Source organism: Balaenoptera acutorostrata, chromosome 20 (genome assembly GCF_949987535.1).
Source record: "Balaenoptera acutorostrata chromosome 20, mBalAcu1.1, whole genome shotgun sequence".
Classification (NCBI taxonomy): Eukaryota; Metazoa; Chordata; class Mammalia; order Artiodactyla; family Balaenopteridae; genus Balaenoptera; species Balaenoptera acutorostrata.
The window spans coordinates 41,651,901-41,722,052 of record NC_080083.1 but is presented as its reverse complement, the minus strand read 5'-3'; the positions used below and the strand labels follow the sequence as shown (position 1 = coordinate 41,722,052).

Below are 70,152 nucleotides of genomic sequence, written 5' to 3'. Positions count from 1 at the left end.
ATTGATCACCTACTGTGTGCCAGGCAGTATGCTAGGAATGTTCACATATGTTGTGCTTCAATAGAGAAATTCTGTCCAATAGATTAATATCACTTAAAATTTTGCTTCTTTTTAAGAAGTACAGAAACAGGGACTTCCCTGGCAGTCCAGTGGTTAAGACTCCGTGCTTCCAGTGCAGGGGACACGGGTTAGCTCCCTGGTCAGGGAATTAAGATCCTGCATGCAGCAGGAGAAACAAACAAACAAAATAAACACCCATTTTATTGAGGGTTCTGGTTTATTGGTTCTTTATTGTTTGCTAGGCATTCAATGCCCTGGAGGATCACCTCCCAATCTACCGATACCTTTCCAAGTATCCGTCCCACTGCTTCCCTTAAGGTAGGCCAAGACCCAGCAGATTCAAAGTGCTCACAATTCTTGCTCTTTCCATCCTGTCTCCTGCATTTGCCTGTTCTGTTCCTGTCCCTGGGTTATTCCTTTTCTCATCTCCATGGGTCTAAGTTTTCTTACTTATCATTCAATGTCCACCTCCTCCACGAAGCCTTCCCTTATACCACCTTGGATTTATGGTAGGGCATGCCTTATCTTTCCCCCCTCAGTGGTGCCCAGCATGGAGTTATGTTAATGAGGTGACTTTTGGATGGCACCTAAGGATGGGGGCTGGTTGCCAAAAAGCCCAACTAGGTGATCAGAGGGCTGGAACTTTCAGTCTCTCCCATCCCAACCTCGGGAGACGGGAGAGGGGCTGGAGTTTGAGTTCAATCACCAATGGCTGATGACTTAATCAATCATGTCTACATAGGGAAGCCTCTGTAAAAACCCCAAAGGACTGAAGATTCAGAGAGGATGGTGTGCTAAGAGAGCATGTCCTTCCCACCCGCCTTACCCTATGCATCTCTCTCACCTGGCTGTTCCTGAGTTATATCCTTCTATAATAAATCTGTAATCTAGTAAATAATATGTTTCTCAGAGTTCTGAGAGCCGTTCTAGTAAATTAATCAAACCCAAGGAGAGGGTCATTGGTACCTCTGATCCCTAGCCGGTTGGTCAGAGGCACAGGTGACAACCTGGACTTGCAATTGGCAAGTGGGGTGGGGGGAAGACTTTTAGGACTGAGCCCTTATCCTGTGGGGTCTGACGCTGTCTCCAGATAGATAATGTCAGAATTGAGTTCAATTGCAGGACTCCCAGTTGGTGTCAGAGAATTGCTCGATGGTGTGGGGAAAATAACCACCCATTCTAACTGGGTGCAGAATCCTAACTGCAATATCTTTTGGAGGGACACAGTTCAACTCCGAACAACTGTCTTAACCTTTGTGATGTAAATGCATCACTAGGACTAGCTTCCCTAGTACAGGAATAGACATTCCTTGGTATACTGGGGAGGGTGGGGGATTGATTCCAGGACCTGCCAAGGATATCAAAATCTGAGTGGCTCAAGTCTCTTATATAAAATAGTATAATACTGTACCTTGATAAACTAGAGTGTTTGGGAGTAGAGGAGGTTCTGAATAATGGAGTTTTCTGGTTAAAGGAGGGCTACATTGTCCTGGTCCTGGTGATTCTAGAATAGTATAGTAAAGGTGTTTGGATTTTTCTTTTCTTTTTTTTTTGGCCACACCACGAGGCTTGCAAGATCTTAGTTCCCTGACCAGGGATTGAACCTGGGCCCTCATCAGTGAAAACGCTGAGTCCTAACCACTGGACCGCCAGGGAATTCTCTTGGACGTTTCTTTCTTTTTTTTTTTTCTCTTGGACGTTTCTTGTTCAGGATCAACAGTCGTAGCAATGATGACTCCTGGCCAGCAATGACTGACATGTACAGCAAACGTATATAGGTGATTTGGGCCAAAACCAATTCCGCACCAAAGACTATGCCTGGACTTTACATTTGGGGAGAACTAAATATTGGCTTGTTCTGCTTTTGTACCTTTCACTTAGAAGGGAAGTACTGAAACAAACAAAATTCAGTTAAAGATCCAGGTTAGATTGCATCTGGTCAAAACAGATTTTATTGTACATTTGGATTATTATGCTTTGATATTACACAACTTTGAATTACTAATAGTAGGTGACATATATCGTACTATGACATATATCATACTATCACACATATCATACTATGTGCTAGGTACTATCTTGAGCTGTTTACATTCATTAACTCATTTAATCCTCACAACAATCCTATATAGGTACTTTGGTTATCTCCATTCTACAGATGAAAAAATTGAGGCTCACAGAAGTTAAGTGACTTGTCCAAGGTTACACAGCTAGGAGGTGACAGGATCAGAATTTGAATCCAGTTTCCAGAATTTGAATCCAGGCTCTACATTATGTTTTTCTGCCCATGGTGATACTTGTCCTGGTTTGCCTAGGACTTTTTGGATTTGGCACCAAAAATTCCACCTCCTGGGAACCCCTTCAGTCCCAGGCCACCCAGGATGGCTGGTCACCTTACTTCTGGCTCTCAAACACAGCTTTCCAAGGTCAGCTATTTTTTAGTAGAGCCATAATTACCTCTCCCTGTGTGCCATTCAGTTCACTGATCACTAATAAGATAGAAGGGTTATGAAAATGACCTTGTCAGGCTCTTGCTATTGAAGTAAAGTGGATAATATATGGAGAAAATCTGTGGAGAGGACAAAACAGGAGCCAAGGAAAATATTTCCAGGTCAACGATAAATAATGACTGAGAGAGAATGGGATGGGAGAAGAGCTGGCTGTGACTGAGGCCAGGACACAGTTGGAAATATCTAAAATAATGAAGGTGACAATGGTGATGGTGGTGTTTCTCAACACTCGTTGAGTGCCTTGTGCCAGGCTCTGTGCTAATCACTTTACCGCTGTTAACTCATTTAGTCCTAACGGCAACCCAGTGAGATAGGCACTACTATTCTCCAACTTTACAGATGACAAAATTAAGGCCCAAAGAAGTTAAATTAGGAGCGAAGGAAGCAGGTGGCTTCTGGGTGAGAAAGACGATGTGGACCTTGGCCTGTTCTTGGCTCAAAAGGTTTTTCAAAATATTTCCTACTTAGAATTTTTCCAGAATCTCTGAGGACAGAGCATTTTTTCCAGACCTGTATTCTGCTCAGATTCAAACTGGAAAACAGGAAAAGGACTGGTCCCTTTCGCTCACCAGATACTTCCCTGTAATCAGAAAACTTATACATGCAGAACTTGCCACTCATCTGTGGTTTTTCTGAGTTGGCCAGAGTCAGGCATCTCCTATGTGACTTGGGCAGACAACTGGGTGTTAATGAGTGACTGATGAGGTCTACGTGCCGCAGGAGAAGCTGCGGGGATGTCTGTGCTGGGCCCCTCCTGAAGGGCCACTGCTTTATTTTATACACCTTGATGCATCATTCAACTGTCACCCCTGAGGGCTTGCAATTAATTTTCATTTGTCCTGGTCCTCTAAAAGAGGATTACAAATGACTCCCCTTCTGGTGTCCTACAAAGAATCTTTCCTTTTAAATTAGTACCCCGTTAATAGATTGAGAAAAGATCTCTGTAGAGATGGGTAATACATGAAGGACTTTTTGCTTCGTTCTGAGGAGGGAGTGGCCCTAATTTGCCAAATCCCAGTGGCTGCCCTTGATTCTGCTTTCAGATAGAATGCATTAAAAAAAGGAGTAGGGACTTCCCTGGTGGCGTAGTGGTTAAGAATCCGCCTGCCAATGCAGGGAACACGGGATCGAGCCCTGGTCCAGGAAGATCCCACATGCCACGGAGCAACTAAGCCTGTGTGCCACAACCACTGAGCCTGCACTCTAGAGCCCGCAAGCCACAACTACTGAAGCCCGTGTCCCTAGAGCCCGTGCTCTGCAACAAGAGAGGCCACTGCGGTGAGAAGCCTGCGTACCACAGCGAAGAGTAGCCTCCGCTCGCCACAAGTAGAGAAAGCCTGCGTGCAGTAATGAAGACCCAAAGCAGCCAAAAATAAATAAATTAAAAAAAAAAGGCAGCTGTGCAAATTTGACAGATAATCACTAACAAAAGAATGGTTAAAAAAGAAAAAAGGGGGTAGGGTGGACTTCCCTGGCGGTCCAGTGGTTAAGACTCTACGCTTCCAGTGCAGGGGGCGTGGGTTCGATCCCTGGTAGGGGAAATAAGATCCCACATGCTGCACGGTGTAGCCAAAAAAATAAATAAATAAAAATAAAAATAAAATGCCTTTAAAAAAAGAAGTAAAATGGTAAAAAAAAAAAAAAAAAAAGGAGTAGGGCAATGCACCTAGAGATTATCATACTAAGTGAAATAAGTCAGAAAGAGAAAGACAAATACCATATTATATCACTTACATGTGAAATCTAAAATATGGCGCAAATGAACCTATCTACAAAACAGAAAGATACTCACTCACAGACACAGACAACAGATTTATGGTTGCCAAGCGGGAGAGGGGTGGTGGAGGGAAGGACTGGGAGTGTGGGATTAGCAGATGTAAACTATTACATGTAGGACTGATAAACAACAAGGTCCTACTGTATAGCACAGAGAACTATATTCAGTATCCTATGCTAAACCATAATGGAAAATAATTTTTTCTTTTTTTAACAGAGAGGTCTTTTTATTTATTTATTTATTTTTTTTAGGCTGTGTTGGGTCTTCGTTGCTGTGCACGGGCTTTCTCTAGTTGCGGCGAGAGGGGGCTACTCTTCGCTGCGGTGCGTGGGCTTCTCATCGCGGTGGCTTGTCTTTGTTGCGGAGCACAGGCTCTAGGCGCGCTGGCTTCAGCAGTTGCAGCACTCGGTCTCAGTAGTTGTGGCTCGCGGGCTCTAGAGCACAGGCTCAGTAATTGTGGTGCATGGGCTTAGTTGCTCCGTGGCATGTGGGATCTTCCCGGACCAGGGCTCGAACCCACGTCCCCCTGCATTGGCAGGCTGATTCTTAACCACTGCGCCACCAGGGAAGTCCGGAAAAGAATACTTAAAAAAAAGAATGTGTGTATGTGTATGACTGAGTCACTTTGCTGTACAGCAGAGATTGCCACAACATTGTAAATCAACTCTACTTCGGTAAGTAAAACAAAACAAACAAAAAAAAGGAGTAGGGTGTTTGTTTTTGTGTTATTTTCTTGTTACCATATGCTTTAAAAAAAAAATAAATCCTGATTTAACGGATGTGCAAAGTGTGATTTAGTCAATCAGGTTGAATGGAAGGGTAGCTGTCTGCATGCATTCTGTTTTTTTAAAATTTTGATAAAATGTACATAACAAAATTTTCCAGTTCAGTGGCGTTAAGTACGTTCACATTGTTGTGCAACAATCACCTCCATCTATCCACAGCACTCTTTTCATCTTCCAAAATTGAAACTCTGTATCCTTTAAACAATAACTCCCCATTTTTCACCTCCCACCTTTCTTTCGATAGTATGTGTTAGGATGGTGAGAAGAAGCTTTAAAAATATGAATTTTTCTCCCTTAACTGACCCAGCTTTCTGCTCATCACTGTTTCTCAGAAGAAATGATTATACAACCACATGAATCATCTGCCTCTAATGGGATCAAATGATTAAACATTCCCCGTTTACAGCTGTGGGCAAGGAAGGGGCCTCGGAGTCACAATTCCCTGAGGCCTATTAGGTAGGGCCTGGTAAGCTCACTGGGTAATTAATAGTCCAGATAATAGTCAAATGGGACAGATGCTGGGCTGACATTATTTTGAAGAATGATTAGGGAATGGAATTTTTTTAAAAAAGTTAAAAAAAAATTTAAACATAATAGATGCTCAATTATGAAAATGTTAAGCTTCATGGAAGGGTATAAAGAGAACATTAATTGTTCCTCCTTAGTTCTCTCTCCTGTTTCTTGTGTTGCTTTCTGGATTAAATATGTATAAAAGCATATGTTTTCAAGTATGTTTATATCCATCTGTATCATCTATTAATTTTTTTCTGGTTCTAAAAATATGTTTATTGTATCATCTATTCTTTAAAAAAGACCAGTGGAATATTATTGTTATTACAGCTCTGCCACTTCACGACTGCCCTGTCTTCCCAGTATGGATGTACCATGATTCATTTTGTCATTTCCCTGGTGATGGGCATGAGGGTTGTTTGTAGTTTTTCACTAAGCAGTGCGGCAATGAACATTCTCATGCATTTAGTCATATAGTTTGCATACTTACGTGCACATGTCTATAGGATAAATTCCTAGAAACAAGATGTAAAAATTGGATGGATATTGCCAACTACTGAAAGCTAAAAATTTAAGACAACTGTTGACCTCTTGAGAAGCTTGGTCAGGCCCTCGTGACTCTATAAGCTGAAGAGATGCCCACCCAGTAAGTCAGTTAGGACCATCCAACTGAGGAAGATGTCGTGTGGTCGTAGCACCTGCATAATTTCAGGCGGGGTACTCCTAGCATGAAAAGTTTCATCCTCATTATAAGTGGTCAATATAGCTTTCTGATTTCTAAGTCAGTCTCTTGATGACTTTGGTGACTATCAATAAATTCTCTGGAGACTGTTCACCGATCTAAGGGGACCAATGCAATTTACAATTTATTTTCTTCCCTTGAGGTTTGAGATGATCAACCAAAGGGTAGCTGCACTGCTGAAGCATTTAGCCCCTACTGCTCAGTTGCTCTGCTGGATCGCTGGCTTGAATGACCAAAATGCCCAGAGCTACTCTGAGACCTGGGATAGGTCTGAGTTCTCATTTTCCCGAAAGCCCACGGGGATCCCAGGTTGATCTTGGCTGACCTGGAAGAATCTGCCCTAAGAAACATTTATCTTCCCATGGGAATTATTCTATTTATTTCCTCAAGATTGGTCTGATTGGAATCTAGCCAGGATCTCTGATTGTCCAAGGCAGATCTGAGTTAGAGATTCTCACCCAACTGATTTTGCATGGCGGAGGAACTGAAGCATCTGGGGAATCTGTGACAGATGTCTCCCAGCGGGTGCAGGAAGAGCTCTGGCAACTTCAGCTGGAGGAGAGTCCCCAAGTGACAGCAACGCCTCTGCCCCAATTTACATTTTGATCTAATTTCTGCATGTGATTTCTGAACTGATAGTCTTCTGGTGACAGGGAATAAAGCAATGACAGGCCTCAATCATCTTTCATGTGCTCAGCAGGAGAAATCATGTTTTCTGCTGCTAGGATTGTCTACTAACAGAAGGGCAGGGTTTTCACCTCCACAGGACTTAGGCAATGGAATGTCCTCCTGCCTCCTTGAATTAGCTTCACATGCCATTGAAAGTAGCAAAAAGGGATTGGGGCTGTGTGTATGATTCATAAATCATTCGCTAGCTCCTGTGGTAATTTTTTTTTTTTCTTGAGCAATTTTTTTTTTTGGTGCTCAAGGCATAGATTTCTGAAACAGATTGCTTGAGTAGCAAAACCTTTCAATGGAAGATCTAATTGTTTCTAGGGCCAGTAAGCACTGCCTTAAGAACTTTCTTCAGGGCTGGCAGGCCTGAGAAGTGCCTCTCTCATGCAGTGGGGATCTAAGGTCTCTGAACTTGCAATACATGAGTTCATGATGGGGTTAGAAATGTTCACAGTTGCAGATGTAGCATCGTGTAGTGTAGTGCAGAGCAAGACAACCCAAGTTTAAGTGATTCCTCTGCCCGGGAAGAGTCACTTCATGCCTCTGAACCACATGTGTTCATTCCTCAAATGTTCACTGAGCATCAGTAGCACATGGAATCAATGAATGAATTTATTGAGCACCCACTATGCCCCTGGCACTGTGGTAGGTGTCTTTTCTCAGTTTTCCTCTCTAAAATGTAGGTAATACTTCACCTGCTCTCTATTCCTCCGGGGTTACTGTTGGACTCAAAACAAGATAATGTGTGGGAAAATACTTTGGAAGCAGCAAACCATGTAACCATGTAGAGGCCTGTTACCTTTGCCTTTATTTCAGATTTTCCACTTCCTCTGTTTTCCCTTCCTATCCTTCCAAGTCTGTACGAGTTTGCCTGGGTGTGGCTTCACGGGGCTGATTATTCACCATGCCACCCAAGTCCAGTGTAGACACATAGCTGGGAGTGTAGCATTTCCTTCCGAACCCATGCCCTTAGGCACATGTGTCACCTTGAAATCTACATCAGTGGGAACACCAGCTTCCCACATCCTGTGGGAGATGGAGTTTGAATATGTGTGTGAATCACGTGAAGTTGAAGAGTTGGGTTCCATGCCTTTGTGCCGTGCTGTTCGTTCCCACATTGTCAGAGACAAGAACTGAGTGATCAGGTGAACTTGATCTGCAGCAAAAAGAGCATGGTCTCAGGAGTCAGACCCTCCAATCCTGTCTTCTGCTCTGCCAGTTACTAATTGTATAGATGGCTTGACCCAGCTTAGGCAAAAAGGGAATCTAGTGGAAGGATCCTAAGACATCTAGAATCAGGGATAACTGAAGTCAGGGACTTAAATGCCTCCAGGACACTCTTTTCTCTCTGGATTTTTTTTTCCCTCCCTACGTGTTGGCTTTATTCTTTTAGCTCAGTGTTTTCCCCAGAGAGGGGATCATGGCTTCTGGTAGCTCTTGTGTCTCATGGATGATATCTTTACCATTAGAGTAGGCCTGGTCTCTTCCTTCAATTCCAGAGTCAAAAATTCTGGAGAAGAAATCTGATTGGCCTGGCTTGGGTCATGTGTCAGGTCCTAGACCAGTCAACTTTGACAAGGGGAGGGGCAGGAAGGGTCATGTAACAGAGACAAAACCATTCCCAGAGATTAGGAAATTCACTGTGAGCCTGACAGCTAACCTATTTATACAGTTACTTCATCTCTCTGAGCCTCAGTTTTCTAATATGTAAATGAGACTAATAATACAGTCCAATGCCACAATGAGGTATACAGCTCTCACATTTTGACATCTTCACATTGCCCTTAGATTTAGCTAGCAGCAGGGGCTGAAAAATAATGAGATAAATCAGAAAACCTTTAAGTTATTAATACAAAGAAATTTGGTGACATGCAATATTTACTTTCACGTATCAAAATATGTAAAGCAGAGACTTTTAAACTTAAATTTATTTCCTAGGCAAGACCTAAATTCTGGAATTCAGTATCTAATTAAACAATACCTTTAAAAATGGTAAATGAGGGACTTCCCTGTTGGCGCAGTGGTTAAGAATCCGCCTGCCAACTCAGGGGACACAGGTTCGAGCCCTGGTCCAGGAAGATTCCACATGCTGAGGAGCAACTAAGCCCCTGCACCATAACTACTGAAGCCCACGCGCTCTAGGACCTGTGCTTCACAACAAGAGAAGCCACCGCAATGAGAAACCCGTGTACCACAACGAAAAGTAGCCCCCGCTTGCCACAACTAGAGAAAGCCCGCGTACGGCAACGAAGACCCAATGCAGCCAAAAATAAATAAATAAAATAAATAAATTTATTTAAAAAAATGGTAAATGAAACTGTGTGAATAATAAAAGATGCAAACCAATCTAAAGAGTATTATTACAGAACTGACAAAAAGACAAAAAACACTAGTGTAGGCATAAAAGAACATAATTGAATGTGAAATTTTTCTGTTTTACATAAACCAGGTTAAAACTAATAAAGGGAAAAGTAAAATGTAGAAAATTAAATGAATAGCTTTTTAAAATAAATCAAAAATTCAAAACTATATTAAACAAATACATTAATAATATATATCATTATATATACAACTTTTAAGTGTGTGCAATTAATGTCTGTCTTTTATGTTTATACCCAAAGCTGAATGATGCCCAAAGATCATGTTCCCATGTGCCCTGCAGGAAGAAAGGTCGCCTTTGAGCTGGGATGATAATAACTTGAACATCGGATGGCTTTTTGACCACAAACCCAGTTGAAATTTACAGGTAGCTGTGAATGACTAGGCCAGGCAAATGGGGGCAATATGGTTCTTGGAAAGAATTGAAGGATATAGTTCAAGGCTTAAACCACCCCTGCTCAAATTGTCTTCTGAAAAGCAGCAGAAATTAGAGGCCCCATCATTTGAGACCTGGCCAAGTTGCCTTGCTGCCTGTCTCCCCACTTCCCTGTTTCTTGCAGTTCCTACCTACCTCCTGCGGTTGTGATGATGATGATTAAAGAACCTAGCCATGTGCCTATGTAGGTACTCAAAGCACACTGATTCTCTTTTACATACGGCTCAAAAAAAAATCTTTAAAAAATCATGGGCACATAAAAAGGTTGGCTATAGACATTCATTGTAAGAGCAGGTCACATGGCTCAAATATTGACCACAGTACCCTCTGATTTGTTTAAAATTGGCTGAGAGGATCCCTCAGTGAGTCTTAATCTGATTTGAGCAAGCTCAATTTGAAAAATATCTCAGTATTCTAAAGGCTTCCTGGTCCATAAAGAATCAGGCAGGCAAGAGCATGTTTGGATGAAGATTCACATTTCATCCATGAAACTATATAAAATGCTTATATTTTATCTTGTGTTACACAGACACATGATATAATTATACTATGTGGTATGCCAAAAGCTCAGAATAGCAGAACACTTATTTAAATTATAGTTTACAATTTCTCAAATCACTACCTTTTCCTAAGAAGTCCATGTCCTCATGACTTTGTCAGCCCAATTTAAAAAATAAGCAGGAAATCTAGTTTATCATTTGAATGTGCAGTCTCCATCATACAGCAGAACATCTAGCCATGTGGCTTTGGGCAAACCACTTGATCTCTTCAACTTGAAAAACATTTTCATGCCTACCACGTGCAAGGCTTTGGGATGGACTTCTGTGGGACGACTCAGGCATGCCTTTGAGGAGAAGGGCATGCTGGGTAGGGACTTTCAGTAGAAGTAAGCACAGAATCTGCAATAGTTCTGGAAGTAGACTGCATATTAAGGAGGGGGGACTAGCAAGTGGTTTGGTCTGGTGGAAGCATATGGAACATGTAGACGTGCAGGGGGAGCTAATGTTGTTGGGGAGCTGTTAATTGGACAGAAGGCTCATAAGGAAGGCAGGCATCACAGATTTGGAGCCTGGATGACTTGGAGAATAGGATGCCTTTTAAGCAGCATTAGGGAAAATGGCAGTTAGTGTTAGTTTTGGGAAACCAAAAGAATGATGCTTTTGGTTTTAAATATACTGAGCTTAGGATCCTACTTGGTTACCCAGCTGGAGCTTCCAATAGGTAATCGAAATAGGGGAGTAGAGTTTGAGAGTTGCAGGGGCTGGAGATAGAGATCTGAGAGTTGCCAGAAGTGATAGTTGAACTTGATTTGATCTGTATTCATTAGGACGTGGGTTCAACTGATATAACAGCGACACCTAAATATGGTAGTTTAAACCAGACAGAAGTGTATTTCTTTCTCATGTAATAATTCAGGAGTGGGACTTCCCTGGTGGATAAGACTCTACCCTCCCAATGCACAGGGCCCTGGTTCGATCCCTGGTCAGGGAACTAGATCCCACATGCATGCCGCAACTAAGGAGCCGGCGAGCCACAGCTAAGACCTGGAGCAACCAAATAAATAAATAAATATTAAAAAAAAAACAAAAACAAATTCGGGAGTGAGGAGTCTAGGGCTGGAGTGGTGTCTGTGGGAGGTCAGAGACTTAGGATCCTTCTACCCTTTTGCTCTATGAACCCTAGGGTCATGACCTTGTTCATATGGTCCAATATGACTCAACACTATCACATCTGTACTTCCAGCAGGGAAGGGGGGAAAATGGGAAAAAGACAGGACCTGAAAGTACTATAGGAACAGAACTGGGGGAGTTGCCTACTGATTAGTGCTTTCACTGCCATGGCCGGGTTCAATCCCTGGTCCGGGAACTAAGATCCCGCAAGCTGCGCGGTGCAGCCAAAAAACAAACAAACAAACTACAGGACCAGAATCCCAGACTTAGCTAGACATGTGGCTGCCCACAATAAAGGTTACATTACTCATCTGCCTTGTAGATAAGTAGCCAATAAGAGGTGAGCAAAAGACACATGAGCAACTCCTATATCCACCCTATAACATGCTTTGAATATCACTGTATCCTTGCATAATGAATCAGAGAGTGCACTGTGGTGAAAGCCAAATTAAGGGTAGTCTCCTGAAGGAGGGGTTTCACGATGCTATCCACATATCAAGGAGTATGAGAATTGAAGACATTAGGGCAGTGGCCCTCAACCAGGGTTGGTTTTGCCCCTCAGGGGACATTTGGCAATCTCTGGAGACATTTTTGGTTGTCACGATAGGGGGCAGAGGATGCTATTGGCATCTAGTAGGTAGAGGCCAGGGATGCTGCTAAGTCACCTATAGTGCATAGGAAAACCCCACCACCAGCAAAGAATGATCCGTGCCCAAAAGGTCAGTAGCGCTGAGGTTGAGAAACCTTGCATTAGGGGATTAGGGAAGTGATTCCCAAACTTTGCTACACATTAGAATCACCCAAGAAGCATTAAAAAATCCTGATGCCCCGGTCATACCCAGACCAGTGAACTCAGAATATCGTGGAGTGAAACCCAGACATCAGTATTTTAAAAAGATCCCAGATGATTCCAATGTGCAGCAAAATTTGAGAATCACTGGATTAGGAGGTAACTGGTGAACTCTCTGAGAGGGGAGTTTCAATAATGACTGGCACAGAGTGGGTTCTCAATACATATCTGTTGAATGAATGAATGCATAAATGAATAACATCATGAAGGTGGAAGCAAATGGTCAGGGGTTGAGGGGATAAGTTGGACAAGGGGGCAGGTGGGAGGAGGGGAAACAGAGAGATTTGAATACAGTTTACTTTTCCCAGAGCTCTGGTTGTATCAGGAAACAGATAAGGAGACTAGGTTGAGTGAAAGCAGATAGAGAAAAGATTTCCTTTTTTTTAAAAAAAATAATTTATTTTATTTATTTTTATTTTTGGCTGGGTTGTGTCTTCACTGCTGCGTACGGGCTTTCTCTAGTTGCGGCGAGCGGGGGCTACTCTTCATTGCGGTGTGTGGGCTTCTCATTGCGGCAGGTTCTCTTGTTGTGGAGCACGGGTTCTAGGCGTGCAGGTTTCAGTAGTTGTGGCATGAGGGCTCAGTAGTCGTGGCTCGTGGGCTCTAGAGCACAGGCTCAGTAGTTGTGGTGCAGGGGCTTAGTTGCTCCGCGGCATGTGGGATCTTCCCAGACCAGGGCTCGAACCCGTGTCCCCTGCATTGGCAGGAAGATTCTTAACCACTGCGCCACCAGGGAAGCCTGAAAGATTTCCTATTTTTAGGTTGGTGGGGACTTGAACATGCTTGTAGCAAGAGAGTAAGAAACAAGGAGAGAGAAAAGGTAAGGATGCAAGAGAGCAGAGAGGTTGTCAAAGGAGAGGATGAGGTGAAGAGCATGGTGGAGGCATGAGCTTTGAGGAGGAGAAGGGGTATGTTCCTAGAGACAGAAAGAAACCTCAGGTGAAGGGATGGACTTATTCTGAGATGGAAGTGAGGGTGGGGATGGGAGGGAAGCCTTTTTTTTTTTTCCGGGCCCTTGGCCGTGAAAGCGTGGAGTCCTAAACACTGGATCGCCAGGGAATTCCCGGGAGGGTAGTCTTGAATGACCTCCATCTTCCCTGTAAGTGGGAGGTGAAGTCTTCTGAGAATGATGGTGGTGGGGGTGAGTTTGGGACTTTGGGAGAGTTGGGACATCCTGAGTCACACTGAATGGAAAACCACTGTCCAGAAGAGCCCAAGTGGGGCCCAGGTGAGGTTCAAGATTATGAATTTATACTGTGTTGAACCAATGTGGACTTGGGACTTTCTGCAGCAATACCCAGCAGTGTGGGAAGGAAGAAACAGGGCAACAGGAGCCACTCGGGGCTGGCAAAATAAGGACAGTGAAAAACCAATGGAGGGAGGGATTCCTTGACATTTGTGAACATCAAAATGGTTGAGGGAATATAAATGAAAAAGAATGGTGATAGATTGGAAGAAAGGATAGATGAAAGATTTAGAGACACCATGAAAATTAAGAGGAGGTCCGATGGTAGAAAGGATACATTGGGTTAGAGAGAGGAATTTCAGATATTGAGGTCAGGGGAGTAGAACCATTTCAAATAAAGGTGGCATCTAATGAATGGATTTGATTACATTATCTCTTAAATCCCTTCTAACTCTAAAACTTCATGAGAAGTACAAGTGATTGAAACTGCATTTAAATCCAAATATGCAAGTAGCTGACAGCATGACCCCAATCAATCCTTGCCAAACGTGAAGTCCCATCAGGTCCAAGTCCATGGGGATAAAACAGGATGGGGATTTCTGCATGTGCTCAGTAGGGAGGTTGATCAATCAATATGGGATCTCCATATCTTGCAAAAATTTTCAGATAAGTTCTACTCACACCACTATTTGAGAGTTAGGGAAGATCAGAGTCTTTCTGGGTCATGTAAAAGCAAATATATGCAGGAATTCCCTGGCTGTCCAGTGGTTAGGACTCTGCACTTCCACTGCAAGGGGGCACGGGTTCGATCGCTGGCCTGGGAAACAAGATCCCGCAACCTGAGCAGCACAGCCAAAAAAAAAATAAAAGCAAATATATGACTAAGAAGAAAGAATATCTTTGCCCCACACAAACCTATGTGATAAAAGTTTATCCTCACTTCCCTCCTTCCTCTCCCTCAGCCACTTTGCAGCAAAAGAGGGTAAGATGTTGTTGTGTGGAACAAACGACTTTTTTTGAAAGGTGAAACCACAGGTTGGTGTTTATGGAGGACAGACCAGGGGCACTATTGAGAGGCAAAGGGGATGCTTATTAGGATTTGTGATCATTACTGAAGCAGGCAGGGAAGCTGGGGCCCTGAACTCTGTCTCTTTCTTCTGGGCCTTGAAAGCAGGAGCTGGCTTCCTAATTGCCCCATATGCTGGTTTTATTTGGTGGCTCAGCTGGGTGGAGTGAACCCTAGGAAGAGATGCATTCATTTTTAGTTACCTCACCAGATTGCTAATTTTCACTCTGGAGGCATCAATCACCATAATGACTATAATCCCAGGACAGAGAGGCAGCTATTTCGGCACCGGGGCAGCAGCTATTGCTACCACCAAAGCTCCTTTGAGGCTCAGGGCCTGGAGAGCCCGGGGAGAAGTCCCTCATGTCTTGCTCTGCCGGACACTCTCAGATTTGGGATGGAGGGCATGCTGGGAAGTCATCCTTCTTTTCTTGGGGGAAGAAATGGAGTTTCTGAAGGAGCAGTGTCTTTGGAGTTAGTGGCAAGTGTGCAGATTAACACAGACCTTTGGCCCGGAGCTAACTGGGCGGCTGTTTACATGCCTGACTTGCAAACAGAAGGCCAGCTCCTCTTTTCTCTGCTCTTTTCCTATCAACATACTTCTTGGTTTGCCTTGTTTTTTGCATCTCTCCTGAGGAAAGCCTCAAGTTACTAAAGAATGACCTCAAACAGAAACCAGAGGCTACAAAATTACCCTGCTCCCAGAAGTCGGGGCTAAGTATCACTAGAGAAAAAAAAAAGCTCAGTGTAACTTGTCACTTTGTCACCTAGACTTGTAATATTGACTTAAAATTTTTTCTTTTCTTTTCTTTTTTTAAAGTTTTAAATCCTGCCATATGCTGATCTCCTAAGTGGCTTCCTTGCCTTTTTTTTTTCCTCTCTTCTCTCTTTTTTAAAAAAATATTTATTTATTTATTTGGTTGTGCCAGGTCTTAGTTTCGGCAGGCAGGTTCCTTAGTTGTGGCATGCATGTGGGATCTAGTTCCCTGACCAGGGATCGAACCCGGGCCCCCTGCATTGGTAGTGTGGAGTCTTAGCCACTGTGCCACCAGGGAAGTCCCCCCCAAAATTTCTTTTTAAAGAAAACCAACTTAAAAGAAGTCTATGAAATATCCACTACATCCCGAAGCAGGGTCACTTAAAGATGATTAACTAATAAATAAATATGTGAAAATTTCTTACCTTTTCCACAGACGATGAGGAGGCAGAGGTGGGGGAATAAATTCTCTCAACAAGTTCACATCCTAAGGGTGTCTGGGTGTCTGATTTTTTTTTTTTCCCCTGACATTTTAAAGACAGCCCTTAAAGTGAGAGAGAAAAGAGGAAACTTAACTGTGACAAAAAAGGAAAAGTCTGTTAAGAAGGAATTTTTTGGCCTAATAATATAAAACTTTGGAGAATTTAGAGCTCATAGCATCCATTATTAATGATGGCAGGTTGACGGCCTAAGAGGAGGGGAAATTTTAGGTCAGGGACATTTGGGGCGAAACTGAGGCTGTGCTTGAGCATCATAAGATAAGACAGAAAAATAAAGGATTGCAACAGGAGGAATGGCCCTCTGAGATGGCCCTGGCCCCGTCTGCCCCCTTCCCTCCCCTGAGCTGACCTCAGAGGACCAGAAGCAAGCGTGCTTTGTTTTTTGTCTTCCAATCACCTGCCCTTATGTTTAGGCAGCAGACAGACAGACTAATAAACACAGCTCTGCCCCCAGTCACGTATATGGTATTAAGAATATTCTAGTTCTTCCTTGATGGTTTTCTACTGCCTTTCTGACCCCTAATGATCCTTTCTAGAACCTACCACAGTGCCTGTGCATGAAGTAGATGTTCAATACATGTTTGATGAATTGATTCAAGTTTGGAGAAGAATTTGGGGAGAAAAAGTAAAAAATGAGGGGTGTTTCACTACTTCACTCTCTCTGGGGTCCCGTCCCTCTCAGCGAGAGCCTCGGATGAAAGGACTCAAGCCGTTCCCACCAATGACTTTCGGTTGGTTCCCAGAGCCTCCGGTTGGGTCAGGGCCCCAGTGGAGCAGTGAAGTAGGTGCAATTTTTTTCTGAACTCTCCCACAATAACAGTTGAGTGGCAGTTACATGCTTAGAAGCAAATCATTCTGATTTTGCCTTCCAGAGCAGAGCTGTTTCCCCTGAGGTCCCAGCAGAAAAAGTCAGGGCTCTCTTGGTTGCAGCAACACCATTTTTAAAAATTAATTAAATTAAATTAAATTAATTAATTAATTAATTTTTGGCTGCATTGGGTCTTCGTTGCTGTGCGCGGGCTTTCTCTAGTTGCGGCAAGTGGGGGCTACTCTTCGTTGCAGTGTGCGGGCTTCTCATTGCAGTGGCTTCTCTCTTTTTTTAAAAATAAATTTATTTATTAATTTTTCAATTTTTGGCTGTTTTGGGTCTTCGTTGCTGCGTGCGGGCTTTCTCTAGTTGCGGCGAGTGGGAGCTACTCTTCGTTGCGGTGCGCGGGCTTATTGCGGTGGCTTCTCTTGTTGCGGAGCACGGGTTCTAGGCACATGGGCTTCAGTAGTTGTGGCACACGGGCTCTAGAGCGCAGGCTCAGCCGTTGCGACGCACAGGCTTAGTAGCTCTGAGGCACGTGGGATCTTCCTGGACCAGGTATCAAACCCGTGTCCCCTGCATTGGCAGGCAGATTCTTAACCATTGTGCCACCAGGGAAGGCCTACCATTTTGTTTTGGTGACAGGAAGTCCTGTGGTTTTTCTCACCAACTTCCCTGAGGATGCCATCTTTCAGCTACACACATGTAGATTATTTCTGCTTTCCACCCATCCAATCTAGGGTTGCGAAGAGGTTCAAGACTTTCTTCTCTGCTACCTACTTTCCCCCAACCCCCAAGTTCTTACCCCAATGCCAGAAGCTGGGACCAGTCTCTGGGACAAAACAGAAATAATGTGGGAAGTGGTTAGGGTTGAACACATGCATCAGTCTAGGAACAGGCATAAAAGCAAAGCCCTTGTTACTACAGGAGGGCGGTGGGAAATTATTTCTTATCCATCATGGGTGGTGGTAGTGATTAAGCATAAGCTATTTGTTTCAGTCTTTTATTTTATGTATTTATTTATTTATTTTGGCCACACCACATGGCATGTGGGATCTTAGTTCCCCGACCAGGGATGGAAGCTGTGCCCCCTGCAGTGGAAGCTTGGAGTCTTAACCACTGGACCACCAGGGAAGTCCCTCAATATTTTAAATATTGTTTTGTGAAGGTAGATCATTTAATGGGAACTATCAACAGCTGTATTAAAGGGGCCACATGGAGGCTGTCCAAGGAAAGCAATATAATAATAACAGGCAATTAATTACATCTGGTATAATATTTAAAAATATATCCAAAGGACAATGAGAATGAATTCACTTTTTTTTTTTGGTTGTGCCGCTCCACTTGTGGGATCCTTGTTCTCTGACCAGGGATTGAACCCAGGCTCTCGGCAGTGAAAGTGCTGAGTCCTAACCGCTGCACCGCCAGGGAATTCCCAGAATGAATTCACTTTAAAAACTTATTTTAATTTTATTTTTAAAAAAAATTATTAGCACCTTTAATTATTTATTTAATTATTTATTTATTTATTTGGCTGTGTTGGGTCTTCGTTTCTGTGCGAGGGCTTTCTCCAGGTGCGGCAAGCGGGGGTCACTCCTCATCGCGGTGCGTGGGCCTCTCACTACCGTGGCCTCCTTTTGCTACGGAGCACAGACTCCAGACGCGCAGGCCCAGCAGTCGTGGCCCACGGGCCCAGCTGCTCCGTGGCATGCGGGATCCTCCCAGACCAGGGCCCGAACCCATGTCCCCCGCACCAGCAGGCAGACTCCCAACCACTGCGCCACCAGGGAAGCCCCCACAGAGCTTTTAAAACAAAACAAACTCCACGTTTTTTTTCCCATCCAGTTAAATATTGGAGGAAAGCAGAACATTAATTTATATATATTTTGAAAGGCAAAGAAGCACAAAGAAAAGAATTCAATGGAATAAGCCCCAGGTATCGTAACTCCAAGCTGGCAAGTTGAGCTCACTAAATCAAGGGCAGGATTTTCCATCCCATTCATGGGGGAAAGGAGGAAGAGAAAGAGGGAGTGGGAAGAATACAGAGGGTACAGTACTAATTCCTTACGAACGTGGAAACATGGAGCTCTTGGAAGCAGTGAGAGCTACTGCTCTGGGGTTTTCTCCCTCTGCAATTCTTTAGTCCACGGTGAGATGTTGGAGGAACAGAGTTCAAAGGTGCAGCAGTGTAATGTAGCCTGAAGCCAGAAGCAAAAGGGTCTGACTTCATCCCTTTTGAAGAGACAGCTACTCACTTGGGGGTGCCTCTGTTTCCTCATTCATCACGCAGAGCAGTGTGGTGTGGGAAAATCCTCACCTCTGTCACATAGGAAAAGGGGGCCTGAAGCAGAAGCTGGGAGACCTGAGGTTATCGACTTTGGGTTCACAGCACAGCTGATATTTGGGGGAACAAGTTCTGAGAGGACTGAGGGTATTAGCATCCGGAAAATCGGGGGTTGAGAAGTGGTTTTCACAAGAGAGGAGCCAGGTGGCTCTCTGGGGTCTCAGACTGAGGAGATCTACGCTTGACAGACTTTACGGTGACCATTGTCTCAGTTTTGGGATTATAGCAACTGCCATTTGTAGTGTTTACTACGAGTCAGTCTCCTTGTACAGTTATCTCATTTGATCATCACCTAAACCTAGTTAGAGCAACATTATCACAGTTTACAGATGAGAAAACTAAGCCCCAAGAGATTAATTTGCCCAAGGTCACTCAGCTAGATAGTGGAAGTATCAGTTTCTTCGTCTGTAAAATGAGTTAATGACAGAACTAGACTCCATCGCCTGCTGTTTTGTTACAGAATCGCTTGAGATAGTCATGACCCAAGTGGAAGCAAAGCCCCAGGAATATAGGGATCCGCTGTAAAGCGAATCTTGCCTTTTCCATACTTGAATTCGGGTACCTTTTTCAAGGCTTCTAAGGCGCGGTTCGGCGGGGTGGAGGGGAGTTCGATGGGGGGAGGTCGCGACCCCTTTTCCCCAGATCCCCTTGCGCAGGCCCCGGTCGCCCTCTGCCGACATAGGGCGGAAGCTCGTGGAGAATGAACGTTTCCGAGCCTGAGAGCGGGCCAAGAAGCTCGTTGGCCTGTAGAGGGCGCCTCCCTGTGTGCAGAGTAACCCACTCAGCCGTCCCTTCCTTAAGCACTTCCTGTCTGATCTCTATGATCCATCCGATAACGCCAAGAGAAGCTCCTGGAGATATCAATTTACCGTAAACAAAAGAGAGGGGCGCAGACCCGGAAGAGGAAGCTGGAGCGGGGCGGGAGTAACTCGGAAGGCCGGCAGTGAGGGGGCCCGGCGGGTACAGTAGCTCCGAAGGCGGGCAGTGAGGGGCCCGGGGCAAATCGTAGTCATGGCGGTGGCCGTGGCCACGGCGGGAGCCGTACCCGGAACAGAGCTGGGCCCCGCGGAAGAACTAGCCAAACTCGAGTATCTGTCTTTAGTGTCGAAGGTTTGCACTGAGCTGGACAATCACTTGGGGATCAACGACAAGGATCTGGGTGAGTCCGCGGACGTCCCTGCGGCATCTGGGTTTGGGCTTGAGGGAAGCGGAGGAGAAAGGGGATTGATGGACCGAGTGTTTGGGTCCGTGTGAGTCTGTTTGTCAGAGACTTGGCCCAGGCAACCTGCGGCAGTGGCCTCCTCTTGAGAGCCCTCCAGGCCGAGCTGTTAGAAACCATTTCCCAGAGCTGTCAGTGAAACCTGGAGCGGCCATCGCTTTGTTTTGTTTTTTCAGCCACAGACAATTAAACAGCGTTAACAACAACAACGTAGAGCCACATGATGATGATGATGATGATGATATTCATGGCAGACACTTATTGGGTTCTCACTACATGCCAGATATGATGCTCAGTGTTTTACTTACATTATCTTATTTGGTTTTCATACCACTCTGCGAGATAGTATCATCTGTTTATAGATTAAGGAAACAAGGCTCCAAGTAATTAAGTAACACCCCTCAAGATCACATATCAAATGTGAGTGAGCCAGGTCTGGAATCCAGGTCTTTTGTAGTCTGTGGCTTTAACTGTGCTCTTGACCATTCATGCTTATACTATCTCTCAAGCACCAGTGTCTAGTGTCTGTCAAACATTAGACGTCTTGGGACAAACTGTATACAGGGAGAACCCAAACTGAGAAAATGGAAAAGACTGCGGTCTTACAGCTAAGGCCACAGGCAGGCGGAGTCCTTATGAAGGCAGAGGGATGGATGGGGTCGAGAGCATGAGTGGAGGGATTTTTTGACAGGTACAGGGATGCTTCATCCATTTTAACAGGAAGGAGGACAGAATATGGTTGTAGATGCAGATGGATTTAGGGATTGGTGTAGGGAGGTGAGGGAGAGAGTTCCAATGTGACTGTTCTGTTTTCTAAACGAAGATGAAGTCATCAATTGGAGGGATGGAAGGAAAGGGACACATGCATGCCAAAGAGGGGTCAGGGAAGTTAGATGTGTGATCTTGGGTAAGATGTAGTTTCTGTGAAGCTGTGTTTCTCATTTGTGAAATAGGTATGATACTGTGTTCTTCACAGGGTTAGTATATAGCACCTGTATATTTTAGTTCACTTTTCTCTTGCCTCCCATCAAAATGTGCCTATCCTGTGTCGTTTTTCCTCAGTCTTCTCTTTTAGATAATAATGAGGTGATATTCTCGTCAGTTTGTTATCTCTCTGGGTAATATGTTCCTTCATTCAGCAAACCTTTGTTGAGCTAGGGGCTTAGGAATACAGTAGAGAACAAGGTAGATTCCCTTGGTCAGTGAGCTTACATTGTTTCTCTCTCTCTCTTTTGAACTACCTGTTCTAATGCCTTAGCCCCTTTTAGAGGAAACAAAAAGTTATTGAGACCCAAACTGCCTCGCCCCCACCTTCGAGGGCCACTTGCAAGTCCAAGTTGTCAGGTGCTATAGATCTGAGCTTCCAGTGACCCCCTCCTTGGGTTTGATTAATTTACTAGAGTGGCTCACAGAACTCAGAGAAACATTTTACTAACTGGTTTATTATATTCATTAATTTATTTATGGCTGAGTTGGGTCTTTTGTTGCTGCGCGTGGACTTTCTCTAGTTGTGGCGAGCGGGGGCTACTCTTGGTTGTGGTGCGCGGGCTTCTCACTGCGGTGGCTTCTGTTGTCGTAGAACATGGGCTCTAGGCGCATGGGCTTCAGTAGTTGTAGCACATGGGCTCAGTAGTTGTGGCGCACGGGCTTAGTTGCTCCGCAGCATGTGGGATCTTCCCAGGCCAGGGATCGAACCCGTGTCCCCTGCATTGGCAGGCGGATTCTTATCCACTGCGCCACTAGGGAAGTCCCTAACTGGTTTGTTATAAAAAGATATAACTCAGGAACAGCTAAATAGAAGGTATGTGGCAAGGAGAGAGGAGCTTCCATGCTCTCTGAGTGCCCCACTCTCCCCAAATCTCCATGTGTTCACCAACCTGGAAGCTGTCCAAACCCTGTCCTTTTGGGTGTTTATAGAGGCCTCACTGTATAGGCACAGTTGATTAAATCATTGGCCATTGATGACTGAACTCAATCTCCAGCCCCTCTCCCCTCCCCAGAGATCAGGTTGGGGCTGAAAGTTCCAGCCCTCTAATCTCCTGATTGGTTTCCCTGGCAACTAACCCTCATCCTAGTTACCTAGGGGCTTTCCTAAGCTTATCTCAGGAACATAAGAAAAAAAAGATAACTTACTCTCTGCACTTAGGAAATTCCAAGGGTTTTAGGAGCTCCATGCCAGGGATGGCGACCAAATACGTATTTCTTCTTATAAATCACAGTATCACACTGTTAAACACAGAATTACAAAACCAGTAACATTAAAAATACTAATATTGGACAAGTGTGATAGACAATATTGTTTTGATGAAACTAAATTGCCAGAGTTGGTTTTAATAACAAAAAGGTATATATTTACTTCTTTTGTGTTTTATTTGACTTGATTCTTTTGATTTTGACCTTGATGTATTATCATTTAAATCAGTCTCATTGTTTTTCCTGTTTTCAACAATGAGCTTGTTTTTAATTACTGATCCAGTTTTTGATACTTCAGTTAATTTAATGATGTCCTCATATAATTCTGAAAATTAAAAAAAAATCCTCATTAATGACGGCTGCAGTATGAATATGCTGCTGACTGCTTTAGGATTGGCTCTTTTGAGCATTGTATGACTAGCACCATGTGACTTAGTTCTCCCTCCACATTTCTCTAAAGAATTTGGGCTCTGAAATCAGATTTCTGGATTCCAATCCTGTCTCCACCAATTATTATTGGGTAAGTCACTGTCTTGAACCCTCAGCCTCCTCATCTGTAAAACAGGGACAATAATGGTACCTACCTATGAGGGTTGTTGTGAGACCCATGGTGATAACCCATGTGAAACACTTAGCATAGTGCCTGGCATGTAGAAGATGTTTGAAAAGTCTTAACCACTGACATTGTTGTTATTAACTTGTTATTTAAAAAAAGCTGACGGCATCTGGCTTTCACTTAATGTCATAAAAAAGGTAAAGGCAAATTTCAGCATGGAAATGGTATGGTGTTACCAGTTTATAAGTTAGCTATCCAGATCTTCCATGTTATTATTATTTTTTAAGGATTAAAATCCAAATGAAGGGAATTTGCTGGCGGTCCAGTGGTTAGGACTCCATGCTTTCACTGCGAAGGATGCGGGTTCAATCCCTGGTCAGGGAACTAAGATCCCATAAGTGGAGCGGCGCGGCAAAAAAAAAAAAAAAAAATCCAAATGAAATCATTAAAATTTTCTTGTGGAACTTACAGTGTGAGGCTTATTATTTCAGCCTATCATAATGCACTTTTCTCCTGAAAGTCTCGTAATTAATAGTTCTAATATTAGAAATGTTAAAACTAGGCCGGTTTGTAGAGAAAAATTTGGGGGAGAGGGGCAAGTGAGCCTTTTTTTAAAAAAAATTAATTAATTAATTAATTAATTAATTTTTGGCTGTGTTGGGTCTTTGTTTCTGTGCAAGGTCTTTCTCTAGTTGCGGCAAGCAGGGGCCACTCTTCATCGCGGTGCACGGGCCTCTCACTATCGCGGCCTCTCTTGTTGGGAGCACAGTCTCCAAATGCACAGGCTCAGTAGTTGTGGCTCACGGGCCTAGTTGCTCCGCGGCATGTGAGATCTTCCCGGACCAGGGCTCGAACCCGTGTCCCCTGCATTGGCAGGCAGATTCTCAACCACTGCGCCACCAGGGAAGCCCGGCAAGTGAGTCTTTCACCGACTCTGATGTTGTACCATCCAGCAGCTGCCTGGCCCTCATATATAGATCGGGTGTGTCCTTTCAGAAACTGTAGAAAGCATCCTATTTGTGCGTGTGTCCATGTGTGCGCGCATGTACACATGCACATGGGCTCATGCTCTTGGACGTGGTTGCCTCTAGAATCTATATGGTGGAGTACATACCTAGCAGTTTCATGAAGAGAGTTCAGTGATCTGGGACAAGGAGGTCTTCCTGCCTTAAATACACTCAAGGGCCTGATGAGCCATTTCTTCTTTTTACTTATGAAAATTAACTAGAATATACATGGATAATCTTGGTAGTCTAGATTCTTTATTTACCCTTACTGAATGGTGGTCGTCGGTTTTTATGACTGTTGGATAGTTCAACTGGTTTTATTTTTAACATACTTGAAACTGATTTCTTGCTCAAGTCTCCATTCTTGTTGTAATCCCTTTTCTCATTTGCAGCTGAATTTGTGATCAGTCTTGCTGAGAAAAATACCACCTTTGATACTTTTAAGGCTTCACTGGTCAAAAATGGTGCAGAATTCACGGTATGTGTATGTAGAGACCCCTGTTTTGTTTCAATATCACTGTTGGATTTAAATTTTGGTAGTACATGCCAATCAAGTAAGCCATTAAGTGTGGTGTTTTCATGCCACTAAGCAGTGGTAATGTAACCGAATTACCTGTGACACCTTTCTAGGAAAATGGGGCAGCCTTTCCATTATTAAGTCTTTATGGATATTTACATTCTTGTCCTGTGAATCAGGAAGTGAAAAGCAAGAGTCTAGGTTTGAGAGGTAGTTCTAAACCATGGGAAATAAAATGGTTGACGGGAACTAAATTACTTCCCCCAAAGAGTCCTAAATATTAGCTTTCTCTAAGGCTATGTTACTAGGTTCGTGCCATATTAGGTTGACACTCTATGCTTCATTTGTCCCAGTTAGCTAAATTCAGGTGCATAACCACCCTTTTCTAAAGGACACCCCTTTTCTTAGTGTTTTTAAGCACTGATCCAGGAGCTGACAATTTTTGTTGTTTCTTTTCAAAGGATTCTCTTATTAGTAACTTGCTGCGTCTCATACAAACCATGCGGCCTCCAACGAAGCCTTCCACAAGCAAAGGTGAGCAGAGCTCCTAGCCAAGCTTCATCTCCAGAATAGTTTAGATTGTAAGCGTCCTATAAATTGCATTTATTTCCCTTGCAGCAGCTGCTGAGCAAGTAAATGTTCTAGTAAAATTTTCAAATGACTTAAGACAAAATTAAAATGATAAGACATAACCAATCAAATGAATACTGAATCATACTCCCCACCACCACGCCGGGATAGTTTGTTAAGGGTTTTGTAATCAGTGTTTTTTTTTTTGAAAATTGAATTACGTTTATAGTAATGTATGTGAGTAATATGTAGGAAAATGTTCTGGTTTTAGTTTGATGCAAATCTAATGTTGAAGTTCTTTTGTTAACCATTAAGAGTATTAAATATATCTTTTTTTTTTTTTTTTTTAAACCCCTTCATGTGCTTTAATGAAACAAGATCCAGTTGTTAAACCCAAAACTGAAAAAGAAAAGCTGAAGGAACTCTTTCCAGTCCTATGCCAACCAGACAACCCTTCTGTTCGGGTACTGTTACCATGAGAGGATGAGGATGTCTACTATAACTGCATTTTCCCCCCTCTCACCCCTTTTCTTTGTCTCATTAGTTATTAATTTTAAGTTTGTCTACACTGTAACATATTTTTCAAAGTGAAAGTGTTTGGTCACTCCCTGAGCACATACTGCTGTACAGAATAGTGTTAAAGGGTTCAGAGAACCATGTTTTAGGGAAATGAGACTGGGAATTATGGAAAGCAGTGATTAGGGATATGGAATAAGTATGAAACAACTTAAGGTTCTGGAACAGATGCCTGATGTGCGAAATTAGATTTTTTTTCCCTCTATTACGTATTAGAAGATCCTATTTTTAAAGTGTTTTGATTTTTAAATTTCATTTTAGCAAGTATTTATTGAGTACCTACTGTGTGCCAGGCACTGTTATAACTACCAGGGTACAGCGGTGAACAAAATAGACTAAAGTGTCTGCCCTCTTGGAGATTACATCCTAGTACTAGGGTGGGGACAGGAAATAAACACATAAACTCCTCTAATGGGGAGGAGACAGGCAATACACAAGTAAGTAAGTATACGATATAGCTGATAGCTAATAGAACTATGGAAAAAAAAATAAAACAGGTGAAAGAGGGAAGGGAGTGTAGAGGGAGAGTTCCTTTTAAAAATTTTGACATCTATTTTCTGTTTATAATCATCACTTTCATGCTTTCATGGGAAGGGTGATATCTAATTGCCTTCCATAGGCTTGTATTAAGGACAAGGGGGATTTGCCAAATGTAGAAATGATTTCCAGGAGCCTTTGCTCATTCCTTCTTCCTGTATCTCAAATTGTGTTGGAAATCTCTGTCCTCTCTGCTTCTTCACATAAGTGGTCAGAAATGTAGGGGGTGTTAGATTTGTAGATGTACCTGAAGTACAGATTCTTGAGTGACTTTTCTTGTCCCCTCTTCTCCTAACTTGACTGCCTCTGCCCCTGTAGACCATGCTGGATGAGGATGATGTGAAAGTCGCTGTGGATGTCCTGAAAGAACTGGAGGCCTTGATGCCCAGCGCAGCAGGCCAGGAGAAGCACAGAGACGCTGAGCACCGGTTTGTCCCTAGCGTCCTGTCCTTTGGAGGTTTAGGATATGGTGATAGTTGAATTGTGGACCAGCCAAGCAAAATTTTGGGCAAGTTTACAGAATCTAGACTGGCCACGTACCATACTGTTGCATCTATTTTCATTGCTCCCTGTCGAGAATGTTTATGCAGTAAATGCTGAAATGTTCAGAAGATAGAAATCCAGGTTGAAAGAGGCTAAATATGTTTGTGGCCTCCTTTATTGGCCTGCAGGGATGTCATAGTTATTGCAACTGTGGTTCAGTTCAGCATTTAGTGGGTACCTGCCATGTACATGGCACTGTGCTGGGTGCTTGGGAAGGCAAAGATGGAATTGGGCTGGTTTCTTTTTCAAACAGGTATTTGTTGATTTGTTAGGGACAAGACAAAGAAGAAGAAGCGGAGCCGAGAGCGAGACCGCGAGCGAGACCGAGACCGCAATAGAGACCACAAGCGGAGACACCGGTCCCGCTCTCGATCACGTTCCCGGACCCGGGAGAGGAATAAGGGAAAGTCTAGATATCGGTCCAGGAGCAGAAGTCAGAGTCCCCCCAGAGACCGGAAAGACCGAGACAAGTATGGGGAGAGGAATCTGGACAGATGGCGGGATAAGCATGTGGACCGCCCTCCTCCAGAAGAGCCCGCCATCGGGGACGTTTACAACGGCAAAGTTACCAGCATCATGCAGTTTGGATGCTTTGTGCAGCTGGAGGGACTAAGGTAATGGCTGGTACTCTTCTTTCACACCACTGAAGGACAGAATTTCTTTTATCACTGGGGATTTTCACATTCTAAAAAATTACTGTATCAGGTTGTTAGAAGTTGACTTTTTATTTGAAATGTCATAGAGCCATTTATTCCTTCTTCTGCCTTCGGGAGATCTGCCCTTTTGCTGGTTGAGACAGATGAGAATTTGTTGCCCCCAGCCCCCAACTTTTCTCTGGGAGGGTGGTAATCCTATTTTATTGTTTGGCCACCTTCTTGGAACTTTCCTCTTGAGTTTAAGACCATTTCTCTTTGTTCATTTCCAACAAGGGTGGAAATCGGTTGGGGAAAAAGTATTTTAGGCATGTTCCAGACGTGTGTGACTCTCCCTCAGGAAACGGTGGGAAGGCCTGGTGCACATCTCTGAGCTCCGCCGGGAAGGCCGTGTGGCCAATGTGGCTGATGTGGTGAGCAAAGGCCAGAGGGTCAAGGTCAAAGTGCTGTCCTTCACTGGGACCAAGACCAGCTTGAGCATGAAGGTAGGTGAGATATCCAGCCTGTTGCCACAACGGATGGCCAGGGAAACATAAGAGGACAGCAGGTAGGCTATGTCCCTTGTTTTTGTGCCTTAGGATGTGGATCAAGAGACTGGAGAAGATCTAAACCCAAATCGACGACGGAATCTTGTTGGGGAGACCAACGAGGAGACCTCTATGAGGAATCCGGATAGACCCACCCACCTCTCCCTCGTCAGTGCCCCTGAAGTAGAGGATGACTCGCTGGAGCGCAAGCGCCTTACCCGCATTTCTGACCCGGAGAAGTGGGAGATCAAGCAGGTTGGGGCCGTTTGCTCTTATGGCCACGTAGTCATTCAGCAGGTAGCGTGGTGTGAGGAGTGCGGGCGCTGGCGCATGATGGCTTGGCTGACTTCAGGCCACTTACTAGCTTGTGATCCTGAGCCAGGTTACACTACCTCTTTGTGCCTCCACGCCCCCATCTGTAAAACAGGGCCAGTGGTGACATTGTGGGGATTAAATGAGTTGGTAGAAGTGAAGCTCTTAGGGCCTGCCTGTGTTATGTGTTATGTAAATGTTCATCCTTGTTCTCATCATTAGTCAGTAAACATAAAAACGCTGTTGGCCAGGCCACTGTGCAGATGCTAGGGCTATGAGGACCTATCATGGTTCCTGCCCTTGAGGATCTCTTCTCCAGGGGAGGAGATAGATTGAAACAAATAACTGGGAAGGCTTACATATTACATAATAAGGAATGTGCAAAATGCTATGGAGTCAAGGGAAGGAGCAGATAACACATCCTGGGGATGAGACCCTTGAGCTGTGCTTTTGGGCACCACGTTGTCGTGCCCCCCTAGGGATGGGATATACGGTGTTCAAGGCCCTGCAGTCCTGGGTCAGCAGAGGAAAAAACCTTGGTTTCCTACGTGAAATCTCTGTATTAACTCTCTTACAAAAGAAGAGTTTTGATCTAGCAGGTGACAAATGCTTCCTTTTATCCTTTGGCTAGATGATTGCTGCCAATGTCCTTTCCAAAGAAGAGTTTCCAGACTTTGATGAAGAGACTGGCATTCTCCCTAAAGTGGATGATGAAGAAGGTAACCAGCCACTTAGATGGAGCAGGATAATGGATCGGGAGGACAGTTGGCAAGTTGAGCCGTGGATGGGGTTTATTTGTAGTTTAACCCAGTGGTTAAACTCATTTGTTCCTTGGGTCTCACCACTTATCTCTCAAAGGAAAAGGGTCTCCTTATGATGGAAGCAAAAAACTTCATTTTTCTGATAAATGTGTATATATTGTTACACTTGTTGCTTATTCAGTTTTTAGGATATAAAAAGTCATAATTGTATTTTGGGGAGTGAATTTGATCTCACATTTTAGTAATTGTTCTGTAAACCCTGGATCCGCCTAGATTACCTCTGAGTTGCCCTGGAACAATTTTTGACTTAGCCCATTGGCAATTTTTTAAAATTGTGAAATAAATTCCTTAATAAAGTGTATATAGTTTATATAACAATAACAAATGAACATCTGTGTACCTACCACCCAGTTAAGTAGAACTTTAGCTACCAGCACCTTTGAAACCCATACATGCCACTCTCTGATTAGATCTTCCTCCTTCCTCCTTTGGGTAACCACCATTCTAAATTTTGTGTTAATTATTTCCTATTTTCCTTTAGCGTTTTACTATCTACTATATATCTATCCCTAAACATTGTATTGTTCAGTTTGTCTGTTTTTGAACTTTTTTTTTTTTTTGAGTCACCATCATTCTTTCCATATTTATCTATGTTGATTTTTTGTTTTAAATTTATTTATTTATTTTTGGCTGTGTTGGGTCTTTGTTGCTGCGCATGGGCTTTCTCTAGTTGTGGCGAGTGGGGGCTACTCTTCGTTGCGGTGAGTGGGCTTCTCATTGCAGTGGCTTCTCTTGTTGTGGAGCACGGGCTCTAGGCACGTGGGCTTCAGTAGTTGTGGCGCACGGGCTCAGTAGTTGTGGCTCGCGGGTTCTAGAGCGCAGGCTCAGTAGTTGTGGCGCATGGGCTTAGTTGCTCCGTGACATGTGGGATCTTCCTGGACCAGGGCTTGAACCTGTGTCCCCTGCATTGGGTGGCAGATTCTTAACCACTGTACCACCAGGGAAGTCCCTTTATGTTGATTTTTATAGTTATTTTTTGCTCGTTTTCATTGCTGTAGAGTTTTTCTGTATATAAATTTACCGTTATTTACTCATTTTACTTTTGATGGGCATATAGGCTGTCTTCTCGGTTTTTTTGTTTACCTTTATGAATAGTTCTATTATGAAATTCCTGTATTTGTCTCTTAATTCACATATGCAAGACCATCTCTTTTTCCTAAACATGTAGGAGGAGAATTTCTGGGTGGTAGGAAATGTGTGTATTCAACTTTACCAGGCAGTCCACATTGTTTTCTAAAGTTTTTGTACCAATTTACACTTCTACCATAAGTGTAAGTGAGTTTCTGTTGCTCCACATCCTTGTCAACTTTTGGTATTGTCCATTTGTCCAACTAAATTTTTTTGCCCTAATCTATTGTGGGTTAGGAGTTATTCCATATGAAGTTGGATGGCAAATGCCTTAGTGCCATTTAGAGTGTCAGACAGCGTTTTTCCACAGGCTTAACTTCTTTTGAAAAAAGCTCTGATCAGTTCTTGGGCTGGGGCACAAATGCCCTAGAAATGGCTGGCGGAGGGGGAAACAGTCACCTGCATTAGAGTTTTGACCTTGGGAGCTATCTTTGATAAAGATTGCTGATGCCTGTGGAAATGTATTGTTTTGGTGAAAATGGTCAGTCATTTCTCTCTTTTTTTTTTGGCTAATTCTTCTTTTGGGGGACTTTTAGATGAGGACCTTGAGATTGAACTGGTTGAGGAAGAGCCTCCATTCCTGAGAGGGCACACCAAGCAAAGCATGGACATGAGCCCTATCAAAATTGTTAAGGTGAGAAACACTGAGACTCTAACCTGGACGTGTCAAGTGAACTTCTCTTCCTAAAACAGCAATTCAGTTTTTCAGAGCAGGTTACTAGATCTGAGTAAGCAGAACTCAGGCCACGGGAGGTAGTAGTGACTGTTGGTCGGGGTCCAGAATATTTTTGTTTTAGAGGAAGATTGACTTGGCTTTGTTGTTTTTGCCTTTTAAATTCTTACACTCTCATTTTAGTGTGTTTTGGGAGGAAGCAGAGATAAATATGAGTGCTAGATCTACCATCACTGCCTTTGCCTAGGCTTTAGGGCTTGAGCCATTACCTTGCAGATTCAAGGGCAATTTTGAAGGGTTCACTTGAGCAATTGGGCCCCCCAGTAGAAAGCTATAGCACTGGGTGTTGTAGAGGGCAGTGTGAGGAGAAGAATTCACTGAATAATTATGATAAAATTTTAGGTTTGGAAAAGGGTATCTTAAAGATCTCCCAGCCCAGCTGATGCTTGTAATCCGCCCATATATCCTTCTGCAGTGTTCCTCCCACGTGGTCTTCTCATGTCTGCTTGACAGTGTTGGTGACAGGGAATTCACCAGCCCTTGAGGAGACCCATTCCATCCCCAGATGGATCTGATCAATAGTTCTTCTTTAGGTAGACCTGAATATGTTTTATTGAGGCATCTCATTGGTCTCAATTTTAGTTCTCAGGAGCATTCAGAAGAATTCTTATCTGTTTCTTACATGTCCATTCTCTTGGGGTTCCCATCTTCAAGCCCAAAATCCCTAATTTCTTCAGTGATTTATCATTGTCCTTGTTCATTTTCTCTGAATATAGTACAGTTTATCCATTTCTTTCATGCAGTCTGGTATGTTAATATGAACTTTCTTCTGGGTGGGCCTCTTTTTAGATTTGAGTGGCTTAACATCTGTATTTTATTTCCTGGATATTTAATGCATGCTGAGATCCCATTCTGATGTTGCTTTGTCCTCTGTTGCACTAGAACCCGGATGGTTCCCTCTCCCAAGCAGCAATGATGCAGAGTGCCCTCGCCAAAGAAAGGCGGGAACTCAAGCAGGCCCAGCGGGAAGCAGAGATGGATTCTATTCCCATGGGACTCAACAAACATTGGGTTGATCCTCTGCCTGATGGTAGGACTCTGGGAGGGGACTGTGGACTTTTCAAAAAAAAAAAATCTGAACTTTCACATACACAGGGAGAAGGCACTGCCAGTACATAACTAAAGATTTAGCCTTGGCTTTGGTGATTTGGTTTTTCCCTTCAGTTAGAGCATGTTTTTGGTTTGTTTTGTTTTTTAAATGTTTTCGTAACCGTGGTCAAATCATTAGACTGGCTGTTTTCTTCTGAATAACTTAAAAATTTTTATTCCAAAGATAATATGGCTTTGAAACTTCTCTTTTCATATAAATCTTTGTGGAGTAAATATTAACTGACTGCTGGATACAGTCATAACAAATACTTACTGTTTGTGTTAGGTACCTGGGTATACAACTGGGAAGAAAGCAGACATGATCCCTGCTCTATGAGGCTCACATTTTAGTGGGGAAAATGGATATTAACCAAATACTACCAAATTACTGACCAAATCACGATGAGTGCTACATAGATAAGAAGTACAGGTAGTATAGTTGGCTATGGTGGGTCACTTCTCTGGGAAGGTGGAGACCTGAAGGATAAATAGGACTTAGTCTGTCAAAGGGGCTGGCATGGGGATTGGGGAATATGTTCCAAGCTGAGGAATAGCCTGTGCTGAGGCTGTGATGTGGGAAAGAAGACCTGTGTAGCTGGAATAGAGAGAATGATGGGCAGAGAGGTGGGGGGTGAGTTGTGGCTGCCAGGAATTTGGATATGGCATTAGGAGTTAGGGCTCAATCCTAAAGTTCACGGGGAAATGCTGCGAAGTTCTACGCAGGGAAGTGGCAAGATCAGAGTTGCATTTCCCAAGGATTATTGAGGGTGCCCTACAAAATGGATTGGATGGGGCAAGAGTAGACACATGTGGTGAATTACGAGGCTTTTATAATAGTTCAGAGGAGAGAGATGGTGGCTTCAAGACAGAGATAGCAGAGAGGAGGGATGTACTGGAGAAATGTGATCTGTTGAGTGTGGGGGGAGGGGGCAGTGAGGTAGCATGAGGATGATACTATGTCGCCTGTTTTCCTTTGCAGCGGAAGGCAGGCAGATTGCTGCCAACATGAGGGGTATTGGGATGATGCCCAATGACATTCCCGAGTGGAAGAAGCATGCCTTTGGGGGCAACAAAGCTTCTTATGGAAAAAAGACCCAGATGTCAATCATTGAACAGAGAGAGAGCCTGCCCATCTACAAACTGAAGGAGCAGCTGGTCCAGGTGAGAAGTCCTTTATGATGTGTTGGTGGGGAAGTCAGGGTGTTTTCTAAAAAGAGGATGACATGTTTTAATTGAAATTAGCACATTTGAAGTGGCTTTTCCGAAGGGGATAGGGAAAAAACCAACATTTCCAAGTACTTAAAAAATATGTATATATTAGTCTACACATTTTTTTTTTCCTGTGAGGAAATAAAATCTGTTTGAACTAGGGATCCCTGGAGCAAGTGGACAGAGTATTGTGTTGCACAGACAGATAGCTCTGGACAGTAAGAATAATGGGGTTGCTTGACTTGACGTTGAGGCACATCTTTGCTTCAGATACTTATTTCCATTTCCTGGAGATCTGATTTAAGAGCACTAAACCTTCCTGAGGCAACTGAGTTTACTAGTTTCCAGGGAATCCTTTCAGTGACATCTTATACATATACAACCAAGTACAAATATATATATAAACACAGATACTATATGTTTTATATGAGCTGTGTTTCTAAATGACAGCATATTATATGTACTGCTCTGTATTTTGCTTTTTCCCCATAGTGATATAGCTCAGCATTGTTCCCTTTTTTTTTAGGTGCTTTGTTATGTGGATGTGCTCTGGCTTATTTAACTAGTGCTGTGTTAATAGACATATAGGTTGATGGGTGTCCTTTGCTGTTATAAACAGTGTAGAAATCATGTGACTTTAGGAGGTAAGGTGACCTTATAGATTTGGGAATGGCAGTAGAAAGGAACATTGTATTTTTTTTTTTTTTAAACTTTTTTTTTCTTAATTTTTATTTATTTATTTATTTTTAGTTTATGGCTATGTTGGGTCTTCGTTTCTGTAGGAGGGCTTTCACTAGTTGTGGCAAGTGGGGGCCACTCTTCATCGCTGTGCGCGGGCCTCTCACCATCGCGGCCTCTCCTGTTGCGGAGCACAGGCTCCAGACACGCAGGCTCAGCAATTGTGGCTCACGGGCCCAGCCGCTCCGCGGCATGTGGGATCCTCCCAGACCAGGGCTCGAACCCGTGTTCCCTGCATTAGCAGGCAGATTCTCAACCACTGAGCCACCAGGGAAGCCCCAGGAACATTGTATTTAACTTATTTATTTGCTACTGAATTCTTTAGCCATGTTCATGTAATACTTAAAAAAATACATGTACATATATAAAATATTAGGTCTATCTAGATAGTTATGCTTTTAGCATCATCTTTGTGTTTTTATGAATTTAAGGAAACCAATAATTAAAAAAAATTTGAGTCAGTTAAAAAGAGAATACTCATAAAGTTTAAAGTTTTTAATTTGTTATACATGTGATTAAAATAAGAAAGAGCATTGCTCATAGAAAATCACCATTAGCATTTGTTTCTATGCATAATTAAAAATAATTTAAACTCTGATTGTCATCTCACGTATGTATACTACTGTTTCCCCTTTTTCTCCTTTAGTGTTAGAGCATGGTCAGTTGTTTTACTCCAGAGTAATGTGTGGCAGATTTTAATGACCGTGTTTATATTTGCTTGTTTTCAGGCTGTCCATGACAATCAGATCCTGATTGTCATCGGAGAGACAGGATCTGGGAAGACAACGCAGATCACCCAGTACCTGGCAGAGGCGGGCTACACTTCCAGGGGCAAGATTGGATGTACCCAGCCCAGGAGAGTTGCGGCCATGTCAGTGGCCAAAAGAGTGTCAGAGGAGTTTGGTTGTTGCTTAGGCCAAGAGGTAAGTGGTTGGCGAAGCTATTCTGAAAATGCCTGAAGAAAGCGTAAAGGCCCAGATCTCTATCTGTAAAATGGGGGTAATACTACCTTTTTTCAAGTTTCTCCTGAGAGCGAGGGTTCTCGTGGTCATCACTGATCTGTTCAGGATCAAATCCAAGGCAGATTTTACTTTGAGGAAATCATTGTACATCTTGGTCAAATTCTGTCTGTTAAGATTATGGGTAATAGCCTGGGCTAAAATCTTGCCTGGAGATTGCAAAAAGGAGAGGTTTGTGTCTTAAGGTTTTGAGCTTCTGTTCTGCTTTAGGTGGGCTACACCATTCGATTTGAGGACTGCACCAGCCCCGAAACAGTTATCAAGTACATGACGGACGGGATGTTGCTCCGAGAGTGCCTGATTGACCCCGACCTCACTCAGTATGCAATCATCATGTTGGACGAGGCGCATGAGAGAACAATTCACACTGATGTGCTCTTTGGATTGTTGAAAAAGGTAACTAGGTGCTCTTTGGTGACTCTTATTCTACCTGTTGGGAACTGAATTCTGGGAATTGGATTTGAGTACCTGTGCCTTTTTGGGCAGTCCTTTTTAGTAAGCTACATTGCATTTCCCTTTAGACGGTTCAGAAACGGCAGGACATGAAGCTGATTGTCACCTCAGCCACCTTGGATGCGGTGAAGTTTTCTCAGTACTTCTATGAAGCTCCCATCTTCACCATCCCAGGTCGAACATACCCAGTAGAAATATTGTATACAAAGGAACCTGAAACTGATTATCTGGATGCCAGCTTGATCACTGTCATGCAGATCCATTTAACAGAACCACCAGGTAGGGGGAAAGAGCATTTTTTCCTCTTAGACCAAGTCCTAATGTGGGTATTTTTGCTCATCTTTTAAAAAATGCCTTTTAGGGACTTCCCTGGCAGTCCAGTGGTTAGGACTCCACGCTTCCACTGCCGGGGGCCCGGGTTCAGTCCTTGGTCGGGGAACTCAGATCCCGGAAGCCTCGTGATACGGCCAAAACAAACAAACAAACAAAAAAACTAAAAAAACCATCTGTAGTTTAGACCTTTAAAAAAATGCCTGTTAAATATTGGTCTGTCTGTAAGTCTCAGGCTTGCATGTTTGAAATGGTGGTGATGAAAATATAAATAATGGTGTGCAGGGTTTAAATGCATCTATTTAAATATAGACACAAATTTTAAAAAATTAAAAAAACCGAAAACAACAAACAAATGAATAAGCATGGATAGATGAAAACCTCTTCATTTGTTAGAGGTCAGAATATGAGTGTGTTTTCCATCGTTTGGAGTTCGGTGAATGTCACTGTGGCCTTTGTATAGGACACACACAGAGAAAGTCAATGCTTCTGTTCTCCTCTTAGGTGATATACTAGTCTTCCTGACTGGTCAGGAAGAGATTGATACTGCTTGTGAGATCCTGTATGAAAGAATGAAATCCCTGGGACCCGATGTTCCAGAGTTGATTATCCTTCCAGTGTACTCTGCTCTCCCCAGTGAGATGCAGACCCGAATCTTTGACCCAGCTCCACCTGGCAGCAGAAAGGTAACACAGGCTCTTGTGCTCTGAAACCATGTGCTGCATGCAGCTGGCCCTAACGGGGATTGCTTAAGGTGTATGTGAGTCTTGTTTATTATGTTTTAGAAAGTGGTCCAACCAGTTTGCTAAGGAATGAGGGTCTTGTATGTGATCCTGCTCTTCTTCCTCTCTTTTCCTTCATTCGACAGATTTTTTTTTGAGCGTCTACCAGGCTTTGGGGTAGACACCAGGGCTGCAGTCTGAGGACAGGCTTCTATCTGCTGTGGGACATCCACCGGTAGACAGGCCTTTAACATGTAGTGTGAACGTGCTGCTGGTGTGCTGGATGCCCAGAGGGGGAGCACCCAACCCCGTGTTCTTACAGGAAGTGAGGATCTAAGCTAGTCCTGAAGAACACGTGGATGTTCATCTAGACGAGAAGGGCAGGAGAACATGCATTCTGAGTAGACAGACAGGCTGTGATAGCCGAGGGGTGAGAGAGTGTGGCCATTTCAGGGAGCTGTGTAGTTCCAGCAGCTGGAATTGACTGTGAGTGTGTGTATTGAGACAGTGGGAAAGGGAACAGATGGATTTTAAAATAATAGTTTTACTGAGGTATAATTTACATACCATACAATTGTCCCTTTAAAGCATACAATTCAGTACACTTTAGTATAGTCACAGAATTTTTTTAGTATATTCACAGAATTGTGCAGCCATTAATTACCATTATTAATCATTAATCACCATTTATCACTACTGTTAAGTTTTAGAACAATTTCATCACCCCTCAAAGAAACCCTGCACCCTTTAGCAATCGTCCCCCATTCACCCCTCTGCTCAGCCCCTGGGAACCACTAATCCACTTTCTGTCTCTGGATTCACCTATTCTGGACATTTCATATAAATGGAATCATATAATATGTGGTCCTTGCGGGCTAGCTTCTTTTACTTAGCGTGTCTTCAAGGCTCATCCATGTTGTAGCATGTATAAACACTTCATTTCTTTTTATTGCTGAATAATATTCTGTTGTAGAACAGAGTGTACCACATTTTGTTTATTCATTCATTAGTTGATGGACATTTGGATTGTTTCCACATTTTAGCTATTATGAATAATGCTGGTATGAACATTTGTTTACAAGTTTTTGTGTGGACATGTGTTTTCACCTAGGAATGGAAGACAGATGGATTTTCTTTTTTAATTGAAATATAGTTGATGTACAACATTATGTTAGTTTCAGGGGCACTACAAAGTGATTTGACATTTGCATATATTATGAAATGACCACCACAATGAATCTAGTAACCATCTGGAAGACAGAAGGATTTAATAACATTAAAGAGGTAGAATGGTCAAGACATAGTGGATGCCTGGAGGTTTAGGGAAGGGCAGAGGGGAGGAGTCAGGAATGACTACCAGTTTCTGGCTTGGGCAGCTGGATGGAAGATGGTGCTGAGGAGGGAAACGAGGAGGAGCAGGTTTGGTGGGAAGACGGTGATTCCTCCTCTGTTCTCTTCCTGGTGATGGCACTTCCCTCCGCGAGGGCTTCTGCAGCTCTCTGGCAGGTAGAAGCGTTTCAGGGCCGGTAAGATGCTGGCATGGGGTGAGATGTTCTGGTGCCTCCTAACAATGACTTTCCTGAGCATTTGTGTTTTATTATCTGAACCTCTGGGTGGAAGAACAGTGGCAGTGCCAAGCTGAGACCAATAATCTTCTAGATCATGTATACATACACACAAACTGTGAAATTCCTCTGCCGCCTTATAGTTCATTTTATGATCAGAAAAAAAAATCTCCCTCTTGTTCCACATACACAAACAGCCCATTTTGTAGTCCAGATGTCCCCGTGGGGGAAGAAAAATCTCATTTGGCACTGGCACATGTGATGCCAGGAAGTCTCTGCTTTCCCAGGGTGCTAGAAAATTAAAATTGTAATAATCAACATTGGATCTAGAAAATGAGATATGTAGCCATTTGCACCAAATGAAATTGGCTTTGGTTGGCCACTGCTTTTTCCTACTCCACTTCTCTCAGGTACCACTCCCTCCCCAACCTAACCCTTAAGATGAAGGCATCTCCCCTTCTGCCCATTTGAGGCCAAACTGAGATTAAGGGCTCTCTAATCATCTAGAGAGAGGGAGAGCCGCACAATCCCTTTGGGAAGGTGTCTGAGTTCAGAAGTCTCCTTTCACACCTCTGGGCTGAGCCTGGGCGGCTCAATCCAGCTGTGTCCTTCTTGCCTGCAGGTCGTGATTGCCACCAACATTGCGGAGACATCACTGACTATTGACGGCATTTACTATGTGGTGGACCCTGGATTCGTGAAGCAGAAAGTTTACAATTCTAAGACAGGGATCGACCAGCTCGTGGTAACTCCTATTTCTCAGGTATGGCAGCTTCTACCGGCAGCTTTTCTGAAAATCCTGGTTAGGGCTTTTCTGAAATTTTTTATGGTTTTGTATTTTGAATTTTATTGTTTTAAGATGCTGGCTGCTTTCTTGAGATAAGGGAGATTTTGTGTTGTTTGTTTTTAATCTCTAGAATTGTGTGTCAGCATTAAAAAGCACCATAAAACTGGAACTTAAAAAAAAAAAGAAATTGAATCCTAGCACCCTAGATGATCTAATATAAGTGGTAAGAACATATTTTTTAAAGTATTACACTTAGCCACAGATATCTGAGATAGTAATAATTCATGAGATGATAATGTGTTTCTTTGGTAATTATAGAATAATTTCCTACCTAAATTATATTTTTAAATGAATAGCCTGATCATCCCTTTTGAAGGCAGTTTGGCCACAATGTATCTGAAATGTAAAAGTTCATTTCTTTAACCTAACAGTTCTGCTTCTAGAAGTATATCTGAAAGTTACAAATGACTGAACACATATCCAAAGGTAATGGAAAAGGATGTTCACTGAAGCATTGTTTATATTGGAGGGAACCTGGAAAAATTCTAAATGAGCTCCAAAAGGAAGTAGTTTAATAAAATATGGTAAATTCATGCCATAGAATGTTATGTGACATTAACATGGTGGTGTGTATCTATATTTAATGGCATAAGCATATAATTCTGATATATCGTTTGAAAAAAGTGAGCTACAAAATAGCATGAGTAGTGTAATCCAATTTTTGTTTAAAAATAGATGGTGTGTGCTTGTGCACAGTATATGTAAACGTGCCTGCGACTGAAAGCATGTAGGTGAAATGTTAGCCAGGGTTATTTCTTGGAGGTGCTGCTGGTCACTGTGCTGATGGGTAAAGCACATACATTTTTTTCCCTGTGCTCTTATATATTGTCTTTTTTTTTTTTTTTTCATTTTATTTATTTATTTATTTATTTATTTATTTATGGCTGTGTTGCGTCCTCGCCTCTGTGCGAGGGCTCTCCCCAGTTGCTGCAAGCGGGGGCCACTCTTCATCGCGGTGCGCGGGCCTCTCACCGTCGCGGCCTCTCGTTGCGGAGCACAGGCTCCAGACGCGCAGGCCCAGCAATCGTGGCTCACAGGCCCATTCGCTCCGCGGCATGTGGGATCCTCCCAGAGCAGGGCCCGAACCCGTATCCCCTGCACTGGCAGGCAGACTCCCAACCACTGTGCCACCAGGGAAGCCCTTTTTTTTTTTTAATAGGGGTATATTGTTTTACAATGTTGTGTTAGTTTCTACTGTACAGCAAAGTGAAGAAGAGTTCCCTGTGCTATACAGCAGGTTCTTATTAGTTATCTATTTTATATATATTATATATATTGTCTTAATATTCTATAAGAGGTATGTATTACTTTCATAATTTATAATACCGTAAGGCTGTTTTCATTTTGAAACTTTAGTAATAATAGCTAAGACTTGCAGGGTACTTCTTAAGTGCCAGGCACTGTCCCAGCTACTTTCACATACATGAACTCATTATATTCTCAGTTGATCCTTTGTTGTAGATGTTATTATTATCCTCATTTCACAAATGTGACTGACAACCAGGGGGGTTAAGTGACTTGCCTGTTACGCAGCTGGTGGAGCCAGGATTTAAACCTGGGCAGTCTGGCCTCAGCTTGTGTACTCTGTACAGTTCTCCTGGGGGTGATACGTGCAACTCGCAGTGATGGAGAAATTATTTATTATCTGCTCTCCCTGATTTGGAGAGACACCTGTAGGATGCTGTGGATTCTGCCACCGTGTGTGATTGCTGCCTGCCTTTGAGTGGGTAGTGACCTTTCATATTCCATCCTTTGGTTTGGAGCTGGCATAGGAATTTCTAAATCCTGTTACTATTTATATGACAGATGGTTTTGTCAGAAAACGGCCCTCTTCAGATTGCTATTCACTGTTTCCTAGCAACCTAGGGCTAACCTACGTTTTTGTTTTTTAACTTCAAAAATTAGCGCCCTTCTCCCATAAGTTCAGAAATAATATTACATTATTTTGGAAATTACCCATAGTCCTACTACCACCAATCACTGTCATCATTTTGATGTTTTTCTTGCCCATCTTCTTTCATGTTTGTTTCAGCTTGCAATTCTAGTAGTGTAGTAAGTATGCGGTTTTTAAGTATTTAATTTTCCTGATTATTAAGGTGATATATGTTCATTGTTGGATATTTGATAAAGAAAATAGAACTCATCTACAAGCCTACCATCAGAATTAGCCACAGTTAACATTTTAAGGTATTTTTTTTTCTAGTTTTTTACTTCTGGTAGTTTGTATATTTGCATTAAGATTAAAAAATAAATTAGTATTACATTGTTTGGCAACTTGCTTTTTCACCTCTGTGAGTGAACATTTCCTTCTGTCATTGAGCATCTCAAACCTAATTTTTAAAACAGCTGCAGACTCATTCACTGGTATGATTAACATTGTGTTTATTCAGTTCACTTACATTTTTGGTCATCACTGTGGAGGGTGGGTTTTGTCATTTTGTTTTATGCTTTCTCATTTATGATGTGCCACACTATTTTGGTTTTTTAAAATATTTTTTATTTTATTTTATTTTTTGGCTGTGTTGGGTCTTCATTGCTGCGCGTGGGCTTTCTCTAGTTGCAGCGAGCGGGGGCTACTCTTCGTTGTGGTGCGTGGGCTTCTCATTGCGGTGGCTTCTTTTGTTGCGGAGCACAGGTTCCAGACGCGCGGGCTCAGTAGTTGTGGCGCATGGGCTTAGCTGCTCCGTGGCATGTGGGATCTTCCCGGGCCAGGGATCGAACCCGTGTCCCCTGCATTGGCAGGCGGATTCTTAACCATTGCACCACCAAGGAAGCCCCTGCCACACTATTTTGAAGGTATATATCTGTGATCTTTACCATATTTCTTCTATTCACGTGCTTGTATTTGGCCTCACTTGAACAAACTTTCCTGAAATGCTGAGTGTTGGAGAGGGGATGATAAGAGCGTTGGTAGGTAGTCTTGGAAATGACCCTAAAGGAAGTGACATAAACCCCATTTTAGGTTTTGCCTGTTGCTGAGTGCCCCTCTTTTAACAGATTTCCTGGGTAAAGCTGTTAAGCAATGTTTAACAGATATGTTACTTTTATATGCCCACTCCTCTAGGCTCAGGCAAAGCAACGCGCTGGCAGAGCTGGGAGAACAGGCCCAGGGAAGTGTTACAGGCTGTACACAGAACGTGCCTACCGGGATGAAATGCTGACCACCAACGTGCCGGAAATCCAGAGAACCAACTTAGCAAGCACAGTGCTCTCACTCAAGGTAGAAATCACTGTCTTGTTAGAATGCTTTGGTAGAACAATCCAATCCTATGGCCTTAGTAAATGAATCTCAGTTTTATGAACCTTGTTAAATACTTCAGTGACCTCATGGAACCAGTCCCTTTGAATGGAATGCAAACGGCTGTGATAACAGCCTCTCTGCTGCGGGGCTGGGGCTCAATTGGCATGTGTGCTGTGACATTTTTTTCTTGCCATCGTAACCAGCAGGGTATTTGGTTATAAAAGGTTTTAGCTGGGAGCATTTTCAAACAGGATATTAGAAAAAATCGAATCGGTGCCAAACTGTGGACAAACTCACTTCCCTCAACCCTTTTAACTTTCAGATCCAATTCTGTTCTTTTAGAACAGAAGCAAAACCCCCAATCCAAAAAGGGGAACTGTTAGTACAGATTTCAGCCTGGCCCCCTGGGGACTTGGTTTTCATTCTGAATCATTGCTCTTCCTCTCTCAGTCCCCCGTGAGGACCTTCATTGTCTTTTGGCAGGAGGAGCCGCGTGAGTAATTCCCCAGATGATGGCGCCCCCGCCCCCCGGCCCCGCCCCCCGACACTGAGGCCGCGCTGGAGCCCTGGCACTCCACTGATGCAGAGTGCTCTGCTGTAATTTATTATTCATTCCCTGTAAGAGAGGCTAAACCAGAGCTTCAGGAAAAAAAAACCTGCTCCAGTCTCTGGAGTGAGAACAGAGAGGCATCTGTGGCTCAAACTTCTGCTCCGAGCTGTGTGTCCTTGGCAAATTTATCTGCTCGGCCCTCTGCCCTCTATTCTCCTCTCAAAAGCGGGGGCTGTTAATAGTCTCTGCTGTGAACATAAAGGAGATAATGCAGGTAAAGGCACTTGGCACAGTGCTTACTGATTGCTTACATAATTCCTTGTAGTTCTTATGCAATAAGAATTTATTGAACACCCGCTGTGTTTATGGTCACCATCACTTTACAAGAAAGAAACAGAAAGCTTAGGTCCTGCCACATCTCCCTTTATACACACTTGGATAGTGCACCATTCAGTTGTTTCTTTTAGTCATCAAATTTGGTAACAAATGTATCGAATACCCACTCTGTGCCAGGCAGATTGCAGGTGGTTTTGTGTCCACGTGTCTCACCATTGTGAACTCTGAGAGCAGGGACCATATCTTAGTCACCTTTATATCCCTGCCACCTAACATGGTACAAGGCACTTCCTAGATGCACAGGAGAAATTATGTATGCAAGAGACGGGGCAAGCTGGTTGTTGTCTTTTTTTTTTTTTACTTATGATAAAATACACAATACATTATCACTGTAATCTTTTTAAAATGTCTAGTTCAGTGGCATTAAGTACATTCACAGTGTTGTGCAGCCATCACCACTGTCCATTTCCAGAACTTTTTGATCATCCCAAATCGAAACTCTGTACCCATTTAACTAAACTATCCCTTTTCCCCTCCCTTCTGCCCCTGGTAACCATTATTCTACTTTCTGTGTCCATGAATCTGCCTATTCTAGGTACCTCAGATAAATGGAATCATAAAATATTTCTCCTTTTGATCTGGCTTATTTAACTTAGTATGATGTTTTCAAGGTTCATCATGTTGTATCATGTGTAAAAATTTCATTTTTAAGGGTGAATAATATTCCATTGTATGTATATACAGTGTTTTGTTTATCCATTCATCTATTGATGGACATTTGGCTGGTTTCTACCTTTTAGCTATTGTGAATAATGCTGCTGTGAACTTAACGTACAAGTATTTGTCTGAGTCCCTGCTTTCACTTCTTTTGGGTATATATCTAGAAGTGGAGTTCCTGGATCATTTCGTAATTCTGTGTTTAAGTTATTGGTGAATCACCAAATTGTTTTCCTCAGCAGCTGCACCATTTTACATTCCCACCAGCAACATATGAGGATTCCTGTTTCTCCATATCTTGCCAACACTTGTTATTTTCTTTCTTTTTTTTTTTCTTTCTTAAATTATAGCTATAGCCATCCTAGTGGGTATGAAGTGGTATCTCATTGTGGTTTTGATTTGCATTTCCCTAATTACTAGTTATATTGAGCATCTCTTCACGTGCTTGTTGGCCATTTTTATATCTTCTTTGGAGAAATGTCTACCTTTGCCCATTTTTAAATTGTTATCTTTTTGTCGTTAAGCTGTACATGCTGTCATTCTGAGAGAGTGTTTTGTAAAGTTTCCCGAGAAAGTATATGCTTTCTATCAGTCTTGAGTCTTGTGTGGCGCATTCCTGGAGATTCCTGCTAATCCTGCTAGTGGCTTCCTAATTGCAGTCGAAGATGTAAGAGAGAAGGTGACAAGTAGTCTCCCTCCATGTTAACACTGGTGAGGCTGACCCTCCCATCACACACATTCTTCTCTTCTGTTCTAGGCCATGGGCATCAATGACCTGCTGTCCTTTGACTTTATGGATGCCCCGCCAATGGAAACGTTGATCACAGCCATGGAGCAGCTATACACGTTGGGGGCCCTGGACGACGAGGGCCTACTTACTCGCCTGGGCCGCAGGGTAAGGGACAGAACCTAACTTCTGGTGCTTTGGGGAGGGTTCCCTGGCTAACCTTCCATACTCTATTCTGTTTAAAAGATTAAACTCTGAGGCCCTGGATAAGCTTTGAGTAGAATTCTACATGCCTGTTTTTAACCTGGATTTTCCACTATCACTTAAAACTCTTTCTTCTTTACAGAAAAAGAAATTCTATTCAGTTAATCTTACCTCATGATATATTACTGAGTCTAGCCTTAATTTGAAAAGATGTCTGCAAAATTCCCACCTGCCCCAACGGTAGTTATATTCTTGGTCACATACATTTCGTTGGGTTTATTTGGGAAATTAAAAAAAAAAAAATTCTTCTCATAGAGCCAGGCATCCCACACCATCGTGCTTAGGTAAACCTCCTGTGGTCTGTTACCCACTCTGACCAGTGTTTTTACACTGGCAACCCCAGATGGGTCTTCCCCAGGGATGCAATTGTAGTTTCTTCTTCTCCCTCTAGATGGCAGAGTTCCCCCTGGAGCCAATGCTGTGCAAAATGCTGATCATGTCTGTGCATCTAGGCTGCAGTGAGGAAATGCTGACCATTGTGTCCATGCTGTCTGTGCAGAACGTCTTCTACAGGCCCAAGGTAGGGAGTTCAGGCCCACATTCAGACAGGGGTCAGGTGAAGTTGGGTGACATCAGCCTGTTGCCACCACAGTGCTTAATGTGGACACTTGATGGGGCCGCAGAGGGCTCCCCAGCACTGCTGGATGTTCAGTTAGTAGCTGTTGGGTGGAAAATGATCCTCTCCGCACTGCTTGCAGGATAAACAAGCCCTTGCAGATCAGAAGAAGGCCAAATTCCACCAGACCGAAGGGGATCACCTCACCCTGCTGGCCGTGTACAACTCCTGGAAGAACAATAAGTTCTCCAACCCGTGGTGCTATGAGAACTTTATCCAGGCTCGTTCTCTGCGCCGGGCCCAGGACATTCGCAAGCAGATGTTGGGCATAATGGACAGGTAACACCCGGTGACTTCTCATGTTCAAGTTGAACCTCCTTGAATGCCGTGTCTGTTTGTCTCTGTACGAACCTGTGAAGCTGTAGGCACCTGTACTCCTGCTCCTCACATAACTCTTTTCCTCCAGCTTTTCTGTCTTTGTTGTACTCCTCCCCAGGTAAGGATGCGGCTGAGAATCACTTCAGAAAGTTCCTAAGAGGGAGATGATACATTAGTTGTTGAAAATGCTCTTTGTTTACAAGCGTCTGCAACATTATTAGTTGGGTTGAATTACAACCTAAGCAAAGTGTCTGGCTCTTATGGCATCCATCTTGCCCGCTGTGTAGAGCTGCCCCTGGAAGGGCTGGAAGCAGGGTCCTGGTGCCAACTCGGGGGACCCCAAGAAGGGTGTGTTGGGTACCATCATTCCGGAAGATAGAACCTCTGAAAGCAGAATAGTCTCACATCTTTGTCCTCTCTTGATTTATTTTCCTGCTAGACACAAGCTGGATGTGGTCTCCTGTGGTAAGTCCACAGTCCGAGTGCAGAAGGCCATCTGCAGTGGATTCTTCCGGAACGCTGCCAAGAAAGACCCACAGGAGGGTTACCGGACACTGATCGACCAGCAGGTGGTCTACATCCATCCTTCCAGTGCTCTCTTCAACAGACAGCCCGAATGGTAGGTGGGCAGAGAGAACTTGTGGATCTACTGGCCCTTTGTGTTTGTATCCTCACCCACCCCCAGCACTTCCTGTTCTAATATTGCTCATATTTCTAGAGAAGCAGAAGCCTGAATTAGACACAATATCAGGCCCTTTTTATTTATTATTTATTTATTTATTTTTAGTTTTATTTTTTTGGCCGCGCTGTGCGGCATGCGGGATCTTAGTTCCCTGACCAGGGATCGAACCCGCACCTCCTGCAGTGGAAGCGCAGAGTCTTAACCACTGGACCACCAGGGAAGTCCCGAGGCCCTTTTTAGAGAAATAAAATCAAGGGGGTAAGAGCTAGGAAGGATCTTAGAGATTATCTAGTGAGGTGGTTAAAAAAAAATTGTTTTTTCAAGTAGTATTTAAAAAAAAATTGGAATCTTACCCACCCTAACATAAAACCAATTTAAAACCACTGTGCCACCATGGTGGTACAAGAGGGCTGGAGATGAAGAGCCTTGTCTGCTTGGCTTTCCCCATCCCCTTGTGGCAGCCTCTGAGGTCCTCTTCAGGGCCCTAGAGTTCTATGGATACAGCCCAGAAAACCACCCGTTTCACAGAGCAGGAAACCGAGGTCCAGAGAAGGGATGTGATTGGCTCCGTGTCACTTAAATCATTGGAACTGGCAGTTTTCTGTGGTTAGAGGTGTGCGGGCACCTCAGTATTGGGGTGTGGCTGTCATAAACAGCGACTGCAGTCTCCTCAGGGGTCAGGCAGGAGAGGTAAGAGGGTCAAATGCAAGCTCAGCTGAGGCCCACCAGGGACCAGGGTGCCGTGGAGCCGGGCCTGTATCGGAGGCTTGAGCCCTCTCTCTTTCCCCCACTCAGGGTGGTGTACCACGAGCTGGTGCTGACCACGAAGGAGTACATGCGTGAGGTCACCACCATTGACCCCCGGTGGCTTGTGGAGTTTGCTCCAGCCTTCTTCAAGGTCTCTGACCCGACCAAGCTAAGCAAGCAGAAGAAGCAGCAACGACTTGAACCCTTGTACAACCGCTATGAGGAACCCAACGCCTGGCGAATATCCCGAGCCTTCCGGCGGCGCTGAAAGGCAAGAGTCTGTTTGTCTCTTCTGCAGCAGTGGGCCAGGGCTTGGCCTCGCTCTTACTGATGAAAAGCTGATCCTGAGGATACAGCTGTCCAGTGACTGACTATCTTAACTGGGCATTTCCTAAACTTGTCTCTCATTTCTTCCCTGGTGGTAAAATAGAAACAGGGATTTACACCTGGTTTGATCAGAGCCTCCAAGCCCCATCACCCCAAGGCACTCAGCCAGGGCTCACAGCCAACATGGGAGTACACTGCATCATCTCCAAGAAAGGGGAAACTTCTGCAGCCCTCGGATGGGAAAGGGGAGTCATGAGCGTCTGGTACCTGGACTCAGTGAGGGCCCTGATGCCCTAGCTGGTACTCTGGAGGAGGGAGCCACAAAGCTCACTGAAAGTGTTGGTCCCCCTGCTTCCTGCCCCTGTCCAGCCCCTGTACTTTTGCTTAACCTCCTGCAAATATTTATTTTCTTAAGGAAACAAAATTGGTTTTCTGTGGCTGTTTCTTTTAGCTGAAAGGTTAGTGTTGGCCTGGGCTGAGGGTGGGGAGGGTTAGTATCTGTGGCTTCAGTGGAGAGTCCCCTGAAACCAGAGCCCAGGGCCTCTTCGGGCTGGGAGGTGACGCACAGCCAGACCTCCAGTCTTATCTCTCAGCACCGGCGCTGGTCCGGCTCTGCGTGGACCGCCCCGTGATTAACCACATCCACTGCACAGGCGCTCCACTTTGGGCGCCTGAGTGGTTACAGATGCCGTGTATTGAATACAGAAGGCTCTCCCTGGCCCCCTTTCCCGCCCGCCATGCTCACAACATGCAGCGTGTCCTATTTCCTTTTGAAACATGTAAGTAATGACACAACTTTCAGTTTATTTTGGTTTTATTTTTATCCTCCTGAGGTCTTTGACAAAGGGTTTTTTGGTCAAAGCCTCCCTCCTTCCACCCCCAAACTGAAAATCTACAGAACACCTCTCAGAGCCTGTTTGTGCTGCCCAGGATCTGTGCTCCTGGCTCGTGCTTGGCGGTTTTCTTCTAGCATTTGGCTGGGGATTGGCCACCTCCAAGTGCCCCTCTCACATTTCCTGAGAAGCCTCTGGGCTTGGACTTGGAAGAACATCAGGCAGATGCTGCTGGGCCAGGCTGTGGAACTTCTGGAAAGTTGATCTTGTAGAGAAGCCCCCGGGGGGTTGGGGACATCCTATGTTATGGCCCGCACTGCTTCCTACCTCCTCACACCAGTAAGTAATGATGTAAATACTAGAACTACTATACAGTGGTACGCTGGACACTAAAAGAGACCATATGACGTATTAGGATATAAAGGAATGTGGGCTGTCATTGAGCAACAAACCAACCACCCTGAAGACACAATTCAGAAACAACCCAGCAGAATCTGCTGACTGTAGGTCCCTGCCCCTTAATTGAGCTGAGTGAGCTCCTACGATTCTGAGTGTGCCTCTCAGGAAGCCCAGGCCAGCAGTTAAGGGCAGAGGATCTTTATGTGCTAACCTTTAAGGTCTTATGGGGAGAGATAGTGCAGGGACGGACCGAGGAAAGTGAAGTGGAAGCAGGGACTGGGTACCCAGCTCCCCAGTCTTAATTCCAGCCCTGGTCTCTCCAGTTTAGGAACAAAAACTCTGGGCTTGGCAGCCCGCCTGTCCCAGCTGGGTGACCAGCACTGATGGCATTCGCACCTCTGAAGTCATCGCCCCCAAGGAAGGAGGTTTGGGTTTTAAGCTGAAGTTGAAAAGGGGATGTTTAACAGGCCAAGGGTGAGAGACAGCAGGCTGGTCATCTTTCTGGGTTAGGTGAGCAAAAAGGACCCCAGCTCCATGGGTGTTCCTTGAACATCTCCCTGAAGAGCTGGGGTCATGTCTCTGCTGTGACAACATGGCTGGGGTCTGACCTTCTGACTGTCCATCAGGAAACAGCATGTAAGCAGTATTGCTGAGCCTGCCCAGAGGGAGAAGGGGCTCCCGGCCAGATTGGGAAGGAGGACTCGCCTGCTGCTCCTACACAGTGGGGCCCCTGTTTCTCTTCCTTGAACCAATATTTCCCGAGATTGAGTGACAGCCCAGGAGAGGATGTGGGTCTCACGCAGGGAGCTGGAACCTTCTCGGTTGTTAAAAGTATGCTGTTTACCCCACCCCTGTGGGAGCCTAGCTCAGGAGTTTCCTGCCCCTGCACATGTGCTGAGTCTTGTACTTGTCTGTGTGTCGGGGGACCATCCCCACGGGCCACATGTCAGCTCTCTTGCTGGGTCATGTGCCTTGGTCCAGGGTTCGCCTTCATCCATTCTGGAGCACGATTTGGTTTTGGCTGTCTCTCCTTCAGCCAGAGAATTCTCTCCAGTGTTCGTGGTCACGGTCTGGTAGCTGTCTCCTCTCGGAGCAGTGCCCTCCAAGTGTAAGGATTTGAGCAAGAGTTGTGAGGAGTGTCTCGTTACTGCGCATTTCAGAGGGCAGAGGTCACATGTCTCAGCCTGTGGAGACCTTTCCGGGACACTGCTTCTCACCTAAATCCCTGTCTCTCCTCATGTGCACCTACTGGGGACCTCAGGGTTTCCACTTGACTTTACATCTCTTCTCACCATGATAGCCTGGCTTTCATGTGCAATTAAATCATATTTTTTAAAACTTGTTTCTTAAAATTTTCTGTCTCTTGCTCTAAATTATGAAAGTCAGCACATTATGTTTTCTGTTTCTGGGGAAGAAAATAACATGGCTTTTTATTTGTGGGTAGGGTTTGAGTGGCATCCCTTTCTGCCATCTTGGCGTAAGTACTGGGCAGGGGCTGAGGGTGAAGCGTTAACGGGGTTGGGCCGGCCCTGCCTCAGCGCAGCTGCGGTTCCCTGCAGTACTGATGTACCTGGATGGAGAGCACCCGTTTTCACCTGAGCCTGGCTCCTAGGACGCTGCTTACACAGGGGCTGGGTCTAGAACTGCCCATCCTGCTCTTCCCTTAGGCACAGCCACCCCGTTGTCATATCTACTGTTACACTTCCTCTCTAGGCGTCACTTTTTCAGCCTGGCCTTCCCCCGAACCCCGAAAACTCGGCCCAGTGTTCTGGTTTCCCCCAGGAGAATCCATGGTTTCCCCTTGCCTTTTCCTGTGAAGGTCTGGCCTGTTCTTCCTCCACTGGCCAGGACCCAGGGCTCGGGGCTGCTCCAGCCTCCCTCACCCTCCCGCACCCTGGGTGCCTTTCTTCTCTCCCTGCTCTCCAGATCCTTTCCATACAAACTCTGTCCTCACCTTCAGCAAAAACAGCAACCTGGAGCCACGGCAGGAGGGGACACACAGTTGGGGTACACATGGGTAGCGTGGTCATGGGAGCAACTGTGATCACAGAAACCACAGGCCAAACTCTGCCTGAAGAAGCCCCAGGAGGCCCTCAAAGCTCTACTAGGCTCCCGTTTCCCTCAACCTCGACAGGGAGATGGCTGCAGGTGGCCAGTGGGCACTAGGCCAGATTACAAAGTACCCTTTGTCCATTATTTCGGACAATCTTCACACGATAATCCTGGGAGGGGGAAAGAGCAGGTATCACTGAGCCCATTTTCCAGAGGAAAAAGAGGTCAATTGTTTTTTCCTAAACCCATAAGGGAAGTTAAGTGTCAGGGCCAGGCCCCAAACTCTGGTCATGTGCCCCTAAGGCCAGAGCTCTTTCCAACCCCAGGTCCTTCTCCCGTGGCAGCAAAGAGGACAAAGGAGAACTCACAGGAGACGCAGGGGCCTTTATTAGGGTCTGGCAGATGTAGTGGAGATGGAGGTGAAATCCCAGGCCTGGGCCTAGGAAAAGGCAGCGGAGAGGCAGAGAGCCCTGGGAGCAGAGCCCAGCCGTCCCTCCTCCACCTGGCAAGCCCTCCCCCGTCCCAGTTTCCTCACTCCAGCCTCCCCCTGACTCTAGGAACAAAGAGCACCAAGAAGTGCCAAGTAGGACCCTCGAGGGCCACAGCTTGGAGCGGAGTGCAGGATCCAGGCTGCTGTCTCCCCGGCACGGGAGATCAGGGGAGCTCAATGTCTCCCTCTCCACCAGGATGAAGTGGGGAAGCTCCTTCTCTGTCCCCCAGAACAGAACAGACTCTTGTTCTCTGTGATGGGGGAGAGGGAGTGGGGCTTGGCCTCTAAGCAGGACCTAGGAAGAGGCCAGAGGTGGAGCCCCCGGAGGAGTTTCTGAGATGCCACCTTCACACTCGCAGTGTCTCCACTTTCCCTTCCCATCAACTCTGGGGAGCAGCTCAGAGTCTGGGCTGGAGTGACTGACGGGCAGAGGGGATCTGCTCCAAAGACATCTGTGGGTTTCAGAGTGGGAGTTTCCCTGACACCAAATTCATCTCTATGTACACAGGGCAGCACCCCTGGCAGCAGGGGAGCGGCTGCTAGGGGCTAGTAAGAGTAGCCACCCTTGGGGCCAAAGGGCTGGGCGGGGCCAGCCAGCTCTGGGAGGTAGGCGGGGCTCTCGTCCAAGTGGGACAAAGGGACTGTGTCCTCCTCACTGACGGGCCGGTCAAACTCAGCCTTGAGAGTTGGACGCTGATTGTCCGGGAAGGCCAGAGAGAAGAGGGCCTCGGGCTCGCACACAAACTTATACACGTAACGCTCGCCAGCCACCTGTGGGAAGAGAGGGCTGGGTCAGTTTGGGGGTGGGGCGAGCAGCCCTCCTCCAGGCCCAGGCAGATGCCCAGGGCACATATCTCCTCCAGCTGGTTCTTCTAAGAAGCTCCTGTTCTCTAATCTCAACCTCTCCGTGCTTTAAGCTTTTCCGTTACTATTTATATGTATCACTGTTTGGGAGAGGGAAATCTTGGGATTGTCCACAGTTCGACTTCTCTGACTGGTTCGTTGTCTGCTCCTTCAAACTTGCGGAGAATGCTCTCCTGCCCCCATCACCTTCCCACATCCACTGCCCCCCACCCCCTTTTCCTGGACCCTTAACCCCTGACCTTCTGCATGATGCCTTTCTCGTAGTAGTATCGGAGTGAGCGGCTCAGTTTGTCGTAATTCATGGCTGGCCGGTTCTTCTGGATGCCCCAGAGCCTGGCGACCTGGGGACAGGAGACAGAGTTTGGGGATGGCGATGGCAGCTCAGCGGAGGAAATGTGGGGCGCAGGTCAGAAAGAGTACTTGAGATTCTTGGTGCAAATGCTCAGCTGGCCCTGCAGCTAAGCACCAGCCCACAGACCCTGGTTTGGCAGGAATTCAGGTTAAATAAAGCAACGGTGCTGGTGAAGGCACGTGCCACCAGTTCCCAGGTCCTCTCATCTCCAGGCCCCAAAGTCGTTGGGAGGAGAGGTGGGGACATCTGAGAGGCCCACCTCCTCAGGCTCAATTAGTTTGAACTCCATCCCCCGGCCGGTCCAGGCAATGAAGTGGGCATTTGTTGGGTCATCCAGCAGGGCCACCAGAAACTGCCACAGCTGCAAGGCACCCCGGCGCTGGTAGGGCGGTCCCTCTCTGAAGGCTCCCACCCCTTCCTGCTTGATGTCTCCTGGGGAACACGGGAAACAGGAGGTGGAGGGCTTGTGCCTTCTGGTCCCCCAAGCAACCCGGTCCCCTCTCCCCAGGGGTCTCTCCAGGCCCTTTCTCATGAACTGTGATGTGATTCCTGGGGGACACAGAGGGCATGAAGGGTCACTTCTCTGACCTTCAAATTTCTCAGGGACGACGCAGACATCATCTGGGAATGGTCGCAGAGGTTTCTCATAGCCATAGCCTTGAGGAGGAAGTTGCAGGGATCACTCAGATCTGGGGGTTCACTGATACGAGACCCCAGAGAGTCCAGAGGGACTCCTGGCCAGGAGCCCCTCCCCCAAGGCACGACTCCCTCCTCCAAACTTGGAGGGCTTGGCAGGGGAGGGAGGAGGCTGCCTTACCCATGGTCCCGTCACCTGGAGAGGGCCCGGAGAAACCCTCTGCGTGAAGGTACATTGACGCATACCCAGGGACATCTGGGGGGGAAGAAAGAAAAAAGGGCGACGTTATAGGCGGCTGGGGTAGGGGCGGCAGTCCTGCGCACAGTCAAGAACTTCTTCTGCCAGCCTGCTTTCCGGTTCTTTTCCCAGAGGCCTGCCTACCACCAAATCCTAGGGGAAGTTCCCCCAGAGGGAGTGAGAAGCCGGAAGCCCTCAACTTGAGGGCGGGGCCAGAGGGCCTGGATGGCAGCAGCTGGGGCTGGGCAAAGCTGCTCCACAAGGCCCAGGATTCCAGGGAGCAGCTGTTTCCTGTGAGTTTAGGGGGAGGAGGAGGGTAGAGATGAACCTCCGGGGAAAGGGTTCAGTGTCCCAGCCCAAGATTCCCTTGGAATGGGCCGACGTCCGGTCAGCAGGGCAGGTTCCAGCCCAGTGCGGGTGTGAGGGAGGGAGGGAGGGAGGGAGGAAAGGAGTGGGGGTGGGGCGGGGGGGAGAGAGAGAACACGCATGCATCTATTTGTGGAAGAGGCAGTGGGCACACGGGGCTGTGTTTTCAGGTCTGACAGCACAGTCCACTCTATTTCATTCCATTCCACGGAATTGACACCTCCCCACCCCACCTGGAGGAGGCCCTGGTGCAAAGCCAGCCCTTCAAGTGCCAGCCCCTTCCTGCCCTACCCCCACCACTCCCACCTATGAATGAGATGGTGAAACCCGACACCTCCGGGAGGAGGCGGGAGGGTGGGCTCATTCATGCCTCCATTTTGTGAATGGAATTCCTGACTCCATTCAGAGGAAGCTGAAGGGGGAGGGGCAGGAGTTCAAGGGCATGTAACATGATCTCCTCCGGTCTACATCCTTTGAAGGTCAGCGGCAAGAGCTTCTCCCTCCTCCTTCCTCCATCTCACTGCCCGGCACGGCTCAGCCTTAGGGCCCGGGCTTGAGGAGAGGTGTTCCCTTCTGGTTCTTGCTGGGGCAGCCTGAAGGATTTGGGGCTCATCCCCCTGCCCCTAAAAGACGGGGCACCAGGAAAAGGGAAATTCAAAAGCTCTGGCCAGCTCTGAGCCTACCCTAATGTCTGAATTTATTTTTTCTAATGCAAGTTTGCAGATAAACTCAAATTTGGAGCTGGTAGCAATGTAACAGGAGACAAGGTTTTCTGGGCCTTTCCTGGGCGCTTGGGGTTTTGAGCTGAAGCTGTTTATGAACACAGCAGCTGAGTGCATCTCACTCCTGTCAACAGCCAGGTGAAACTAGAATTTAAAGCAGTCCCTACTTCCGGTCTGGCCAGGATGGCGGGTCCTTCCAACCTGGAGGCTCGGAACAGGATGTGGAAACCACATGCGAACCCTGCCTTCCAGCTGGGAACTGTGAACCTGGCTAGTTTCAAGTTCATGTTTCTCCTCATTCAAATCCCTTGTATTTTTAAGCTTCTGTGGGGACAGGGACCAATGACACGTCCTATTCATCTTTGTGTCCTCCAACTGCACACACTCATGCTCCTGGCACAGTACTTAAATCTCAGTAGGTAATTAAACCCCCAAGCACCTGCTAAATAGAAATAGGAAGAAATGACTTAACTTTCCTATCAAGTCACAAGCTACCTGAGGGCAAGGACCTGCACATCTCACTTATCTCTTATCTGAATATAAGTTTGCTGATTGAAAAGTGACAGTTCTTTTGAATCTATGAAAAGAAGTGGTAGGTGGGTGGGTTGAATGTATGAACTGGTAAATGGCTGGGAAGGTAAAAAAAACTTGTGGGGAGACATTCTGGGTTTAACGGAACTGATCACATGCCACCCGACCCAGCAATCCCACCAAAACCCTTCCATCCCCTTCCCGGGAGCATCTCTTACCTGAGTCGTAGGAGAAGTCCATCTGCTCCTGTTTGATCACTACCCCCGCCCCTGGGTACCTGTGCCCATTGACTCCACCCTGGCCCACTGCCGGCTGGCCGGGCTGGCCGGCCTGTTCATACAGGGGATCAAGGTATTCCTGCTTGAAGCTCTGCTGGGGGTAGGGTGGGCAGGGTTCCGACAGCTGGTGTTGGTAGGGGGCTGGGAGAGGTTCCCGGCCCCCTCCCTGAGAGGGTGTGAAGGAGTGGCAGATATCCAGGGGCTGCTGGAAGACAGAGCTGGATGTGGTTGGATGGAGAAGGAAGAGAAGAGAATATTAAACGAAGCCCTCCTTGTGCCTGCCGCTCCCAGAGCTTACAGAGTGGGCTCCAGTTGGGGGGGTGGGGGGGATGGGAGGGGGGGATGTCAATATCCCTTCCTCCCTACCTCCCCCCATGCCAGGTCTCTTAAGGGCAGCGAAGAACACTCAGGGATTGAGAAAAAACTGGTGAGACCTGGTTCTCCTTGTCACCTTACCTATGCTCCCCGAGGTACCCATGGCCAGGGTGGGGCTGGGAGGTGCCAGAGGATCTCAGGAAACTCCGTTGTTCTGCCCGGGGAAAGGGTTGCAGGGGCGACTGTCCGGGGGCACCAGGGGCGGGGGACTTGATGGCGATTTGTCTAGGGGGGTCATAGGCACTGGAGGTGAGGGGGAGACAGGGGTGAGGGGGCAGAGAAGCTGGGCGAGCATCTTTGAACGCTTCACTCCCTGGGAAGTCAGGTCACAGGGATTATGGGAGAAGAGTAGAGGGTGCCGGGAAAGGAACAGCATGAGCCAGACTCAGCCCCAAATGAACTTTTCTTTCTCCTTTCTTAATCCTGAAGCTGGGTGTAATCTTTAGAACACCTCTCCCCAGCCCAGAGCAGCTGGGCTGGGTCAGACAGCAGCTTCTCCAGTGGAAACACTCTGCCCCAGTCTTAACACACATCCCTTGAACCCCCTGCTGCATTTTTCATCCTAACTACTCAGGAAATCCTGAGCTATATTACTCCATTACAGGAGCTAAGAAATCCTGAGCTATATTACTCCATTACCGGAGCTCGGAAATCCTTTCTGTCGTCTAACCTGCGTCTCAACTGCTGCCATTGATCACAGGTGCCCACCCCCACCCTCCATCCAACCCTTCCCCAGGGCGGGGTTGGGGCTCACCTGGAATAAAGGCACTGCTCGCCATGGTGGTAGGAGAGGGACGGCTTCCTGCTGCAGGGCAGGGCCCGCTCTGCGCGGGGACTCTGGGGTTCCTTCTTGATCCTGGTCGTGGGGCTGTGGAAAGCTACTGTGGGGGTCGGGAGAGGCAGAGCAAGGCCAGAGAGTGTCACAGGAGAGGCAGGAAGAGCTGCGGACACTTTCTGCTCTTTAAGGATCAGCTGGGTGCCAGGACAGCCTCACCCCCCTTCTCTGGATCTCCGTCGTCAGACACTTCTAAGAACAGTTTGGCTATTTACATTATGTGTAGTTTTACACCTCAAGCTAATGTCCAATATGAACCAAAGAAACTGTCTGAAGTTCAACATTTAATGCAATCCCCCCACCCCCCAAACACCTTTCTAGGAGTGAGCCCCTCCAACCAAAGGCCTGTGGTTTTCCTGACTGCCCGCGAAAATTCCAAGGGAGAAAAATGTTTTCTTATTTGGGGCTATGAAGAATCTTTCTTTTTCTGGTTAAGGTTGGATATTAGCCCACTTGCCTGTCAGCTGACTAGCATCATACACATGCTCCTAATTATCTGAGAAGAACATTGGCCTTTCCTGTGGCCCCTGCTGGGTTCGCCAACTCCAGCCACCAGGCTGAGCGGCAGAGTTGGTTCCAAGGCAGTGAATGTGAGAGAGTCAAAACCTGCAATATTTGTGCCCTGTTTCATTTCATTGAAGATAGTTGAGAGCAAAGTATCTGACATTAAAGCAGGGTTTCTCAACAGTAGCACTAGTGACATTTGGGCCAGATAATTCCTTGTCATGGAGGCTATCCTGAGCACTGTAGGATGTTAGCGGCATCCCTGGCCTCTACCCACTAGATGCCAATAGCACCCCACCCTCAGTTGTGACAACCCCAAATGTCAACTGACATTGCCACGTGTCTCCTGGGGGGCAAAATCGCCCCCAGTTGCATGAAAGTAACTTAGAATGGTAGAATTGGACCCTGCTGCACTGGTCCAAGCCCCTCGTTTCAGAAATAAGGAAATGGAGGATCACAGAGATGAAGTGTCTGCTCCAAGGTCACACAGCTAGGATGGGCAAGCCCCGATTTGAAGCAAGGTCTTCATCTCCCAGTTGTTGCTTGGTCTTTGAGTCCAAACCCAAGAATGGGCAGCCCTTCCCTTCACCCTCTTCTAGAGGACAGAACAAGTTGATCTTTTGTGATTCTCTCCCTATGACTCATTTCCTGCCCTCCCCTACTCCCCATTCCCTCTACCCAGGGCCCCCTACTCACAGTTTTCTGAATGGAAATCAGGAACAAACTGCTCATCACTGTCTGGTACCTGAGCTGCAGAGAGAGGCCAGAGGTGAGGCTGGGGTGGGGGCCCTGGATGGCAGCCCCTGGCAGACACCATTATTGCAGCCCTGCAGATTAGCACCAGCCCGAAGCGGGGAAACAGCTTTCCTAGGACTGAAGGCAACTCCACCCCAGGTCCTAGCGGCCTCCATCTCTGGGCTCCATTAACACCCTGGAGGGAAGGCTGCAAGTTCTCAGAACCCGTCTGAGCAGATTCCAGAGTTTTGTCCTAGGTGCTTTGTCTTTTTTCCCTCCACTTTTATGAGTGAAGACAGCCCTGCCCCTCTGAGTTTACAAAGCTCCCTCAAAGCTCCCAGCAGAGTCACATCTGGGGTGGGCAGGTACTATAAAAAGTGAGATTCTGTGGACTTAGAATCACATGGGAAGATTCTGAATCTGGGCTGGACCCAGGAATCTGCCTTTTATAGAACCTCCCGGGTGAAAGGTAGAAATCTAGAGCCTGGGAAAGGAGATGGAATGGAAGAAAGAGAATGGTTCAAGAGAGGTGATAAGAGGATGACAATGGGAGAGGAGGCTGGGGACACTGGCAGGTCATGGTGCCTTATCCCTTTGATGTGCAAGTAGGAGAGAGAGAAGGGCTTGCCAAGCTTGGAGCTCTGAGGAGCACTCCCAGGGTGCCAGCGTGGGTCGAGCTGGGTTTGGGGATTAGGCAGGAAAACTAAAATAGAACAAGAGCTCATCCATGGCCTCCAGACTGGATATCCGGGCTTTGATTTCTAGTTCTTATCCTGGCCTCACTAACCTCTTCAGGTGCAATACAGCTGAGCACCTCTCCTGACCCCAGAGTCTTTGCCCACTTTTTGCCCCTCTCTCAAGAATAAATAGATCACAGCAGGAAGGGGAAGGGTAGACACCGAGAGGGACTTCCTATCAGTCTGGGAAGAGAGTGGCTTGAAGATGAAGCAATGGAACCCATGGAGAGGGGTCTTTTGTTCCCTGGAGACTGCTCTCAGATTGGACAATAGGAAAACTCATGGATAAAATGACTGGAGAGTTGAGAATGGCTGGTAAGGGTGAGGGATATGAGGAGATGGCTGGAGATCACTGCCACTCGTTCTAGTCTATACAGGACACGCTCCAGTCTCTATGGCTACCCTCCTGGGCCAAGGCTCCATCATTTCTTCCTTGGATTTCAGCCACGACATGTTATCAGAACTCCCAACATCTACTCTCCCCAAAACTGTCAGGGGATCTTTTTACAACAGAAATCCGATCACTTCTCTCTCTTGCTTAAAGCATGAACCCCAAACTCTTGCCCTTGGCCTCTGTGGCGCCCAAGTTTCTGGCTCTTGCTTACCTCTCTCACCTGCCTCTCCTTGCCTGCTACTCTCCAGAGCTCTGGTCTCCTTTTGGGTCCTCAAACTTGACCAGCTTGAACCCTCTTCTCCACATCTTGGCCTGTTTTTTTCTGGCCTTTGAAGTGTTAGCTCACTTTGCTATCTCAGAGGCCTTCTCTGACCACCCAAACCAAAGTGGTCCCTCCTGGCTCTCGATCGCATCCCTGTTTTATTTTTTCCCTAGCACATATGACTACCTGAACTTATTAATTTACATACGTGTAATTTATGTGTAATTTATTGTCCATCTCCTCTACCAGAAAGTTAACCTTGCTGAGGGCAGGGGCTTTGTCTGTCTTATTTGTCTGACTCCCCAGCACCCCTCAAACAAGGTCTCGTTCAGAAGAGACACTCAATGCATTATTTGTCAACTATATGAATAAACTACAATGACTCCTTGTCCTCAGGCCGGTGAGAGCCAGCAACATGGGCCTGGGAGCAAGAACTAAAGAGATCCTAACCAATCAGCCCTTCCCTCCCCTTTAGGGCTCCCCCTCTCCACCACCAGGTAACATTAGAGGCAGGTCCCCTGAAAAGCACATCTCACAAGGGATGCTTTAGGCTGTGATCAATTGCTTGGCAAGTGGATTCTTCACCAACTTACTTTAAATATCAGAGGTATCAAGTGCTTTAAAATACACATTTATGCGGGGGGGGGGGATAAATTGAGAGCATGGGATTAACAGATGTACACTACCATATATAAAATAAACAAGGTTTTACGGTATAGCACAGGGAACTATATTCAATATCTTGTAATAAACTATAATGGAAAGGAATAAAAAAAGAATATAGATATACACATATATACATGTATAACCAAATCACTTTGCTGCACACCTGAAACTAACACAATATTGTAAATCAACTATACTTCAATAAAAAAATATATAAAATAAAATAAAATATACGTTTGTAGGTAGGTGACTTCCTGACAGAGGGAACCCGATGGCTGAGGGGTTTAAGAATCAGGAACCACTAGCAGCTGAAGAACTTATGAAAGAAAAGTAAGCATAGGACAATCCTAAAGTGATCAAATAGATCACTAGGGCATGAAATCCCGTGGCAAAAACAAATAAACCAAAAAACCACACAGCACATCTTTTCAGGAGCGCAACTAGGGCATAAAGGCAACCATTCCCAAACTGGGCCCAATAGAGAATCCTGAGAATCCCGGGGCATTGTTAACAACAGATTCCCCTTCCCCTCCTCCGGGGATCCACATTCCATAGGCCCAGGGTGGGGGCCAGGCATCTGTATTTTAACGCACGCCTCTGGTAGCTCTTAAGAATAGGCAGGTTTGGAAAACCGGATAAAGGGAAGGGTGCAAAACCTGCTCAGCTACCCAGGGGTGCAAGGCCCAAGCCCATCCCTGCTGTGCCCTCTGGCCCACCCATAGACAAGACCCCCAAAGTGGCAGGGTGGGGATGATAAGGGCAAGATGGACAATATTTCCCTTCCTGCTACCTGGGCAAGGAGGGTTCCAAGGGTGGGGGAGGCAGAACACGGGGGAGGCTGACACACACAGGTCTGCCTCTGGGACTACATTAACTGCCAGTTTCCATGGAGGTAATGGGCTGGGGGCGTCTCCTGCTGGCGGCACAGACCAGGTCCCGTGATGCTAGAGAGCCCTGGGGTCATCTTGTCTTTCCTCTTGCCTCAGGCCTGAAGGTTTGACCAGAACCCCCAGTTCCCCCAGCAGTCCCAGAGGAGGCCCCCCCGCCCCGCAGCACACTGACCACACCTCAAAAGAGGTGGCACCATCTTCATCCCAGGGCCATGAGAAATCAGCCAAGGCAAGAAGGGGCTGTGCTGGGAACCCCAGTCCCTGCCTGGTTCCTCCCCAGAACACCGGCTTCTCCCAAAGGGGCGGGACAGGGCTTCAGTCGCACAGAGACTGTCAAGGATGGGAATAGGAACAGTAACATGGAGCCTCTCATTCCTGGAGAGCAGGAGAATTTCTAATTACCGTGTTTGGTCTTGAGTGTCAGCCACTCTGTATTTGTTGACCTGGCTGAGCTTTGGCTGCCAAGCCAGTGTGCCAGGGTCTGCCCCCAACTCCATCCTGGCACTAAGGTGGAGTTTATCTGCCTGGGGACATGGCACATGATTAAGGAGGGGACGGAAAACGTGCCAAGCCAGCATGATGCCCAGAAAGAGAGAATTTTAGGGAACATCCCTCCAATTGGGGGGGGGTCAGTAGAAGAGAAGGGGCTTAGGGGCCTCCCAAGCTGGGCTCCAGGAGAACTGGGAGGTGAAAATCACCAAGTAGCTAAGCCCACCCCAGGCAAACCACCTGCCTATACGATATATGCCCCATCACCTTCTCTCCCTCCTAGGGTGCAATCACAGGGTGAAGGGGTCTCTCAAGGAGCCCCAGGGGGAAGGGGGGCCATTCCCCGGAGCTTCTGCTCCATTGTGTCACCACTGGCCTCATCTCTCACCCTTACCCCGCCCCCACCCTGGCAGTGTGCTGGAAGGAACCAGTTCTCTATCTACGGAGGGGACATTTGTCCCCACGAGCCTTCTGGAAGGGGAGGAGACAGAAAGATGTAGAAGGAGGCATTGTAGCTAGGAAAGACTGGGGGAGGGGATTAACCCCATATCGCCCCACAGACAGGCTGAAGCACCAGCGTGCACACACGCAGATTCACACACACCCTGATACCTTTTACTTCACGGCAGCACACGGATGAAACACATCCTCCATGCATACCCTTCCCACACAGGTTCTCTTTTTGGACTTAAAAATACGATGAGGGAAAACCAAGGGGCAAGGGGGCTGAAGACCTTGGGGAAGATTTGGGAGCAATGATTCTTATGACAAGCGGAGCACAGACCCACCCCTTTGAGAATCTCATAAAAGCTATGGATCATTCTCTTCCTAGAAAAATTCACATTCCTTTGTGTATGGTGTACACCCAATAATTTTATACACATATCAGAGGGCACAAGGACCCCTGCAACCTATCCACCGAGCTTTTGGGAATCCACCGACCCCGTTATGGACCCCCGCCTCATACAAAGGACATACATGACCCAGAGTCAATGTTCCTTACCACCAAAGAGACCAACGTCATTGTCTCTGAGGGTTCCTGAGGGCTCCCGACAAGCCCGGAAAGGAACCCTCGTCCAGAAGCGGCACATCTTTAACCATAGCCAGACACAGCTTGGGCTCAGCCTGTCTGAGCCTGGGTTTCCCTGCAGTAGCCTGATTCTTTCTCCAGCAGCTCAGCAGATCCCAGGCACCCCAAAAACAGACACACCTTCTTAGCCTCACTTCACCCCCACCCTCTCCATCTAGAAAACCTCCAACCCAAAGATGTCTGAGCTGCCTCTACAGAGCCCCACTCACCCTCCCCCTCAATGTTGCACGGACACCAGAGGCCGCACCCAGAACCGCCTCCGCCAGAATCCAGCCTGGTGTTCCCCCGAATTCTTCACAGCCTCTTCCACACTTCAAGGACCCACTGCGTCTCTCCACATTGGGGCTTTAGGGGGAAATCAAGCTGAGGGAGGTTGGGCTCTGGCCTCCAGTCCCACGCGCCCCACCACTGGCAAGTTTCCAAAGGAGCTAGTCCCTCCCTGCCACCCCAAAACTCCCTCTGGGCTGCAGGGGTCACTGACCTGGTGGGAAGAGGCAGGAGAGGAGGCTGGGGTGGTGCTGGGATGGTGCAGGGGGACAGGGCCCTGGCAGCTGCATCTGTCTCCGCAGAGAGAGTGAGAAGGAGCGATCGGCCTCAGCATCCCCCCCTCACGCCTGGCCATCCATCGCCAGCTGGGAACCTGAGCTGCTCCCTCAGAAGGAAGGAGAGGGAACCAAGGAGATCCCAGCGGCCCCCCCCACCTCCGTCTTGCGATCCCCACCCCCACCTCCCCACCCACTGGATTTAAATGTACAGGGACTTCCAGGGCAGCAGCAGGAAGCACACACACTGGCTGTCACACTGACACATGCAGATAGACACAAGTACAATTTCTAGACCCCCACCGCCAAGGGGTGGGGCTTCCAAGGTTGAGAGCAGATGAGAACGTTTTCCTCCCCTTCCCATTCCAAACCCAGCTGCTTCCAAAATGCCACCCTCTGAGCCTACCCCTAGGTCACAGCCCCGGGAGCTGCCCACCTGGGGAGCCTAGGGACCCTCAGCTGACAGACGAGGAGCCTGGCAAGCCAGACAGAAATCAGGCTTTGGGAAAGGAAGTCTTTAAGAGACGGTGGAAACCGACACCGCTGCGTTCTTCAGCTCCAGCCCAGCTCCGGAACCTCGAGCGGAGGATGGGAGGACTGGGCATAGCTCTGCATGTAACTCACAGCTGGGCACACAGGGCTTGCAGAATCGGGGAAGACAAGATGTGCACAATCTCCCCCAGAACCCCCAGATCCCTCCAGCACCCACGAGGCCGTTCAGCCTCGAATTCCACAAAATGTCTTGAGTGCCTGCTCTATGCTAAACAGTCAGTCTGTTAGCGTACATATTTGGGGGACACCACAGTCATCAAGACAGATCTAGTCTCACCTAGTCAGGGGTCTTTCTCTTCTACCCCAAGGTTTTAAAGATGGCTCTAGAGGAGCTGGGTTTGAGTTTAAAAAAATCGTCAAAGATACCCAGTTGGAGGGAAGGGGAGATCCCAAAGAAGAGAAAAGCCCTCAAGAAGGGGTTCCTAGTGCTGTAGTTTCTTGGTTTTCAGTGTTACACTGAAGGGACCCTCAGATGGGGGTGTTAACCCCTCCCTCTCAGAGACTGTCTAAACACCATAAGCCTCCTACCTGCAGCCCCACCGGCGACACCCTCAGGCCCCACCCAAACACACCAAGGAATCCAACCAGGAGACCCCCCTCCCCAGAACACACCTTGCTACCCAGAGGAGGCCTCGCTATTGACCCCACCCCAGCCAGCTCAGAGCGCACCCCACCCCCACCCCCAGCAAACTGGAGGGGCAATTTGCCTGGGGAGGGAGGTAGTCAGGAGGGAAGGAGGCGGGAGGATCAGTTGCCATTAGAATTACAATCAAGGCTGTTTGAGGGAGAAGCCCTGGGCTGCTTTGCCAAAGTGCGGCAAAAAAGAATTATTTAAACTTTTGCTGTTCTTTTGGCTCAAACAGTAAATTGTTTGGCGCTGCGGGCTGGGAAGAAGAGAAACCAAGGGTGTAACAATTAATGTTTTGGCAATTCCAGAAGGCAAGTAACAAATGAATCTCTCCTTCTCCTCCTCCAGTTTCTTAAACTCCCCACTCCTGCAACACCCCAACCTACACCTCGGCCTGGCGGCTGGTGCCAAACAAACTTTGCAAATGAAAATTTCAACCAGGAAAACGGGCCTGGGGCCAAGTTCCATTCAAATAGGCAAATACCCCACACAATGGTCTGATTCATCCGCAGGCCTAGTTACACAAGCCTGGCTCAGGGCAGAGAAAATAAATATCAATATAAGTATCCACGCTGGGAGCTGGAAAGAGTGGAGAGGCAGGGGACTTGGGGAAGGGGCCTTGGAGAGGCCCTTGAGGCCGAGGAGAGAGGAAGCGGGCTAGGCTGGAATAGTAGGGGGAGAGAGCATTCCCCACCCCAATAATAGTAAAGGTCACAAAACCACTCACCTTCAGCAAGCCACGTCTCCTGGAAGTGACTTAGATCCTGGAATAGATCTGAGGGGTGAATAATGGAATTGGAGAAGGTGAGCTGGAGGTGCTGGTGAGAGAGCGGGAGCCCTAGCGAGCCGGATGACCTCCCCCTTGGGGGTACTGGCAGATAATGACCAGAGTCCCTTGGAGGGCGAGTCTTTTTGGGAAAAGGGCGGGGGCTCCAGAGTCAGCCCTCGGGGTGTGTGAGGTGGGGAGGGTAGCGGTTTGTCTCTCTGTCTCTTTACCTTCGGAGTCGGGGGGCGGCAGGGAGCCCGGGTCCATGAGCTTCCCCTGCGGGACCATCAGCGCTTCGCGCAAGCTCCCATTTCCGGGAGATTTCTGCGGAGAAGGGGAAGAATGCCCCCGAGTCACCCTGAGGCCGCCTGGTCTGGGGGGCGGGGCTGGGGTCTCGGGGTGACTCAGGGGCGGGCAGCCCTGAACCCCGTTGGGGCCGCTGGGTGGGTAGGGGCGGGGTGCAGGGAGGGGGCGGGCGTGGAGGCCGGCGCGGCGCTCACGCTGCAGAAGGTGTAGGGCACTTGCTGGTCCAAGTATCCGCCTTTCATCCTCCGCTCCATCCGGCCGCTCCCTCCGGCCACACGGCCCGGGCCCCGCGCGGGGGCAGAGACCTGGGGGCGGGGGGGCTGCGTTCGCACACCGTCTGGGGGAAGGCAGCGAGGTGGGGGTGGGGAAGGGTGACCGGGAGGGGCAGTCGCGAGGCTCTGGGTCCGACGGCAAAACTTCTCCGACTCACTTAGGCGATGGGGAGGTTTCCGCCTGCCGAGCTTAGCGCCGCCACCACTCCCCTCCCGCCAAAGGAGGTCCCACCTGCTCCTGGGAGCCGGGCTCGCCGTTTCGGCTGCTTTCTGCAGCCCTGCTTTGCCCAGGCTCAGTTACATAAGACACGTACGTGTGTGTGTGTGTGTGTGTGTGTGTGTGTGTGTGTGTGTGTGTGTGTGTGTGTGTGTGTGTGTGTGTGTGTGTGTGTGTGTGTGTGTGTGTGTGTGTGTGTGTATGTGTGTGTGTGTGTTCGCTCGCGCGCGCGTGTGCGCTGGCGCGCGGAGGAGCAGGCGAGGAGCGCACCATTCGCACACCCACAACTCTGGCGCCCCCTCCAACCCTGAATCCCAGCGTCTCCCACCCCCTGCCCTGGAATCTGCGGAGGCGGCGGTGGGAGTGTGGTGCATGTTGGAGGCGAGGCTGGGAATCGCAGACATTCTCCCTCCCTCTCCCTCCCGCAGCCTCACCTGAGGCCCGGGCGTCTGTGCTGGAGCAGCGGGGGGTCCCGAGCATACCCCGGGACCCCACTGAGGGCCGCGGGGCTAGGCCGGAGCGAGGCGGCCCCGGCCCCGGGTCCCCCGCGCACCGGCTTGTTTTCCGGGCGCCGCCGACAGTTGTGAGCCCGGGGGAGCCGCTGATTGGTGCATTTCCTTCGCCTCGGCCTCGGCTCTCTCTCCCCCCACCCCTTTCCCTTTGTTTCATTGACTTTTGTGAATGAAACCCCAGGGCCGGGCTCGCCCGCCAATCCCGAGACTCGCCCGGCCGAGCCGGAGGGGCGGAGTTTCCCAGCCGCGGGGGCCAATCAGAACGCATGGGCTGGCTCCCGGCTTCATTCACCGCTTGGGCTCCCATTCATCAAAAAATAAACTCCTCGCGGCCGGAGTTCATTCATAAATAGCTGAGAGAAAACGGGGGAAGTCGAGGACCCGACGGCTTCTCTGCGGGACTCGGCTGTGGCCCTGAGGCTCGGCTAGCACCTCCGGCTGGCGTCTGCACACATCTCTGTGAATCTGCGTGTACGTGGGAGTGTGAATCTATCTGTGTGTGCGTCCTTGGGGGAGGCGAGCGGACTTGCATGCCCAGAGGAAAAATAATAAAGAGCATTTATGAAGCGCTCTGCTTCCACGTGCTCATTTCATTCCCATAAGCTGGCGAAGGGGTTCTATTTTTTCCATTTTACAGAGACTGAAAATGAAAACTCAGAGAGGGGCAGTGGCTTTGCGGAGGTCACTCCGTCAGCGCGGCTGGGGTTTGCAGCCCGCAATCCCCAATGTTCTCCTGTACAGCCCTTTGAGGCCACAATTAAATGAATTAAAGCTATGTGACAACAACTGATACACAGTAGGCGCTCAATAAATGTAAGCTGGCACGGAATCCAGGCTTTTTCTCAAGGGTCTGTTCTCTACATAGCTGTTCTGTGACCCACTTTCTATTGATTGCAGCAGAAACTAGAGGCCCGGCATGGACCTCTGAAAATGCAGTTCTCTCTCCGCCATCTTTCCTCTTATCCTGAGAGCAAACACAGGGTATGAGGGAGCAAAAGCCCCAAGGGATCTGATGATCTGGGGGCAGGACTGCTTTCAGTTCTAGCCAAAAGCTACTCATAGTCTGTCACCTCATTCATTTACCAATTCATTCAATAAATATTTATTGTGCCAGACACAGTGCTGGGTGCCAGGTAGGCAGCTGTGACCAAGACAGACACTTGGTGTGCTGTGCTGCTGAGGCTGGAGCCATGGAGGCACACAGGACATGACGTCCTCCAGGTCTTTTTTTTTTTTTCCTGAGATAATCTGGGTCTACAGTCTATGCCGTCCTTTGAGGAGAGCCTGATTTTGTTTCCTGCCTGTTTGTGATAAACACAAGAGAGTGACCAAACCTCAAGCCTGTTTTCAAAATTCATCTAATCTAACACCTCCACTTTACAGATGAGGCTGTCGAGCTTCAGAGAAGGAAATGATACATGCAAGCTCTTTCAGTTGTCAGGATCAGAACTAGAACACCAAACCTCTAGCACCTGTTTAGGGCTCCTTTCAGGAGATCATCCTGGGCAAATGCAAATAAACTTCCCTCTCTTCTCTGCCGAAATATTTAAGACTCATGCTTATTGCCTCTCTTCTCCAGGAAGCCTTCCAGAGATCCTGAATCAGTTCCATAAAGACCCTACAACATTCTTGCCTATATCTCTGTTGTCATGTCTTTTTCTGCCTCATGGTCATTCGATTGTATGGAGAGCTTTCCAGGGCCTGGAAAAGATCTCATTTGCCTCTTTAAGTCTTCCCCAGCTTACTTCATGCTTATGAGGGTCCCAGGAAATAGTTGTTTAGTGAGTAGGTACAATAAAGACCAAACTAATCGAGCTTAGCAAGGAACCCTCCCCAAGCAAGGAGAGACAAGTCCAAGCAAATCTCAGCTTTAAGCTGGATGGGACCAGTTTAGGGAGGAGCTTGTGTCTCTGAGCCAAGAGAAGTGGGGGAGGAGGAAAGGCAGCTTCCAGGAAGGCAGCTGTGATGTAGTTTCCATGACAATTAAGAAGATTCTGGCGGGTCCTGGAGAGGGCACTCCAGTCTGGGCTCTCTTCGGGGTGCCCCTCTGGTTCTGAGTTCTTCCATTTCTCTGGAGGCCCCCTGGCTTCCTGGAGAGTAAGTGCTTCTTTTTCATTCCTCATCCAGGGTCGTGGCTGAGGGGCCCTCCTCCTCCGGCTGTGGCTCAGCAGGCTGGCTGAGTCGCCACGGCTGTCACCTGGCCTCTGATTCAACATCCAGGCTCAGAGTGAAACAGGAGGGGAGGGGGCAGGGCACAGCCTTTAAAAAAACAACATAGCCATAGGCTATGATGAAAGCTGGTTAGAACCAACTAGGTCCAAGATGGCAGAATATTTGACTTCCAGTGGACTTGAGCCTCAGTATATGCTCATTGTAACACATCAGCAAGCTAAATGACACACCCACAGGCGCCATGACAGTTCCAAGGCTGACCATAAAGACCAAAAAGTGGGCGGTGGCCCAATTCCTGGAAATCTCCACCCCTTCCTCAAAATAGTTGGAATGATCCTCCCACTCATTAGCCTATGAAATTACTCAGCTCATAAAAACTAACCACGCCATATTTTGAGACCGCTCTTGCCTTTTGAGATGGCCCACACTCTGTCTGTGGAGTGTATTTCTCTCTAAATTAATCCACTTCTTACCTATCACTTTGTCTCTCACCAAAATCTTTCTGTGATGAGACATCAAGAACCTGAGCTTCATTAAGTCCTGAGACCAGGTGTGTGATCTCAATTAAAATACCGTGGGTTCATAATTCAAAAAGAGTCAGGTACTACAATGTTCACTGCAGCACTATTTACAATAGCCAGGACATGGAAGCAACCTAAGTGTCCATCGACAGATGAATGGATAAAGAAGATGTGACACATATATACAATGGAATATTACTCAGCCATGAAAAGAAACGAAATTGAGTTATTTGTAGTGAGGTGGATGGACCTAGAGTCTGTCATACAGAGTGAAGTAAGTCAGAAAGAGAAAAACAAATACCATATGCTAACACATATATATGGAATCTAAAAAAAAAAAAAGGTTCTGATGAACCTAGGGGCAGGGATGCAGAGGCAGAGAATAGACTTGAGGGCACAGAGGGGGTAAGAGTAAGCTGGGACGAAGTGAGAGAGTAGCATTGACATATATACACTACCAAATCTAAAATAGATAGCTAGTGGGAAGCAGCTGCATCGCATAGGGAGATCAGCTTGGTGCTTTGTGACCACCTAGAGGGGTGGGACAGGGAGGATGGGAGGGAGACGCAAGAGGGAGGGGATATGGGAATATATGTATATGTATAGCTGATTCACTTGGTTATACAGCAGAAACTAACACACCATTGTAAAGCAATTAGACTCCAATAAAGATGTTAAAAAAAAAAAAAAAGACTGTGGGTTTGGGACATCGCTGGTGGCGCAGTGGTTAAGAATCCGCCTGTTAATGCAGGGGACATGGGTTTGAGCCCTGGTCCGGGAAGATCCCACATGCCATGGAGCAACTAAGCCCGTGCGCCACAACTACTGAGCCTGTGCTCTAGAGCCCGTGAGCCACAACTACTGAGCCCACGTGCCACAACTACTGAAGCCCGTGCGCCTAGAGCCTCTGCAACAAGAGAAGCCCCCGCTCGCTGCAACTAGAGAAAGCCAGTGCAGCAGTGAAGACCCAATGCAGCCATAAATGAATGAATGAATGAATGAATGAAGAAATAAGTTTATTAAAAGAAAAAAAAAAAAGATCATGGGTTCAAGTCCCAATCTGGGTTTCACGGTTTTAAGAGCAGTGACATCTCCAGGGGGAATATTCGAGCTTCTTCCAGGGCTTGAGGTTGTTGGGGAGAGGAAGGAATAGAGGGGCTGGAAATCACGTTTTTCTGAGGAGAGGGTCCAGAGCTTTTTTCTGTTGGCAATCACATCACAATAACCAATATTTACTGAGAACTTCCATGTGACATGCCCTGCTGCAACGACTCGACCTGTATTTACTCACGCAGCCTTCACAGCAGTCCTGTGGGGAGTCATCTTCATTTTACAAATGAAGAAACTGAGGCCTTGGAAACACACATCTACCCCAAAGATCTGCTCAACAGACTGAGGACTCCCCAGACCGACTCATGGGCCCAAAGACTACATTTGAGTGAATACACAGCAGGAGGGATGGAGAACACGCCTGAGCCAGAG

General features: G+C 46.7%; 2 protein-coding genes across 7 annotated transcripts; one reads left to right on the top strand and one right to left on the bottom strand.

The window, feature by feature from the left end:
- The first annotated feature begins 19,877 nt into the window (after positions 1-19,877).
- Positions 19,878-50,018, top strand: DHX8 (DEAH-box helicase 8). The gene is made up of 23 exons (XM_007180246.3): positions 19,878-20,214; positions 24,423-24,508; positions 25,009-25,081; positions 25,496-25,581; positions 26,549-26,658; positions 27,046-27,387; positions 27,767-27,911; positions 28,005-28,208; positions 28,897-28,984; positions 30,751-30,848; positions 31,830-31,977; positions 33,016-33,197; positions 34,712-34,906; positions 35,213-35,398; positions 35,524-35,734; positions 36,290-36,471; positions 38,695-38,835; positions 41,984-42,139; positions 44,521-44,658; positions 45,146-45,274; positions 45,453-45,649; positions 46,128-46,307; positions 47,166-50,018. Exons 1-23 carry the CDS (start codon positions 20,067-20,069, stop codon positions 47,383-47,385), a joined length of 3,645 nt encoding a protein of 1,214 aa, XP_007180308.1. The 5' UTR covers positions 19,878-20,066; the 3' UTR covers positions 47,386-50,018.
- A 1,074-nt stretch (positions 50,019-51,092) lies between these two features.
- ETV4 (ETS variant transcription factor 4) lies at positions 51,093-66,100 on the bottom strand. 6 transcript variants are annotated; one of them, XM_057535824.1, is made up of 13 exons: positions 65,900-66,100; positions 65,171-65,281; positions 64,901-64,994; positions 64,632-64,679; positions 57,616-57,669; positions 56,335-56,461; positions 55,662-55,823; positions 55,146-55,423; positions 53,252-53,326; positions 53,023-53,091; positions 52,694-52,866; positions 52,322-52,423; positions 51,093-51,989 (listed from the first exon to the last, which is right to left on the bottom strand). In XM_057535824.1, the coding sequence occupies exons 2-13, from the start codon at positions 65,228-65,230 to the stop codon at positions 51,765-51,767; spliced, it is 1,467 nt and encodes a 488-aa protein (XP_057391807.1). In that variant the 5' UTR covers positions 65,231-65,281; positions 65,900-66,100; the 3' UTR covers positions 51,093-51,764. The 6 variants fall into 6 exon arrangements, with proteins under 6 accessions (XP_057391807.1, XP_057391808.1, XP_057391809.1 ...); XM_057535825.1 differs by having other exon boundaries at positions 55,662-55,805; XM_057535826.1 differs by lacking the exon at positions 65,171-65,281.
- Between the last annotated feature and the right edge of the window lie 4,052 nt (positions 66,101-70,152).

What these genes read in the sequence shown, in the direction of transcription:
- ETV4 (XM_057535824.1), bottom strand. Translation starts at nt 65,230, where the DNA reads ATGGAGCGGAGGATGAAAGGCGGATACTTGGACCAGCAAGTGCCCTAC. An exon ending in TGCCCTACACCTTCTGCAGC is followed by an intron (nt 64,995 to 65,170) that starts GTGAGCGCCGCG and finishes CCTTCTCCGCAG; the next exon opens with AAATCTCCCGGAAATGGGAG. An exon ending in GGACTTCTCCTACGACTCAG is followed by an intron (nt 53,327 to 55,145) that starts GTAAGAGATGCT and finishes CTTCCCCCCCAG; the next exon opens with ATGTCCCTGGGTATGCGTCA.
- DHX8 (XM_007180246.3), top strand. Translation starts at nt 20,067, where the DNA reads ATGGCGGTGGCCGTGGCCACGGCGGGAGCCGTACCCGGAACAGAGCTG. An exon ending in CAGACAACCCTTCTGTTCGG is followed by an intron (nt 25,582 to 26,548) that starts GTACTGTTACCA and finishes CTGCCCCTGTAG; the next exon opens with ACCATGCTGGATGAGGATGA. An exon ending in TGAAGGAGCAGCTGGTCCAG is followed by an intron (nt 33,198 to 34,711) that starts GTGAGAAGTCCT and finishes GCTTGTTTTCAG; the next exon opens with GCTGTCCATGACAATCAGAT.